The sequence below is a fragment of the Furipterus horrens genome, unplaced genomic scaffold, assembly GCF_987537825.1.
Source record: "Furipterus horrens unplaced genomic scaffold, mFurHor1.1.pri manual_scaffold_2, whole genome shotgun sequence".
Lineage (NCBI taxonomy): Eukaryota > Metazoa > Chordata > Mammalia > Chiroptera > Furipteridae > Furipterus > Furipterus horrens.
The window spans coordinates 43,785,148-43,857,018 of NW_028327172.1; the positions used below are offsets into that span (position 1 = coordinate 43,785,148).

Below are 71,871 nucleotides of genomic sequence, written 5' to 3' on the forward strand. Positions count from 1 at the left end.
TCATGAATGACCACATCCATACTGAATTGTCCATGGATTTCAGCTTCAGCTTCTTTAAAGTAAAACAAGAAACTTAAATATTTCTTGTTAAATAAACTCAGCACAGACTCCATTATTATGATTTTTTTGTTCAGGTTTTTTACATGATAACGTAGTGATTAACAGCACAATCTCTCAACAGACTGCCTGGTTTAAATCCTGAATGTACCACTTCCTAACCTGGGCAAGTTGCTTAGCTTCTTTGTGCCTGTTTCCTCAGTACTTCGGAGAATTATTGTGAAGATTAAATAGTTATTTAATAGAAAAGCTTAATATAGTACCTGACACATAATAAAAATTTAATAGATGTTAACTATTTTCTAGTTGTCTCACCCACACCCAATTCAACAGCATTTTATAAAGAAATTTACCTTCATTGAGCCTTTCCAAAGGATTTGGTTTAGTGTTTTAGAAACAACAATTTTCTTTCCTGACTTCCAGTCAAGATGGTGGCATAGGTAAACACAGCTCACCTTCTAGTACAACCACATCAAAATTACAACTAAAATATAGAACAACCATCATTCAGAACAATCAGAAATAAAATTGAATGGAAGTCTGACAATTACAGAATTAAAGAAACCATATTTATCCAGATTGGTAGAAGGGGCACAGACACAGAACAGGCTGGTCCCACGTCCATGTGTGGTGGATGAAAATTCAGGAGGGATATCTTGGGAGCAAGGTATCCCAGCCTTACACCAGGCCCCCCAGCCCAGGGTTCCAGTGCCAGGAAGGTAAGTCCCCATAACTTTGAGTTGTAAAAACCAGTGGGGATTAAGTTGGTGGAAGAAACTTAAGGAGTCCCAAGAAGTACCCCCTAAAGAACCCACACACAAACTTACTCAGACTCACTCCTGCTGAACTCCAGCACTGGGGAAGCAGCTTGAAAGGCACCAGTGGCACACAGGGAGGAACTAAAGTGGTTAGCCTTAAGGCGAGAGCTAGGGGACAATTTTCTTCCAGACAAAAAGGTGAGAAGAGGCCATTGTCCCTTTTCTGAGCCCTCCCCCACAGAGCCTAAGAGCCAGCAAGCTGGTGCCATATCTGAAACTCCATCAACCTGGCTAACACTATTAGCCCCGTCCAGATCAAATTTATGGGCCCACCCAAACTATTAACCATATGAATGGCTGGTCTTGGATAATATGTCCTCAGTAAAAGAAGATATTAGGTATGAAAATATATTTTTAAAGAAATTTTAAATGGTTTGTCCTTAAAATAAGGTTGGTTCTTTTTAAATTAGTAAGAAAAAAATAACTAGGAGGGACTAGTAAAGCTGTAGAAAGTTGCCAGGCAAACATGGCATCTCTCTCTCTCTCTCTCTCCTTCTCTACCTCCTTCCCTCCCTCGCTCCCTCTCTTCCTCCCCCCATCTCCTACTGACAGATATATATGCATATCCTGTAACATTCTTGGTGAATTTGCTCCAGAAACACAATTTCTGGGCTATTTCCTAGTGTTTCAGTTTACCACTAATGTTTCTACCCAACAGTTCCATAGACCTCATCATGAATAGCTACAAATGCTGAAAACTCTGATCCTCTTCCAAAGTTATTTCTGCTTTGGGAAAAACATGTGAACTGCCCGCCCTTGGATTTGCTTGGTCTTGATCCCATAAATGATGGGATTCAGCATAGGTGGAACCAGAATGCAGACATTAGCCAACAAGATGTGGATATGAGGAGGAATGTGACGTCCAAACCGCTGAGTAAGAGTTGTGAAGATGGCAGGCCCATAAAAGAGGATGATGACACAGACATGGGAGCCACATGTGTTGAGAGCTTTCTGATGAGCATCTTGGGAAGACATGTGGAAAACAGCATGAAGAATCAGCACATACGAAATAAAAATTAACAGGACATCTAAAACCACTGTCGATATTACTACAAAAAGACCATACCAGATGTTCACTCGAATGTCATTACAAGCATATTTGGCCAAGCCAATGTGTTCACAAAAAGTATGCGGAATAATATTATTTTGGCAGAAAGTCAACCTTTTCAAAAGAAATATTATGGGGAAAATTGTACAGTAACTTCTCAAAAAGATGATAACACCAATTTTCCCAATCACTGCATGTGTAAGGATGGTGGTGTATCTCAGTGGGTAGCATATGGCAATGTAGCGGTCAAACGCCATCACCAGCAATATCCCTGACTCAGAAATAAAAGTGCAGTGAATGATGAAGAACTGAGTGATACAGCGATCCAGAGAGATCTCCCCAGCATGGAACCAGAAGACGGCCAAGGCCTGAGGTACTGTGCACGTGGAGAGGACAATGTCTACTATGGCCAGCATGCAGAGAAAGAGGTACATGGGTTCACGGAGGCTGCTCTTCATGATAATGATAATAAGCAGACTATTCCCAAGCAGGGCAATGACATAGGAAATGAAGAAGGGGATAGAAATCCATATGTGCTGGTTCTCTAGGCCGGGGATGCCCAGCAGGTGGAACACGATGTGGCTAACACCAGTGTGGTTTAAGGCAGCCATGTGGGAGGAGACCACCAGAGATGTCACTTCTTATTCACAGAACAGAAAAAAATGCAGTATTTCCTGTAATACTCTTTCTGATGGCACAAAGAGCTTTTGGCTTAGTCCACACTTCCATCTTCTTTGAACATGCAAATAATAAGAAACATAAAAGGTCAATAGAATATTATTTCCCCTTCAATGAGTGATAGCCAAATTAAAAGGTATACATCATTCTACAAACAGAGTATCATGAAAAGACAAAGGAAGTTATTCTATGTATCTGAGAAGGCTATAATAAATGTTTCTTGAATGTGAAGAACTTGAACTTGACTTTATGGTGGGTACTTGATCATAAGGGGAGAATAAAAAAGAAAGGGAAACAACAAAATAAAATGAATCAATGTATAGCATGTTCATGAAACAGTGTTTCTTCTGCTCTGAGTGGCTGAGCATAGGGAATACTCTGTACTGAAGAAAGGAGAGTAAATGATTGTTCAGGAAAATTTGGTTTAACTGAAGAAAATAAGATTTGAAATCTCTCTGACTTCACTATACAATTTGCCCACTTGCAAAGTCACGGGAACTTTAAGAGTAGCATGGACAGGGCCTGTGTACCTGAGGTGAGGCACTGCTCATGCTCACACCTTAAGGAACTAAGTTTATAAATGACTGAAATTGGAAAGTAAGACATTATTTCTGGGAGGAGGTGTGCATGATATTTGGAAACTTCTTCAGATGGAAATTCTATCATTTAGTTTTCAGTGTACACTCATTCATTCACTAGCTCTGTCATTTAGGAAGCAGTAACTGTTTTTCAGGCACCATATTACAAACTGGGGATATAGGACAAATGGGGATTTGACAAAGTGCTATGAACTTATGGTTTGAGATAACAAATTTGTAAGCAGATAAGTTGAAGAGTTGAATACCAATGTTAGTTTCCCCTAATAAAAGTATTTTTAAAATATCTAGTTCAGTAGCTAAATTATAGCTCATGCTCATTAGCATTATTTCTTCCACTCCACTTACCCACTTGGTGCCCATAATTTTTCTTTCTAGGAAAATGCACTCCATTTACCATCCTCCAGTGCTAAAGGAACATGTTCACCTGTCAAAGGGGTCTAATCAGCTGGCCTAGGTCAGGGCACTGTCACCTGTAAAGTGTATGGCTACTTTATGAAAAAGTTCTCTCCAGTGAGGGCAGCTAACCTCCTGCATGAAAAAACGTGGGATGGCAGCAGAAGGATGTGAAGGCTGGTGTGTGACTGAAAAAGTAAAGGTGAAAAATGGCAAGAAGGAGGAGGCAACAGAAGGCACAAATCAACAAATGCAGAGCTGGAAAGGAGGAAAGATTATGGAAGCTGGTGATGGCCTGATGGCCATGTGTTTGAGGAAAGGAAGCAGCAGAAGGAATTTTATTAAGCAGAATAAAATTATTATATTTTCTTTCTATTCATTTATAAGTATTTTATCTAAATTTTACTCATCCCTAATGTATGGTGTGAAATTTTTTCAACTTGGAAATAACTTCATATTCTGATTATAAAAGTAGTATTGTACCTTATTTTTTTTAAATAAAGACAGGAAGAACAAAGTAATTTCACCTTTCAAAAAAAAATATATGTTTTAATATAAGTACATACAGGGAGTTCAGAGGTTAGGGATTTGCCTGTTCAGTTGGTCTCCTGAGCAAATTAGAGCGACTGGTGTGACACAAATTTATCTAAAAAACCCACTCATTCTCCTTCCCCATTATTCTCCTCTCACACCTGCCCAAGATATCCTGTTTACTTCACAAGTCCAGCACAGATTCTTGTCATTCTTGGCTCTCTTCTCATATTTGCCAAGAGGGGTCTGCAGTCTAATATCTTTTCTGTGTTCTCATGCTCAGTCTAATTGTTATGATACTTGTCATAGATTGGATTACTTCTCTTTATTTTCCAACCTTCATCATCCTCAGCTACCCATATACTCTCAACATACCTTCCCACACCTTACCTTCCACTTCGGCTGTAACCAACCAGACAGATGCCTCTTGTCTTTACCATTCTATGTTCATACATATCAATAACATTCAAGAGCCCTTTGCCTCTGGCCTGTATTGGACATAACACCAACTCAGTCCATACCCTGATCCTGGAACCACCTCACCCACAGATGTCTATTTTACTCACCAATTTTTACTGAGTCTTCAGAAACAGATGTGAGATTGGAAATGAAATTCAGTTTGTTGAGGGCCAAGCAGTTGAACTATTTATTCTTGTTCATGGGATCCCTGAAGGAAGCACTTACCTCAGGTCCCCAGGGGCATAGATGTCTCTACCAGCCTCACCCTCTTCCCAAATGGCCTTGATCCCAGGCCTGTGTCCCCCTTGCCTAGAACTTCTCCAGAGTATTTTATCTCCTACTATGCCTCACATGCTCTGAAATCCATCCAACACCAAGTGTTCACATTTATGATGTTTTACTACAAAAAAACCCCTCCCATCTAAACCAGCTTTGCTACAAGCTTGTTTCAATACTTACATTAGCATTCAATATTGAATTAAATTAATATTAACATTATTTCCAACATGTAACATTAATGCATGCAATTAATATGTAAAGATAATTTTAAAATTTTCATTCCTCATGTAAAGGATGACATTGCAGCTCTATTCATCCCTGGAGTGGTGATAAGATTTGTATTCATATTCATAAATAATGAGTTTTAATTCTTTTCTAAGGGTATATAAATGTCTGTACACAATCTTTAGAAGATATGTGATTCTTGGCATTTGTGATATATTCTTATTTCATTAGCTTGCTTATTGTATTATTCTGTTTAGTGCTTGGCCACCAAAACTGCACATTTATGGTTGTTGGAAGAAAATTATTATGTTTTCTTTATATTCTTTTATAAGTATTTTATTTAAATTTTACTCATCCCTAATGTATGGTGTGAGATTTTTTCAACTTCTAAATAACTTCATATTCTGATTATAAAAGTAATATTGTACCTTACTTTTTAAAAAATAAAGACAGGAAGAACAAAGTAATTCCACCTTTAAAAAAATAGGTGTTTTAATATAAGGCCGCACAGGGATATTATCTCAGCTAGTCTTCTATACTTTATGCTTTTCTAAAAATCTTACTAAAATATTACTAATTAAAGAATTATATAAGATTAATGCATTGTATTTATTTATACATGTCTTTGTGGATATAATTAGCACAATTGTTCACCTCACACTCAATGCTTAAGGAGTGCAATGAGCATTTGTTAAGACAGAAACATGTACGGATTTCAGAAGTAATCAGATTCTGTGAGAAGCCTATTGTTTTGACAATCTCAAAATACAGTTCTTTATAATGAAACAGGTGATATTTGCTGAGTTTTGTATTTCTTAGAAATTCTAAGATCAATTTATAATATTTCCAAAATGACCGATAAATGCTCAGAAATGCATTGCATTCTCTTGTAAAGTTTAGCCCACCTCTCTCTTCTCAGTGTCAGTAGGTATAAATTAACAGCCAAAATTGTCATGTGGCCAGTGAACTCTTGATGACTCATTGGCGAAGCTTATACATGAAAACCACGGGCAGCTAAATCCTAGAGAAATAGATCTAAACAGTTTACATAACTATACAAATGAGTCTTTTTCAGACACAGAGTGGCACAAATCATCATATAAAATTAATCCACTGGTATAAAATTTCAGTAATATTAACTGAATAAGTTGTATTCTGCTGTACACATTGTGCCTATTAACAGCAATGCATATGGTATTGTGCATTTAAAAATCTTTAAAGAGGGCAGATCTCATGTTAAGTGCCTTACCACAGAAAAATAAACTTTCACATAAAAGTTTTCCAAGCCAATGACAGGGTGGCAGAAGGAGGTAAAGTAGAGTGGAACAGGAGAAGCCTCATGATCAGAAAAAGGATTTTGCAGATTCAGGTCAGAGACCAACAACCTGAGGACTAGAATGAACAAGGTATATTTCATCGATATCAGCAAGCACTTATGCTGATAGTCAGAAGCCACCTGAACTCCACCACTGTGCAGTTATCTGGTAATTAAGGACCTCCTCCTCACTAGTGCCTTGGCACTGCACCCATGCCTAGAGCTAGAATCAGCCTCAGAGAGAAAGGAGGTGGGGAGGGGGCACTCTGGACTGACTGAGAAAATCTTGAATTGGCAAGGTCACATTATTCAAAAATGACTAGTTTGAACTTTTGACATTAGGTAGGAAAAGGCCTTGATATAAAAACTATATTTTGAAAAATGAAAAATAAATAAAAACTGTATTTAATGTGAACTATGTTTAGCCTAGTGTCTGAGTGTGTAGTTTAGAGGTCACCTGCCCAAGTTCACACATCCAGCATCCACATTACTAACTATAGAGGTACATTAGGTAATCTTTCTATGCTTCAGTTTCCCCACCGGGGAACTGGGATAATAGAACCTACTTCAGATGATTGTTGTTAGGATTAAAATTAATACATGCAGAGTGGTCAACCCACATGAATCACTTAATAAATATCAGTTATATACAGGGGTTGGCAAAAGCAGGTTTACAGTTGTGAGTAAACAAAATACAGTTTAGTCTTGTATTCGTCGTCGGCAGCCGTCCGTCTCGAGAGACAATGGTGTAGCTTCTTAAGAGTCTATCTGCACCGCCGAGAATGGCTGTGCAGTCCAACTCGGGAGTGACACGGTATCTGTCTCTTCCCGTGTTGAATCGACATCTTGTGATGATGCTGGAGTGTCCTCTCCAGTGAAGCTGAAGCTACAGAGCCTGGGCAGGGTGATATGGAGGGTCTGCTGTTGCCCATGCAGCAGACCCCCCTCTCTTCGCAGCTGAAGGATCCAAGGGAAAGACGGAGTCAATACAGCTTGGCTTCAGGTGCACCGCAGCAGTTGCCGGTGTTGACTACAACGTCAAACCGCCTTAGGGACTCCGGCTCCGGATTTTCTGTCGGGGTTTACTCCCTTAGCCTTTCCCCTGAAGAGGTATGCCGCAAGGCAGCGGAGGTTTTTTGGAGTCAGAGTTTTCCTTCTCTGAGTCTTGTATTATTGTTTATTTAACCTGCATATCTTTTTCCATACAAACAATGGTAAACCTATTTTTCCCACACCTGTAGTGTGTGTGTGTGTATATATATGTGTGTAATGAAAAATAAAAATACATTTTTTCAACTCCAAGATTTTGTTGTCTAAAATATCAAACCCTTGAGAGAAGAGAGCCTAGTCCATATTTTTAAAAAGCCATCCTGTAGTTCATCCTGTACTATAAAACTTTTGGAGCAGAATTTATTGTGTGTCTACAAGAAAAGTATGTGCAATGATCATTGCACTCTGGGAATCCTTTAGTACTTCTTAAAAGGTTCTATTCTTGATCCATCCTCAATATCTTCCCGACTTCAAGTTCTCAGCAACAACTTCATCCACAAACACATTGTAAATGCTCTGTTCAGCTATCAGATCACAACTTGAGGTTATTTTCCTCAACAAAGCCTATGGGCTTGCCCTAGTCTCAAACAACTTTCCTTTTGAGATCCCAAAGCATTCATAAAGTACATTCATTTGTGTGACAGCTTGATTATTTATCTTTCTCTTACTCACTATATTGAAATATCCTGAAGATATGGATTGTAGGTATTTTTGCAACAGGTAAAACTGGGACAACAAGGACCTAACTCCCATGGCAATGTTTTCTCCCCTAGCATATCACTGGTTATGCACTTTTGGACCCTCTGACCTTCCATATTGCTGGTCATACAGACCCCCTAACCTTTCCTCCCTAGAGCTAACATTTAGGCCTCAGTTGTGTTTCAGCTCCAGGATCATCAATAAGCATGTCCTTGGTGAAAATTTAAAAAATGCAACTGATTTCTGGATATTTATTTTGTACCCTCCTACTCTTCTGGATTCATTTATCAGTTCTAGCTAGGTTTATTCTTTGGTATTTTGGGTTTTGGGGGAGTTTTTTTGGTGGAATCTTCAGCGTTCTTTATATACAGAATCATGTCATCTGCAAATTATGACAGTTACGCTTCTTGCTTTCCAATTTGGATACCTTTTATTTCTTCTTGTCTGATTGCTGTGGCTAAGACTTTCAGTACTATGTTGAATAAGATGGTAAAAGTAGACATCCCAGTCTTGCTCTGGATCTTAAGGAAAACACTCCTAGTTTTTGCCCATTGAGTATGATGTTGGCTGTGAGTTTGTTATATATTGTCGCGGACTTCTGACCAGCAGAGTCCACGGTGTTGTGGATGAGGAAATAAATGCACAGTGACTGCAAGAATCCTGTGCAGAAGAGGGGACAGAACTGGCCACTTTCTAGAGGAGAAAGCACAGTTTGCCCCTGCCTTAACAGGCTTTTATTGATTTCTTAGGTGGATTACATCCAAGAAAATTGTGAATATAGTGCCAATCATTGCCTTATATGATTATTACTTTTACATATTAGAGAAAAGAATGTTACACATGCACGGATGATAAGGATAACTTATTTAGCCACACCCTGTTCTTAGAAATTGGCCCAGAATAGGCTCTAAGAGACTGGTTCAAGGTTACACGCTGAACATCTGTGGTTCTCAGCCCAGGATGAGGGGGTCCTTTAGCAGAAAGCAAGCTTTTTAACTATTATATAAACACAGGGCTGGTTCCCTGCAGGAAAACCAGTGTGTGGAGTGGGTCCTGCGTGCCACGACGCTCCCAGTGGTTTTCCACTCTGGGGCTGAGCTACATTTGCAACCACCAAGCACCTCGGCTTCCCATAATATATGGCCTTTATTATGTTGAGGTTGGTTCACTCTATTCCCACTTTGCGGAGAGTTTTTCTCATAAATGCGTGCTGGAGTTTATCAAATGCTTTCTCTGCATCTATTGATGTGATCATGTAGTTTTATTCTTCATTTTGCTTACATGGTATATCACATTTATTTATATGCAGATATTGTGCCAACAGCGCATCCCTGGAATAAACACCACTTGATCATGGTGTATGACCTTTTTAATGTATTTCTGGATCTAGTTTGCTAATATTTTGTTGAGGATTTTAGCATTTATGTTCATCAGGGATATTGTCCCATAATTTTCTTTTAAGTGCCATCTTTTAATATAAGATAGGAAGTGTAAAACATTGTAACACAGTGGGAAAACAACAGAAATATTAAGAATAACTTATTGATAACCTTTTGGTGTAATACCCAATATTGTTTGTCTCAGGAAAGTTATCAAGGATAAGCAGGTGAATTATATAATAGAGTGGTCAATTCTCCAAGAAAACACAACAATTAGAATGCCTATGCCTCTAATAACATAAGGTCAAAATATTTGAGCCAAAACCTCACAGAACTGCATGGAGAAAGAGACAAACCCAGTATTATAGTTGGAGACAGTCTCACCCTTCTTTCAGTAATTAGGTTTTTTCAGATATACCCAGAAGTGGAATTATTGGGTCCTTCTTTGTCCCTTGTTACAGCCTATTTTGTCTGGTATAAGTATTACTACTCAAGCTTTTTTGCTTGTTTGTTTGTTTGTTTTCATTTTCATGAAATATCTTTTTTCATCACTTTTATTTCAGTCTGTGTGTCTTTGTATCTGAAGTGAGTCTATTTTTTTTCTTTTTTTTCTTTTAAGTATATTTTATTGATTATATTGTTACAATAGTTCCAATTTTTCCCCCTTTGCTACCCCTCGCCAAGCACCCCCTTCCCCAACAATCCTCCCCTAAGTCCATGCCCATGGGTCGTACATACAAGCTCTCCTATCTCACCCTTTCATATATTCTTCTTCTTTTTTAAAATTATTTATTTATTTATTTATTATTTTAACAATAAAAAATAACAATCCCTCCCTCTGAGACTTAAGACCCTTTATAATCTTACAAAGGACAATGGGCGAAGGTCTCGAGCTCCTCTAGCTGCTTCAAGCTGGACATGGTCATTGTCCTACCTACCCTTGGGTCCAGAAATCCCTAAGAGTGGGAGTGTGGAGCGGAGGGTGGCCTTCCCACATGGGGAAAGATTGTGCAGACTCCAGGTCAGTTGGCTGTCCCCGGACAACGACACGCTTGATTTAACAGTCTGGTATCCTTGTTGTATTCTGGAGGCAACAGATTTGGCAACAGGGTTAAAAGACATCATTCAATCCATAACCACTAGATGACAAAATACAGGTATTAATTTTTCAATGTCCCACATTAGGAAAAAGAAGGGCTTCTTTGGAGGAAGGTGTGCCAGGCACATCTCACCTATCCAAAACCCTTTTGCCCATTATACTTAGTTTGGGCTGAGGGAAATAGTTTAGGTTTCCCCCCTCTCAGACCTCTGGGCTCTTTCTGTCCAAGCCATTAGGACAGAAAAGAGAAACCAGTTTTAAAGTGAAGCCCACAGACCACCCCATTCTTCACCAACCCAGCCACTTAGTTCAGCCAAACCATTGAGTCTCAGGAGGCAGCAATGCAGACACGATGAAGGTAGGCCTATACATACAGACAATCACTCAGGTAATGAGATCATAGGCTTATGCCCTTTGAAAACAGAAAACACATGTTAATTTATGTAACATAACCCACAAACAAGTCTCTAAATCTGTAGGACTGTCTTATCGGAAAGACATCCAGTTGCAAGGCATTTGACATTCTTCTTGCCTGTAAATTAAACATCTTTGATAATACCACAGACATAGTTTAACTTTCAAATGAAAAGAAACTTTGAAGACGGTTAGCTGCACTACTTTATAGTCTACCACTGAGCATTGTGATTTTCCTTGAATCACAATTTTTCTCCCTAAGATTACTCTCCTTGTCATTAAAGGGACTGCATTAGGTCCATTTTTAATTTATCCTGTTCATTTGCATAAACACAACAACAGCAGAAAATGATCACTTATCATCTTTAGTTCTGCTTTACTGGAACTTACACAAGGAACATTTAGGGTGACCTTCAGTCTGCCCTTCAGGGCACAGAAGCAGAACCACATACCTGGCATTCATCCTTGCCTGTAAACACCTGTCTTTTCCAAGTCCTTCTGGTTTTCCATTGTGCCTTAAGGTCCCTTCTAGCCATCTTTCAGGAAAACAACCTTCATTCCTTCCCTGGAAAGATTGCCATGGACTGTGCATCCAACCTAGGTACCAGGCCTTTTATCTCGTGGGCTTCTATTACCTTTGAAAGTCAATCCCAGTTCCTCAGGGCTTTATGGTAACAACCAGAGCCCAAGCATGTATCCTTTAGGTGTGACATTCCAGTCAAAGTCTTAGTCAAAAAAAAAAAACCTCTATTAACAACTGGTCTTATTAGTTTTATGCAAAGAAACTTATGTCATTACTTACTTCTTTAGAATGCCAAACTCTGAACAGATCAGATAGGGGGAAAAATATACAGTGTGAAGGAAAATCCCTGTCCTTCTAATATTCACTGAACTGGCATGCCATTCTTTATATTTTTATTTTTTTCCCCACTAAAAATTTTTTTTGTTTGTTTTTTCATTACAGTTGTCCCACTTTTTCCCCCTCTTGCTTCCCTGCACCCTGCACCCCTTCCTCCCACATTCAGTCCCCACCCAGTTGTCCATGTCCATGGGTCATTTATACATGTTCTTTGACTAGACCCTTCCCCTTCTTACACACTTCTCTCCCTCCCATTTCCCCCCTTTGTTACTGTTAGTTTATTCCTTGTTTACATACCTTGGGTTCAATTTTACTCATTTGTTTGTGTTGTTCATTAGCTTCCTGTAATAGGTGATAGCATAAGGTATTTTTCTTTCGTTGCTTGGCTTATTTCACTAAGCATAATTCTCTCTAGTTCCATCCATGTTGTTGAAAATGGTAGAAGTTCTTTCCTTCTTTCAGTACTTATTCATTGTCATTTTCCCCCTTTGTACTCGTGTTCCTCTGTCTCTCTTTATTTCTTCATCTTCTTAAAGCAGACACTTTAGCATCTCTTGCAATGCTGGTTTGGTGGAGATGTATTCTTTTAGCCTTCTTTTGTCTTGGAAACTCCTTATTTCACATTCCATTTTGAATGAGAGTCTTTCTGGGTAGAGTATTTTTGGTTGTAGGCCTGTTTTTCATTGCTTGGAATATTTTTTGCCATTCCCTTCTGGTTTGTAGTGTTTCTGCTGAGAAATCTGATGATAGCCTTATTGGAGTTCCCTTGTATGTTATTAGTTGTTTCTCTCTTGCTGCTTTTAGGATTCTCTCTTTGTCTTTGAATGTTGGCATTTTAATTATGATGTGTCTTGAAGTGGGCCTGTTGGGGTTCATCTTCATTGGGTCCCTTTGTGCTTCCTGGACTTGCGTGACTCTTTCTCTCCTCATGTTAGGGAAGTTTTCTGTCATTAATTTTTCAAAGAGGTTTTCTATCCCTTGCTCTTCTTCTTTTCCTCCTGGAATTCCTATGATACGAATATTATTACGTTTCATGTTGTCCTGCAGCTGTCTTAGAGCCTCTTCAGTCTTGTTCAGTCTTTTTTCATTTTGTTGCACTGTCTGAAAGTTTTTGTCTACATTGTATTCCAGCTCACTGATCCGATCTTCTGCTTCCTCTAGCCTGCTTTTAATTCCTTCTATTGTGTTCTTCAAGTCAGAGATCGTATTCTTCATTTTCTCCTGGCTCTTTTTATTTTATTTTTTTACATCCTGTCACACCACTGATTGAAGCAAAACAGCACGACATGCTGCCACTTCACCCAAAAGTGATGTTTTCACTTTGCCCTTCTTTGACGGCTCAGTGGGTCATTAACGAGAGGCCCAATGAGTGCTTTTAAAAGGGGTATCTCCTGGCTCTTATTGATAGCTTCTATGTCGTTTTTCATGCTGGTGTAATTCTCAGTAAGTTCCTTGTAGTTTTTCTGCAGTTCCTTGTAATTCCCGATGAGCTCATTGAGCTTCTCCATAATCCATGTTTTGAATTCCATATCTGATAGTTTGCTCCCCTCTATTTCATTTAGCACTCTTTCTGTGGATTCTACCTTTCCTTTCAATGGGGGGTTGTTTCTCCATCTCCCCATTTTTGTGACTCCTACTGTTTGTTGGTGCTTCTTAGAATGATCTGCACTTTCTGGATCTGCCCCTGGTGGCATCAGATCCTGTACCAGTCTGGGCCTAGACAGCCTGTTGGAGACTTCCAGGGATCTACTGCCTTTGTATGACTTCTTTAGTTGTTAATCTACTCAATCTGTGATTAGCCGTCAGGCTTAAGGACTGTGGGTGTGGCAGCTAAATTCCTGTAGGCTGGGCTTTTGCTTCCCCTCAGGCTGACGCAACTTGGTCTGCCTGCAGTACTGGGGATAAGTCAGCACTGGAACCTGGTTGGATGCTTCCCCAGTTCTCCCTTCAAAGCCACCACACCAAAATCTCCCCAAGCATCTCTAGTCCTCTCTGCCTTCCCTCCGCTCGAGCCCAGGGTAAGTGGGGGCCAAAATAGTTTCGTATGTGATCTGCTTAAGAGCTCTTTTTCTCCAGCTGTTTCTCTCCAGCTAGCAAGAAACCCTGTGGCTTTTTGCTTTTCACAGCTGGATACTATTTTACTTTCCACTCTGTTGCTGTAGGCTGGGAAGCTCAGCTGGGGGTTTAGACCCTGCCCTTCTCAGGGGGGACCCCCAGCTGCTGAGCTGTTTCTCAGTCCCTTCAGCTACCACCCATGTGAGCCCAGCCAGCCCTTCCGCATCTCCACACTCCCTACTGGTCACGTTGTGATGTAGCAGCCTTTTCTGTCTCTCCGTGGTTATAAGACTTCTCTCCAGCTAGTGTTCAATTGGTTATTCCAGATGATTTCTCCAAAATTAAGTTGTAAATCCAGACTAGTTCTGGGAGGAGGTTAGTGTAGCTTCCACTTACTCTTCCACCATCTTGTTTCTCTTGAAGTGAGTCTCTTGTAGACAGCATATATAAGGACCATGTTTTGTTATCTATTCAGCCACCATATGTCCTTTGATTGGAGTATTTAATTCATTTTCAGTAAAGTAGTTGTAGGTAGATATGTATTTATTGCCACTTTATTATTTATATTTTTAAATATTTTTATTTATTTTTACAGAAAGAGGAAGAAAGAGAGGGAGAGAACATCAATGTGCAAGAGAAACATTGATCAATTGCTTCTCACATGTCCCCAACTGGGGACCTAGCTCAAAACCTGGACATATGCCCTGACAGGGAATAAACCAGTGATGTTTCAGGTTGTGGGATGATGCTCAACCTACTGAGTCACATTAATTATGGCCATTTATTATTTATATTTTTTTATCTTTTTTCCCTCTTCTTCTTCTTAAGAAAGACCCTTTAATAATTCTTGTAATATTGGTTTTGTGGTGATAAATTCCTTTATCTTTTACTTTTCTGGAAAGCTCATTATCTGTCCTCTGATTCTAACTTTCTTGGATAGAGTCATCTTGGTTGTAGGTCCTTGCTTTTCATCACTTTGAATATTTTGTGCCAATTTACTCTGGACAGCAAAGTTTCTGTTGAGAAATCAGCTGAAAGTCTTTGAGAGCTCCCTTGTAGGTAACTAACTGCTTTTCTCTTGCTGCTCTTAAAATTCTGTTTGTCATTAACCATTGGCATTTTAATTATGATGTGCCTTGAGGTGGGCCTCTTTGAGATCTTCTTGTTTAGGATTCAGCACTTCCTGTATGTGTATGTCTATTTTCTTCACCAGGTTAGGGAAGTTTTCCATCATTATTTTTTCAAATAGGTTTTTAATTTTTTACTCTGTCTCTTCTTCCAGTGCCCTCATGGTGTAAATATTGGTGTGCTTGAAGTTGTCCCAGAGGTTCCTTACATTATTCTAATTTTTTGGTTCCTTGGGTTTTTTTTGTTTTTTGTTTTTTTTCTTAGTACTGTTCTTATTGGGTGTTTTCTGTTTCCTTAGTCTCTGCTTCATATCCTCTACTGTTGATTTCCTATAATGTATTCTTAATTTCTGTTAATGTTTTCTTCATTTCTGACTGGTTCTTTTTGATGGTTTCTATTTTCATTTTTAACTTTATTTTTATTGTTGACTCTATTACAAATGTCCCTAATTTCCCCTTCTCTGCCCACCTTCATTCAGCCCTCACCTCCCATTCTTCTTTTGGCCATCACCACACTCTTGAGCATGTCTATAGGTTATGCATATATGTGCTTTGGCTAATCACTTTACCTTCTTTAATCCAGTTTCTACAACCACCAATTCTCTGACAGATGTCAGTCTGTTCCATATACCTGTGCCTCTATTTCTATTTTGTCTGTCAGTTTACTTTGTTCATTAGATTCCACATATAAGTAAGATCATACAGTATTTGTATTTCTCTGACTGGCTTAATTCACTTAGCATAATAATGTCCAGGTCCATCCATACTGTTACAAGTAAGAGTTCCTTTTTCTTTGGCCACATAGTATTTCTTTGTGTAAATGTACCATGGATTTTTTTTATTCACTCATCTATTGATGGGCATGCTTACTATCTTTTTGTTGATGTTTTCACTAAGTTCATCAAGTCTTCCCCTAAGGTCACTGAACATCCTTATAACCAATGTTCTGAACTCTGCATCTGGCAGATTGCTTATCTCCATTTCATTTAATTCTTTGTCTAGAGTTTTGTTCTGTCTCACCTGAATACATTTTATTTAGTTCTTTTTTTTTAAATAGTTTATTTAACTCTTCACCTATGGAAGAACACTTTAATTGTTTCAAGTTTTGACAATTATAAATAAAGTTGCTATAAATTCCATGTGTATGTATCTCAGTGGATATACATTTTCAATTTATTTAAGTAAATACCAAGGCATATGATTGCTGGATTGTATGGTAAGAGTATGATTAGTTTTGTAAACCACTAAAACAGAACACAGAGTTCAGAATCAAATCCACACATGTGGTAAATTTATTTAACAAAGGTGCAAAAACAATAGAGAAAAAATAGTCTTTTCAACAAATACCTCTTGAACATTTAGATATCCATATGCAAAATAATGACCCTCAATTCATACTTCAAATTCCATGCAAAAATTAACTCAAAATAGATCATAGAACAAAATGAAGAGGTGAAATCATAAAACTTCTAAAACAATAGAACATTTTTGTCACCTAGAATTACACATATATGTATGGGAACACAAAAAAAATGTGATGTATAAAATAAAATATTAAGTAAAATGTCATCAAAATTAATGATTTATCATCTTTGAAAGACACTATTAAGAAACTGGAAAGACAGTCATAGAATGAGAGATATTATGTTCAAGTCAGAGATCACATAGAGGGCTTGTATCCAGAATAAAACACTCATAAAACTCAATAATTAGAGAAGAAACAATGCAATAAAAATAGCTGAATTATCTGAACACATATTTCTCCAGAGAAGATGTACATATGGTAAATAAGTATTTGAAAATATGCTTTACACCACTAATCACATGGAAATGTAAATTAAACTACAATGATGCACCCATAACAACCTATTAGAATGCTTAAATTTAAAAAACAAAAAAAGACAGTACCAGGTTGTGATGAGGAGGTGGAGTAACTGCAGCTCATACTTTGCTAGTAGAAATGCATAATAGCATATGCACTTTGGAGAAATTGGGCAATTTTTATATTTTTTTAAATTTATTTTTCTATTATAGTTGTTCCATTTTCCCCCATAGCTCTCTCCTGCCCCACCCACCCTATCCCTGAGTAATCTTTTAAAAAAGGAAACATATGCCTATGCTGTACACTGAATCTACTTCAAAAGAATATTGAAGAGGACTTCTGGCCAAGATGGAGACATAAAGACACGCGCTGCTTCTCCTCACAACTAAGAAAAAATTTACAACCAATCCAAAACTTAAAAAAAAACACACACACAAAAAACAGAAAATCCAAAAAATCAAAACTACAGGGAAGTTCAGCAAGAAATAAAGAAGAAATAATCAACCAGAAAGGTAGGAGGGGTGGAGCCAGGATGGAGAGAAAGAGGAGTGGAGCAGCGGCTGCAGGGGCAGTTCTTCTTGGCAGCACAGTTAGAAGTGGTGTGGTTCATGGGATAGCAGCGGGCTGGTGTAGCTAGCAGCAGCCCTGACAAAATCACAGTCATACTGATTAAACCCAAGAAATTATTCAAGCCCCAAACTAGACCACATGGCTTGCAGTTCCAGAGCCTGGGAAAATAGAGCCGCATTACTTCTGACTGTGAAAGCAAGTAGGGGCGGAAGCGCAAGAAGACCCTGCCAGTCTCGAAAAGGAGGCAGCTTGCTTAGTACATAAAGGGGAAGAAGAGCCTGGAAAAGCTGCAGCAACCAGCACTTTTCCTTCTCAGAACCCTCCCCAACATACAGAGCCAAAACGCGGTGAACCGGTTGCCAGCACTAACGAATACCTAAGGCTCCGCTCCCTATAACATTGGAGGTGCGACAGCCCTTGCCCAAATCACAGAGGCAAACAAAGAAAGATGAGGAGACAGAGAAGTACGACCCAGAAGCAGGGGCAGATCAAGGTCCCAGTGGCACAACTAAGCAATGAACAGGTAGCACACCTAACGGATGAGGAAATAAGACAACTTAACAGAAGCACAGTTTAAGGCATCGGTGATTAGGATGCTCACAGCTCTGACAACAAAGATTAAACAGGATGGGGAAAGAATGAAGTCTATCCTGGCTGAAATGAAGGAAAATCCATATGAAACAACTGGTGAAGGAAAGGAAACCAGGGTTCAAATCAACAAATTGGAACATAATGAAGAAACAGTCAACCAGTACAGAAGGAGGAAATGAGAATTTTTTAAAATGAGGAGAGACTTAGAAACCTCTAGGACAGCTATAAGAGTACCAATGTCCGAATCATAAGGTTACCAGAAGGTGAAGAGGGAGAGCAAGAAATTGAAAAATTATATGAAAAAATAATGAAGAAAAATTTCTCTAATTTGGGGAAGGAAATGGACATACAGGTCCAGGAAGTACCAGAGAGTCCCAAACAAACTAAACCCAGGGAGGACCACACCAAGACACATCATAATCAAAATGCCAAAGGTTAAGGATAAAGAATCTTAAAAGCAGCAAGAGAGAAGAGGAGAATTACTTACAAAGGGGTGCCTATAAGACTCTCAGCTGATTTCTCAAAAGAAACTTTGCAGGCAAGACGGGACTGGCAAGAAGTACTATATTTAATGTGATGAAAATCAAGGCCTTTAACCAAGATTACTCTATCCAGCAAAGCTATCATTCAGAATGGAAAGGTAGATAAAGTGCTTCCCAGACAAGGTAAAGCTGAAGGAGTTCATCATCACCAAGCCATTGTTATATGAAATGTTAAAGGGACTTATTTAAGAAAAAAAATATCAAAACTATGAACATTAAAATGAAAATAGTATCACAACTCTCAACAACAGAAGCTAGGGAATGGAACAAAGGTAAACTAAGCATACAACTAAAGTGGGAACAGAATCATAGATATGGGGAGCATGTGGGGGGATGGCTTCTGGGAGGGGGAAGAGGGAGAGGAAAGGAAATGGTGCAGGAATTAAGAAGCATGGTAGGAGGGTGGGGAATGGACAGGGGGATGTTGAGAAGAGTTTTATGCACTACCCATGGATATGGACTAAGGGTGGGGGACTGCTGGAGGGAGGAGGATTGCTGGGTAGAGGAGAGCAAAGGGAAAAGAAATTGGGACACCTGTAACAGCATAATCAATAAAACATATAAAAAAATAGATCATACTAAAAAAAACAGGAATATTGAATGCCAAGTATAATTGAATAAAAAATTAAAAATAATCTCTCACCAGGCCTATTATTATAGTGATTGGTATGTTGATCCAGCATTTATACGAATATACTAAGGACCTATTATTGTTACAACAATTTTGAAAATATAGAATAAATGGGGCGAACACACCCCCCACCTCAATCAAATATGCTTATTCTCTGACCTGGCAAACTTAATCTTAGATTTTTAGTCGCATGAACTGTAAATGTAGTTTTCACTTTATATCAAATATGTGAAATTTAATAGCTTTATTCGTAATCAGCAAAACCAGAAAAAACCCAAATGTTCTTCAACTGGACAATGGATGAATTGATCTGGTTCATCCATACTATAGAATAATGCTAGCAATGGAAAGGAATGAGCTACTAATACAAGGACAACATGGATAAAACTCAGTGTTATGCTAAGTGAAACAACCCAGGCTCCAAAAGCTACACACAATATGACTCCATATGGAAGACATTTTGGGAAAAGCAAAATCGTAAGCACGGAAAACAGATAAAAGGTTACCAGGGCTGGTGTGAGTAGTTGACTGAAAAGATGCACCTGGGTGTTTTGGGGGGAAGGTGATGGAACAGTCCTTTATTGTGGTAGTTGCATGTTTATTGAAATTCACAGAAATGTAAACTAAAAAGGATGAATTTCACTGTATTAAGTTGTATCTTTAAAACATAAAAATATATAATAATAAAATGGTAGCTTAACTTTGCATATTACTACTGAATTCCATTAAATTTTTGGAAAATGTAAAGTTCCTAGAATTTCTAAAGATTGTATTTAAAAAATATTTTTGCACAAAGAAAACATAGGCTGGCCAGGACAGAGTCGCTCAGAGATGCAGGAAAATTTTTCAGAAATTTCTCTATAGTGTACGACAAGGACACAAAATACAGCAAATGTGTCTTAATGCTTATGTTCATAACAGTTTTATTTATACTGTCAATTACTTGGATGTAAATGTTCAGTAAGAATCCACTAGCTTACTAAAATAGTGTACACTACATAATAGTATACTAAACACTTATTCAACTTAATAGTTAGGTAATGTTCTTAATGACAAAGAAAAACATTTTATATATAATATTAAGTAAGCATAACTGTGAGGCATAAAATAGTTGTATAGTTCATAATATGTGAAAGTATGCTTAAATGGAAAAACATTTTTTAATTATAAAGTATTTAGCTTAATGGGTATTATTAGTATAATTAAAATGTTTCTTTGATATTTTCTATTTTTAAATGAACAGACGTTTATGAAATATTGGCTATAATTATTCAAATGCTAAATTAAATAGAAACAAAAATTTTAAATAACGTAATTCATGTTTCATCTTGAAACACCTCTGAAGAACATGAAGGAAACACAAGAAAGATTTTTAATTTGACTACATAATATTTAGGGACTCATGTATAACTAAAATTAATGGACATTATGTTTTTGAACAACTGAAAATATTGAAATATACTGCATATTAATAATAATGAAATGGCTAGGTAAATATGATTTTTCTGTATAGTTGTATATTTTGTGGCCAGTTAAACTACATTAAAAATTATGTTACAATACATTATAAGCTATGTGAAAAAGGAGTTTCATTTATGCAAAAATATAGATCTCACATAGAAAATGTATGTAATCTATGAAAAAATTTCAGCAATGAAAAAATATAGTTAAAAAACAAAGAAATAAGGTAAATCACAGTAACATAAGTAATAAATGTAACTTTTTTATTAGTTTCATTGTCTTTATTTTAATATGATAGTTTCATAACTTTATAGTTTATAAAGATATGTGTTTTAAACATTTTACTTCAGTCCCTACTCTTTCAGATGACATAAAGGACACTGAGGACTTATGTATATAGGTTGCTGAGCTTGCTCGCAACTGGAAAATGAAACATAAATAAATAATTACAATGACATGTGAGGAATGTTTTTTAAAAGAGTATCCTTGTCTATATTATCATATATAAGGCACATCATTGTAGGAATACAGTGAGAGGTGATAAAAATGCCTGCAGAGGTACATAGTTTTAGCAAGGGATTACATCTTGATTAATTTGCTAAGTGAGAAATGTCCATTGAGAAGAGTAGTTGAAATATAGTTCAATTAAAATACTTATTTACCTGCACACACATACACAGTAGAAAATAGATAGCAATCAGTTGCAAAACATTAGCAATAAATATCTTGATTTTGAAAAAATGGAGTTTGGGACATATTTTATTTCTAATATACTAAGTTGAGATGAATGAGGAGTTTCTAGATTCAGAGAATGTTTTACTGTGTCTGAGGGTGTTAATGTGTCAGGTACCATGTAGACTGAGTCCTGACCATTGGATTCCACAGTGTGGACACTACTATGATATACAGTGACATGGCACAGGAAAAAAATGCCTGACTGGGGTGAGAGCAAGAGAAACAGAGAAATATATTGAATCCTAAATATATAGACAACTCTCAAAGTATTTCACTGTGATGGAGAGAGAGAGAAAGGAGATCAGAAAGAGAAAGAAGAAGAGGAAGAGGAGGGGATGGGCAGAGGAAAAGCTATAAGGGAAAGTGGGTGCCAGAGGTTTTTTACCTACATCCCTTCCTCCTTCCCTCTCTCCCAACCTGTTTACCACATCAAAGCATGAAACAAACCAGGAAAAAAATGTTTAGCAATTACCCATAATTCATCTCTTCTCAAATACCTCTCTAAGGACATAGACCAGGAATGAATTTAAAAGGCAAACTGGTTAATTTTCAGTTGCTGAGTGACAAAGCTCACTGTGGCACAAAGAAATTGATCTATTATTGATCAGAGACTTTAGAAGGCACGGAGTAGCCAAAGAACCTATGCATGACCCATGGAGATGAACAACAGTGTGGGGGTTGCCTGAGGGAAATGGGAATGCTGAATGGAAGGGAGCAAATGGAAAAAACTTGAAACAACTGTAATAGCATAATCAATAATTTTCTTTTAAAAAAATACATCCCAAGTTCCCCTGTGAACTTATTTTAAGAACATATACTCAGTGTGACATTTATCTAGTCTCAATTGTGCCTCACCTACTAGGGCTTCTAAAATTCACCTCATGTATGGCTAGAAATGTTGAGAAAACTAGTCTAATTTCATTTCCAAAGACATATTTTTTTTGGAAACAAAACATGAGTCAACTGGTCCCAGATCTGTTTGGTCTTGATCCCATATATGATGGGATTCAACACAGGAGGCACCAGAATGCAGACATTGGCCAGCAGTACATGGATGTGGGGTGCAATGTGGTGTCCAAACTGGTGAGTGAGGGCTGAGAAGATCCCAGGTCCATGAAAGAGGATAATGACACAGACATGAGAGCCACATGTGTTGAAAGCTTTGTGGCAAGCATCTTGGGAAGGTATACGAAAGACAGCACGGAGAATAAGCACATAGGAAACACAAACTAGCACAACATCTAAAATCACTGTTGATATTAAGACAAAAAACCCATACCAGATGTTAATTCGTATGTCATCACAGGAATATTTAGCCAACCCAATATGTTCACAACCAGTGTATGGAAGAATGTTACTTCTGCAAAAAGTCAGTCTTTTCAGAAGAAATATTATGGGGAATATTGTACAATAACTTCTCAGAAAGACAATAGCACCAATTTTCCCAATCAATGCATGTGTAAAAATGGTGGTGTATCTCACTGGGTAGCATATGGCAATGTAGCGGTCAAATGCCATCACCAGCAATATCCCTGACTCAGAAATAAAGGTGGAATGGATAAAGAAGTGTTGAGCAATGCAGCGATTCAGGGAGATTTCTCCAGCGTGAAACCAGAAAATTGCCAAGGCCTGAGGTACTGTGCAAGTGGAGAGGACAATGTCAGTTCCAGTCAGCATGCAGAGGAAGAAGTACATGGGTCCATGGAGGCTGCGCTTGGTGAGAATAATGAAGATGAGCAGGCTGTTCCCAAGCAGGGTGATGACATAGGAGATGAAGAAAGGAACGGAAATCCACCTGTGCTTGTCCTTTAGGCTGGGGATGCCCAGCAAGTGAAAGACTGTGTGGCTAACACCAGTGTGGTTTAAGGCAGTCATACCTGGGGTATATGACCTGGGGCCTCACTTTCTGTTTACAGACACAGTCAAAATTTCCTGTTTTACTCAACATTTATGGCACCTATCTGATTCTTCTACACAATTCATGTTCCAAGAACAACTAGGATAAAAAAATAAAGATTATTGTCTTCTTTTTCAGTGAGGTAAGAGTATAATAGATATTTATACAACCAATTAAAGTAATATGGTAAGTGAACATATTAGTGGTACAAAAAACTATTATAGGAATCCAATGGAATGGCTAAATCAGTCTGTCTGTAAGATGTCTTTGGATGGAGGTGCATTAAGAGGAGAATGGAATGAAGTCATTTGGCAGTTTAAAGAAAGACTGTTGCCATACAAATATTTAAGGCATTTCAAACAGTTTTCAATCCTGTGTGGTTGTGTGATTGTATCTATTATGCAATGGTAAAAAGAGAGAAACAAAGGTATATTGGCTCTGATTACAAATTAAAGAGCTTGGATGCTATCCTAGGAGGTGATGTTCAACCAGCATGAGTTAGAAAAGAAAAGCATTAGATATCAGTCTGCTTATTTAACATCAGACAAAGGTCTTAATGTTCTCAAATATTTACCTTAGGCCCCATAGTCCTTTAATATAAATGAGATCCTCTTTTTTTTTTTAACTCCCTAGAAGGTTATCCAACATAAATACATAATTTACTCACTGGCTTCAAATGCAGTCTTCATAGTCTAGAATGTGGTGAATCCCATTGTCCTTTACAAGATTACAAAGGGTCCTAATATTTGAGAGGGGGGGGGATAGTTAATTTTTACAAACCAGGGGTATGGACTTGGGGGGGATTGCTGGGGGAGGGGGGTGCTGGGTGGAGGGGAGCAAGGGGGAGAAAATTGGAACTGTTGTAACAATATAATCAATAAAAAACATTAAAAAAAAAAAAAGATCTCTGAGTGTTGGACACCAGGGAGCAGAGATATTTATGTATTTGCCTGAAGACTCCAGGGGAAGACAGTACCTCAGGGAGCTCAGATTTACTTTTTACAAACCCCCTTTCTATTGTTTACACTGGGTCAAGATACAGTGGCTCTTCACATCTGCCAACATCACTCCTTCTGCACAATTTCATCCCTGGACTGGGTGTGCACATATATTTTTTACAATGAATAAAATGTTGGGGTTGTTATACCATATATTTCTGTTTCTGTTTTCATGACAGTCACATATCAGCACATATAAATTCACTACGAAATATTTTTTTTAATTTTTATTTGTTTAAAGTTGTCCCAGAAGTTTCTAATCCTCTCCTCATTTCATTTAATTCTTGTTTCTTCTTTGTGTTCTGTGTGAATGTTTATTTCTTCCTTTTGTTCCAAATCATTGATTTGAATCCCGGTTTCCTTCCCATAACTGTTGGTTCCCTGTATATTTTTCTTTATTTCACTTTGTATAACCTACACTTCTTCCTTTATTTTGTGGCTGTACTCAATCATTTCTCTGAGCATCCTTATCACCAGTGTCTTGAACTCTGCATCTAATAGGCTGGCTATCTCCTTTTCACTTAGTTCTTTTTCTGGAGTTTTGATCTGTTCTTTCATTTGGGCCACACTTCTTTGTCTCCTCAATTTGACAGCCTCCCTGTTTTGCTTCTGTATATTAAGTAAAGCTGCCACACCTGTTATGTTGTAAGGGCTGGAGCCATAGGTATCGTCAGTGCAGAGTGACCTGTTTTACCTCTATGTGGTGCTATATGTGGTAAAGGAGTCAGAAGGGGAACAATGCCCCTTGCTTGGCACTTGCCTCTTTTCCAGTCACTTCACCCACTTCCCATAGGTGACTGGGGCCCCTCTAGTTGTTGCCCTGGTGATTGTTTCCAGAGTGGGTGGGTTTGAATATGTTCTAGGATTATGGGGCCCTCTAAATGGACACTCCTGGGAGATGGGCAGTTTCTTCCTCTGCCCAAAACCCCACTGGTCTTCACAACTAGAAGCTATGAGGTTTTATTTTCCTGGCACTGGAACCTTGAGCTGTGTGGTCTAGCCTGAAGCTAGGATTGTTCCCCAGGTATTCCTCCTGCCTTTTACATGATATATGTAAATACAGTACCACTGGTTCTGCCTGCCACAGCCACTGCCTCACCACCACCGCCTTGCCTCAACCACACCACGTCCTCTACAGCCCAGCTCCCCAGCTCTGCCCCTCCTACACATTTGGATGAACATTTCTTCTTAAATCCATGGTTGTTGGGCTTCCATACAGTTCAACTTTCTGGCAATTCTGGTTGTTTTTTGTTTTGAGGTAGTTGTAATCCTAATGTTGTGTAAGGAGGCAAAGCGTGTCTACCTACACCTCCATCTTGGCTGGAAGTTTCTCAGAGGGTCATCTTGTAGACCAAAAGTTCACCGGTTTGATTCCCAGTCAGGACACTGCCTGGGTTGCAAGTTCAGTCCTCAGTGGGGCACGTATAAGAGGCAACCGATCTATGTTTCTCTCTCACATCAATGTTTCTCTCCCTCTCTTTCTCTTTTCCTTGCACACTCTCTAAAAACAAATAAGTAAAATCTTTTTTTTAAAGAAAAATTATTTTTTCTGTCCCATTCTCTCATTTTATTTTGAAATCCCAGCACTACATATGTTAAACCCTTGACATTGTAGCACCAGTACCTAAGAGTATCCTCATTTTTTTCTACTCTTTCCTCTCTTTTTTTCAGTTGGATAATTCTATTTAAAAGCCTAATGATCTAATTTTTGAAGTAAGATTACCTTGGTCAATGGGTAAATACATTTGTAGTGGTCATATTGAAATATTCCCTTTATAAAGGCTATTTTATTACTATTTTTTACTGTTTTTATTACCACCTAAAATGTATTAAAGTTCTTTTTCCTCACATCCTTGCCAGCATAGTAGATTGTCAAGCCCTTCAACATTTGGTGGTCTAATACGGTCTCAAGCATGGTTGACCTTCTGAAAACATGGTAGCCAATAATATTTCCTTCTGCTATAGATGCAGGCCAATTACCCATCATGCAGTGAAGCTTATTCCCAAGTCCCTTGGATTTGTGATGGCCTCATGACTAGCATTAACCAATGGAAGGGGGATAAAATATTATTAGGTCCTCTGCTCAGTGGATCTTAAATGAAGTAAAATCAGTCCAAATGTGCTTAGATAATCAAGAGGAGACATTGGTGTAGAGTATACATGAAACATGAGGGATAGAAAGTAAAATAATTAAGAATTAATCTACTGACATACTTCTGTGTTGCCTCTTGGACTATAAAATATTTCTTTCATTTGGGGGTGTTTTATAACTAGTTGTAAAAAAAACAAAGAAAGAAAGAAACATACAAATACAGAAAACAAAGCAAAACAAATTGAAAAGTTTAATGAATTATTGTAAGGCAAACCTCATCTAGGTTAAGAAATAAAAATTTATCAGACACATCTGAAGTAATGTTTGTGTGCCCAGTCCCAGTCATAACACCCTCACTCCTGGCATAAGTAAATTCTGTAATTACATTTGTATTCAAGATTTTAGCGACTTGCATCCAAATGTTGTTTCTTTTTTAACAACCTTGTGAACATTTCATTCATCTCTTTTTCTTAACTGAAACGTGGCTGTTTATTCAAGAAATCACTGTATTTCCAATATATCAAATCAAAATATTTATATCCCACTCCTCATAGTACATATGATGATATTGGGAGTCACCATTACAACTTTCAAATGTAACTTACCATCCAATTAGCAAAAATACCAGCACTGCTGGTGTATTTACAACCTAGAAACTATTCTTTCACCATATTTACCTAAATCCTGATTCAACCCATTCTCCCCACTCCATGATTTTTAGTGGTGAATTTAGCTCCAGATTCTCAGGCCTCATACACTGTCTGGCATCAATCTTAGCAAATTCAACAACTACCCAACACCAAAAATATTCAGTATTTTCACCTCTTCCCTCACTCACTTTTTCTATGCCTTACCAGAAACACCAACTTCTATAGTTGCATTCAGAACTCTTCCCTAGAAAAAAATCTGAAATAACAAATTTACCATCTTTAAAATTCCAGCTTCCTGATCTCCTTTTTTTTTTTTTTAATTTAACTATAAGGGGCCATTTAAGTATGAGGGCTCTTAAACAACCTATTTACCCTGTCTTGTTCCTTCTTTTCATCTTTTGGAGCTCATCATCACCAAACTACTATTATATGAAATGTCAAAGGGACTTTGACTATTCCAGGATCCCATTCAAGGTGCCACATTACATTTACTAGTCACTTCTCTTTGGGATGCTTGGCTATAATTGTTTCTCAGACTTTCCTTGTTTTTGAGGTTCTTAGAGTTTTTACCAATATTGGTCAAGTACTTTTTATCCTCATCCAAGAACATGCTTATTGATTTTAGACAGAGGAAGGAGAGAGAATAAAAGGGAGAGAAACATAGATGTGAGAGGAAAAAACTGATCAGTTGCCTCTTGTCAGTGCCCCAATCAGGGACTGAACCCACAACCTAGGGGTGTGCCCTGATTGAGAACAGAACCACAACCTTTTGGTTTATGAGGTGACGTTCCAACCAACTGAGCCACACTGGCCAGGGTTGGTCAAGTATTTTATAAGATGTCCCTCAGTTGGGATTTGTCTGATGTACTTTTCATTATTGTACTGAGATTATGAGATTTGGGAAGACTACAGAAGTAAATTATCATATTTTAAACATTTTCATTATATTAGTTTCAGATGTACAACATAATGATTTCATATTTATATATATTTTTAAATGATAACCACAATTAGTCTAGCAATCTTCTAACACTATTCATAGTTCTGAAATTTTGTTTCTTGTAATAAGGGGTTTTATGATCTACTCTCTTAGCAACTTTCAAATACACAATGCCATATTATTAACAACAGTCACCATGCTGTAATTATATCACATGACATTTACTTTATAACTGGAAGTTTGTACCTCTTGACACCCTTCACCCATTTCACCCACCCCTCCCAACCCCCACCTGTGGCAACCACCAATCAGTTCTCTGTATCTATGAGCTTGTTTGAGGGGGGAGAGGTTAGATTCCACATACAGGTGAGATCATAGGTATTCGTCTTTCTCTGATTTACATCATTTAGCAAAATGTCCTCAAGCTCCATCCATGTTGTCTCAAGATCTAATTCATATATATATTATTTAATATATATATATATATATACACACACATATATCACATTTTCTTTATCCATTTATTGATAGACACATAGGCTATTTCCATAACTTGCCAATTATAAATAATGCTGCGATGAACATGGAAATGCAGATATCTATTTGAATTAGTGTTTTTGTTTTCTTCAGATATATACCCAGAGGGGAATTACAGAATTATATGGTAGTTCTATTTTTAATTGTCTGAAGAATCTTCATACCATTTTTCATAGAGCTGTACCAATAATTGACCATTAATATGCATGAACTTTCCATTGATCTATATGTCTCTTTTTATATCAGGAAAATACATTTTTTATTACTATAGCTTTGTAATATAGTTTGAAATTAGATAGCCTGATGCCTCCAGGATTGTTATTTTTTTCTCAAGATTGCTTCGGCTATTCAGGGTCTTTTGTGGTTTCATACACATTTTAGAATTGTTTTTTCTATTTATGTGAAAAAAGCCATTGGAATTTGATAGGAATTGCATTGAATCTGTAGATCCCTATGGGTAGTATGAACATTTTAACAATTCTAGTGTTTCCAATTCATGAGCATATTATATATTTCCATTTATTTGTAACTTCTTCAATTTATTTTATCAATGTCTTATAGTTCAGAGTACAGGTTATTTACCTTCTTGGTTAAATGTATAATCATGTATTTTATTCTTTTTGATGCAACAGTTAATGAGGTTGTTTTCTTAATTTAGCTTCCTGATATTTTGTTATTAGTTTATAAAACAACATATATTTCTATATTAATTTCATATCCTACAATTTTACTGAATTTGTTGATTAGTTCTAACAGGTTTTTGGTGGAGTCTATAGGGTTTTCTACATATGACATTATGTTATTGGATTCCAGTCAATTTTTAGAAAACGCAAATTATCCTAGAATTTATTTATAAGAGGTGCATTTGAAAATTTTTGGCACATAAGAAAACCATTCAACCTGGCCAGGACCAATCATATATATACTGTAAAATTTTCAAGAATCTTTCCTATACTGTATCACAAAATATAACAAATGTGTATTAAGGCTTATGTTCATAACGATTTTATTTATACTGTCAATTACTTGAATGTAAATATTAAATAAGGATCTGCTAGCTTACTAAATTACAGTACATCACATAATAGTATATTTTATACTTAATAAATTTAATATTTACATAATGTTCTTTTAAAGTTTTTTAAATTACAGTTCATGTTTAATATTGTTTTACTTTCAGGTGTACAGAATAGTGGTTTAAACAATCATATACTTTACAAAGTCTTCCCTCTGATATTCCCAGTACCCAGCTGACACCATGCATAGTTATTTGCATTATGTTTTTTAAGTGCATTTTATTGATTATGTTGTTACAGTAGTTCCAATTTTTTTCCCTTTACCCCCCTCTGCCTAGTTCCCCCCTCCCTTCTCTCGAGCAATCCCACCCCCTCTTAGTTCATGTCCATGGGTCGTGCATATAAGCTCTTTGCTTCACCCTTTCCTATGTTATTCTTAACTTCTCCCCATCTATTTTGTACCAAACAATTATGCTTCTTAGTCCCTGCACCATTTCCCCATTTCCCTGCCTTTCCCCTTCCAGCTGATAACACTCCAAATGATCCCCATACCTATGATTCTGTTCCTATTCTGATTTGCTTCATTGGATTTTGTTTTTATTTTTTAGATTCAGTTGTTGATAGTTGCGAGATTGTTGTCATTTAAATGTTCATAGTTTTGACCTTCTTTTTCTTAAGTAAGTCCCTTTGACATTTTATATAATAATAGCTTGGTGATGATGAGCTCATTTAGCTTTATGTTGTCTGGGAAGTACTTTATCTGCCCTTCCATTCTAAATGATAGCTTTGTTGGATAGAGTAATCTTGGTTGTAAGTCCTTGCTTTTCATCTCCTTGAATACTTCTTACCAGTCCCTTCTTGCCTGCGAAGTTCCTTTTGAGAAATCAGCTGAGAATCTTATAGATACCTCTTTGTAGGTAACTCTCTGCTTTTCTCTTGCTGCTTTTAAGGTTCTCTCTTTATCTTTAACCTTTTGCATTTTAATTATGATGTGTCTTGGTGTGGTCCTTCTTGGGTCTCACTTGTTTGGGACTCTCTGTGCTTCCTGGACTTGTCTATTTCCTTGACCAAATTTGGGAGTTTTCCTTCATTACTTTCTCATATAAGTTTTTAATTTCTTGCTCTTCCTCTCCTCCTTCTGGCACCCTTATGGTTCAGATGTGGGCATGTTTAAAGTTGTCCCAGAGGTTCCTAAACCTCTCCTCATTTTTTTCAATTCTTCTTTCCTCATTCTTTACTGGTTGACCTTTTTTTTTCTTTCTTATGTTCCAAATCATTGATTTGAACCCCGGTTTCCTTCCCTTCACCATTGGTTTTATGTGGATTGTCCTTCGTTTCATTTAACATAGCCTTCACTTCTCCCCTTATGCATTTGCCATGCTTAAGCCTATCTGTCAGGCTGGTAAGCATCTTTATCACGAGTGTTTTGAATTCTACATCTGTTAGGTTGGCTATCTCCTCATTTGTTAGATTGGTTATCTCCTCGTCCCTTAATTCTGTTCCTCTTTTTGGGCATTTCTCTGTCTCCTCATCTTCACAGGTTCCTGTGTTTGTTTGCCTCTGTGTTTTAGGTAGAGCTGTTTCTCCTATTACATTGTGAGGGGCAGAGCCTTAGGTATTCATCAGTAGAGGGTGACCCATTTTACCACTTTGTGGCGCTGTGTGTGGGGAAGGGGTCCAAGAGGGAACAATGCTGCCTGCTCAGCACTCACCCCTTTTCCAGGTACTTCTTCCACTTCCATATGGGACTGGCGCCTCTCTAGCTGTTGCCTTGGCTGCCATTCCCAGAGCGGGTGGATCTGCAGATGTTCTAGGATGGGGGGGGGGGCTTTAAAAAAGCAGACTCTGCTGAGAGACCTGCAGTTTCTTCCTCCACCTCACCTCCACTGGTTTGCACAGTCAAAAGCAATGAGGCTTTATTTTCCTTGATGCTGGGACTGTGAGCTGCGCGGTCAGATCCAGTCCTGGGAGAGCTCCCAGGTGTTCTTCCCAACCCTTTAAAACGTGTGACTGCACCTTCCACTGGCCTGCCACTGCCACTACTGCTGCCACTGCTGTTGCCACCACACCATGTCTTCTCCGCCCTGGCTCTGCTCCTCCTACCTGTTTGGAAGAGCATTTCTTCTTTATATTTTTGTTGGACTTCCATACAACTCGATTTTCTGGAACTTCTGGTTGTCTCTAGTTTTGAGATAGTTGCACTCCTTCCTAGCTGTGGAGGGAGATGCAGCATGTCTGTCTAGGCCTCCAACTAGTCTGGAAGTTCTGCATAACATTCTTTTTTTTTTTTAATGTTTTTTTTTATTATATTGTTACAACAGTTCCAATTATCTCCCCCTTGTTCCCCTCCACCCAGCACCCCCCTCCCCCAGCAATCCCCCCCAAGTCCATACCCCTGGTTCATAAAAATTAACTATCCCCCCCCCCTCAAATATTAGGACCCTTTGTAATCTTGTAAAGGACAATGGGTGAAGGTCTCAAGCTCCTCTAGCTGCTTCAAGCTGGACATGGTCATCGTCCTACCTACCCTTGGGTCCAGAAAACCCTAATAAGAGTGGGGGTGTGGAGGGGAGGGTGGCCTTCCCACATGGGGAAGGATCGTGCAGACTCCAGGTCTGTTGGCTGTCTCCGGTCAACGGCGTGCTTGGTTTAACAGGCTGGTGTCCTTGTTGTGTTCTGAGGGCAATAGATTTGGCGAAAAGGGTTAAAAGACATCATTCAATCCATAACTACTAGATGACATAAGGCAGGGATTAATTTTTCAATGTTCCATATTAGGGAAAAAAAAAAAAAAAAAAAGGCTTCTTTGTAAGAAGGTGTGCTAGGCACATCTCGCCTGTCCAAAACCCTTTTGCCCATTATACTTAGTTTGGGCTGAGGTAAATAGTTTAGGTTTTTCCCCCTCTCAGACCTCTGGGCCTTTTCTGTCCAAGCCATTAGGATAGAAAAGAGAAACCCGTTTTAAAGTGAAGCCCACAGACCACCCCATCCTTCCCCAACCCAGCCATTTAGTTCAGCCAAACCGTTGAGTCTCAGGAGGCAGCGCTGCAGAGAGGATTAAGTGAGGCTTATGCGTACAGATAATCACTCAGGTAATGCAATCATAGGCTTATGTCTTTTGAAAACAAAAAACACGTGTTAATTTATGTAACATAACCCGCAAACAAGTCTCTAAATCTGGAGAAGAAACTTTTAAGATGGTTAGTTGCCCTGTTTTATACTCTACTACTGATCATTGTGATTTTCCTTGAATAATAATTTTTCTCCCTAAGGTTACCCTCCTTGTCTTTAAAGGGACTACATTAAGTCCATTTTTAATTTATCCTGTTCGTTTGCATAAACATAACAAGAGCAGCAAATGATCACTTATGATCTTTAGTTCTGCTTTGCTGGAACTTACCCAAGGAATATTTGGGGTGACCTTCAGTCTGTTCTTCAGGGCACAGAAGCTGTGCCACATATCTGGCATTCATCCTTGCCTGTACACACCTGTTTTTTCCAAGTCTTTCTGGTCTTTCCTTGTGCCTTAAGGTCCCTTCTAGCCATCTTTCAGGAAAACAACCTTCGTTCCTTCCCTGGAAAGATTACTGTGGACCGCACAACCAACCATGGTACCAGGCCTTTTATCTCACGGGCTTTTATTACCTTTGAAAGTCATTCCCAGTTCCTCAGGGCTTTCTGGTAACAATCTGAGCCCAAGTATGTTTCCTTTAGGCTTGACATTCCAGTCAAAGACTTGGTCAAAAAAAAAAAAAAGAACCTCTGTTGACAACTGGTCTTATTAGTTCTATGCAAAGGAACTTATGTCATTACTTACTTGTTTAGAATGCCAAATTCTGGAGGGATCAAATAGGGAGAAAAATATATAACGTGAAGGAAAATCTTTGTCCTAATATTCACTGAACTGGCATTTCCATTCTTCATATTTTCATTTTTCCCCCACTAAAAAATTTTGGTTTGTTTTTCCATTACAGTTGTCTCACTTTTTTAGCCCTCTTGTTTCCCTGCACCCTGTCCCTCCCCTCCCCCACATTTAGTCCCCACTCAGTTGCACCTGTCTGTGGGTCATTCATATATATATATATTTTTTAACTTGACCCATCCCCTTACACCTTTCTTTTCCTCCCCCCCGCCCCCCTTGTTACTGTTAGTCTACTTCTTGTTTACATACCTCTGGTTCAATTTTGCTCATTTGTTTGTGTTGTTCATTAGTTTCCTGTAATAGGTGACAGCATAAGGTATTTTTCTTTTGTTGCCTGGCTTATTTCACTAAGCATAATTTTCTCTAGTTCCATCCATGTTGTTGCAAATGGTAGAAGTTCCTTCTTTCTTTCTGCTACATAGAATTCCATTGTGTAAATGTACCACAGTTTTTTGATCCACTCATCTACAGATGGGCACTTAGGTTGTTTCCAGCACTTGGCTATTGTAAATAGTGCTGCTATGAACATTGGAGTGCATAGGTTCTTTTGAATTGGTGTTTCGGGATTTTTTGGATATAATCCTAGCAATGGAATTGCTGGTTCAAAAGGCAGTTCCATTTTTAGTTTTTTAAGGAAATTCCAAACTGTTTTCCACAATGGCTGCACCAATCTGCATTCCCACCAGCAATGCACCAAGGTTCCCGTTTCTCCGCATCCTCTCCAGCATAAGTTGTTTGTTGATTTGTTGATGATTGCCATTTTGACTGGTGTGAGGTGGTATCTCATTGTGGTTTTAATTTGCATCTCTCTGATGGCTAGTGATGTTGAGCATACTTTCATATGTCTATGGGCCCCCTGTATGTCTTCTTTGGAGAAGTGTTTGTTCAGGTCCTTTGCCCATTTTTTAATTGGGTTGTCTGTCTTCTTGGTGTTGAGTCGTATGAGTTCTTTATATATTTTGGAGATCAATCCCTTGTCTGAGATGTCATTGGCGAATATATTTTCCCATATGGTTGGTTTCCTTTGCATCTTGCTGATGTTTTCTTTAGCTGAGCAGAAACTTTTTAGTTTGATGTAGTCCCATTTGTTTATTCTTTCCTTTATTTCCCTTGCCTTAGGAGATATATCAGTGAAAATGTTGCTATGTGGGATATCTGAAATTTTCCTGCCTATTTTTTCCTCTAGGACTTTTATGGTGTCACGGCTTACATTTAAGTCTTTGATCCATTTTGAGTTTATTCTGGTGTATGGTGTGAGCTGGTGGTCTAGTTTCATTTTTTTGCATGTCCCTGTCCAGTTCTCCCAACAACATTTGTTGAAGAGGCTCTTTTCACTCCATTTGATGTTCTTTCCCCCTTTGTCAAATATTAGTTGACCATATGAACCTGGGCTTATTTCTGGGCTCTCTATTCTGTTCCATTGATCTATATGTCTGTTTTTATGCCAGTACCAGACTGTTTTGATTACCGTGGCCTTGTAGTATAGTTTGATATCGGGTATTGTGATTCCTCCTACTGTGTTCTTCCTCAAAATTGCTGTGGCTATTCGGGCTCTTTTTTGGTTCCATATAAATTTTTGAAGTATTTGTTCTAGGTCTGTGAGATATGTTGCTGGTATTTTAATAGGGATTGCATTGAATCTATAAATTGCTTTGGGTAGTATGGACATTTTAATGATGTTGATTCTTCCCATCCATGAGCATGGTATACGCTTCCATTTATTTGTATCTTCTTTAACTTCTTTCTTCAGTGTTATGTAGTTTTCTGTGTACAGGTCTTTTACCTCTTTGGTTAAGTTTATTCCTAGGTATTTTATTTTTCTTGTTGCTATGGTAAATGGGATTTTTCTTTCAGTTTCTATCTCTGAATTTTTATTGTTGGTGTATAAAAATGCCTTCGATTTCTTAATATTGACTTTGTATCCTGCTATTTTGCCGAATTCACTTATTAGATTGAGTAGTTTTTTTGTGGAGTCTAAAGGATTTTCTATGTACACTATCATGTCATCTGCAAATAATGACAGTTTTATTTCCTCTTTTCCAATTTGGATGCCTTTTATTTTTCTTTCTTGTCTGATTGCTGTGGCTAGAACTTCCAAGACTATGTTGAATAGGAGTGGAGAGAGCGGACATCCTTGTCTTGTTCCTGATCTCAGGGGGAATGCTCTCAGTTTTTGCCCATTGAGTATGATGTTGGCTTCAGGTTTCTCATATATGGCCTTTATTATGTTGAGGTATGCTCCCTCTATTCCCATTTTGCTGAGAGTTTTTATCATAAATGGGTGTTGTACTTTATCAAATGCTTTTTCCGCATCTATTGATATGATCATGTGGTTTTTGTCTTTCATTTTGTTTATGTGGTGTATCACGTTTATTGATTTGCGAATATTAAACCATCCTTGCATCCCTGGGATGAATCCTACTTGATTGTGGTGTATGATCTTTCTAATGTGTTGCTGGATCCGGTTTGCCAATATTTTGTTGAGGATTTTAGCATCTATGTTAATCAGCGATATTGGTCTGTAGTTTTCTTTCTTTGTTGTGTCTTGACCTGGTTTTGGAATTAGGGTTATACTGGCTTCATAGAACGAGTTTGGGAGTCTTCCCTCTTCTTGTATCTTTTGGAATAGTCTGAGGAGGATAGGAGTTAGTTCTTTCCTAAATGTTTTGTAGAATTCACTTGTGAAGCCATCTGGTCCTGGGCTTTTGTGTGCTGGGAGTTTTTTGATTACTGCTTCAATTTCGCTAGCTGTTATTGGTCTATTCAGACTTTCTGCTTCTTCTTGATTCAGTTTGGGCAGACTATAGTTTTCCAGGAATCTGTCCATTTCCTCCAGGTTGTCAAATTTCTTGCCATACAGTTGTTCGTAATAACTTCTTATAATTCTTTGTATTTCTGTGGTATCAGTTGTGATTTCTCCTCTTTCATTTCTGATTTTATTTATTTCGGTTCTCTCTCTTTTTTTCTTGATGAGCCTGGCTAAAGGCTTGTCAATTTTGTTTATCTTTTCAAAGAACCAGCTCCTACTCTTGTTGATCTTTTGAATTGTTACTTTAGACTCTATGTCATTTAATTCTGCTCTGATCTTGATGATTTCCTTCCTTCTACTTGATCTGGGTTTTGCTTGTTGTTCTTCCTCTAGTTCTTGTAGCTGTAGGGTTAAGTTTTTTATTAGAGATTCTTCTAGCTTTTTTAGGTAGGCTTGTATTGCTATGAACTTTCCTCTTAAGACTGCTTTCGCTGTATCCCATAGGTTTTGGGTTGTTGTGTGTTCATTATCATTGGTTTCCAGGAACTTTTTGATTTCTTCCTTGATGTCATTGTTAACCCATTCATTATTTAATAGCATGTTATTCATTCTCCATGAGTTTGAATGTTTTTGAGTTTTTTCCTTGAGGTTGATTTCCAATTTTAAGGCATTGTGATCTGAGAAGATGCTTGATATAATTTCAATTTTCTTGAATTTATTGAGGCTTGTTTTGTGTCCTACCATGTGGTCTATCTTTGAAAATGTTCCATGTGCACTTGAGAAATATGTATATTTTGCTTCTTTGGGGTGTAAACTTCTATATATATCGACTAAGTCCATTTGATCTAAAGTGTTGTTCAGTGCCTCAATATCTTTGGTGTTTCTTTGCTTTGAAGATCTGTCCATTGTTGACAATGGGGTGTTAAAGTCCCCTACGATGAGTGTGTTGCTGCCTATATCTTTCTTGGAGTCTTTCAAAATTTTCCTTACATATTTGGGTGCTCCTAAGTTGGCTGCATATATATTTATAAGGGTTATATCTTCTTGATGGATTGTTCCCTTAAGTATTATGAAATGCCCTTCTTTGTCTCCTTTTATGGACTTTGCTGTGAAATCTGTTTTGTCTGATATAAGTATTGCTACCCCGGCTTTTTTTTCATGTCCATTTGCTTGGAATACATTTTTCCATCCCTTTACTTTCAGTCTGTGTAGATCTTTTGTTCTAAGGTGGGTCTCTTGTAGACAGCATATATGTGGGTCATTCTTTCTAATCCATTCAGCTACCCTATGTCTTTTAATTGGAGCGTTTAATCCATTTATGTTTAAGGCTATTACTGATAAGTACTTATTCATTGTCATTTTCCCCCTTTGTACCCGTGTTCTTCTCTGTTTCTCTCTGTTTCTTTATCTTCTTAGAGCAGACCCTTTAGCATCTCTTGCATTGCTGGTTTGGTGGAGATGTATTCTTTTAGTCTTCCTTTGTCTGAGAAACTCCTTATTTCGCCTTCCATTTTGAATGAGAGCCTTGCTGGGTAGAGTATTCTTGGTTGTTTTTCATTGCTTGGAATATTTTTTGCCATTCCCTTCTTGCTTGTAGTGTTTCTGCTGAGAAATCTGAGGATAGCCTTATTGGAGCTCCCTTGTATGTTATTAGTTGTTTCCCTCTTGCTGCTTTTAGGATTCTCTCTTTGTCTTTGGATGTTGCCATTTTAATTATGATGTGTCTTGAGGTGGGCCTGTTGGGGTTCATCTTCATTGGGACCCTCTGTGCCTCCTGGATTTGCGTGACTCTTTTTCTCCTCATGTGAGGGAAGTTTTCTGTCATTAGTTTTTCAAAGAGGTTTTCTATCCCTTGCTCTTCTTCTTCTCCTTCTGGAATTCCAATGATACGGATATTGTTACGTTTCATGTTGTCCTGCAGCTGTCTTAGAACCTCTTCAGTCTTGTTCAGTCTTTTTTCATTTTGTTGCATTGTCTGGGAGTTTTTGTGTACGTTGTCCTCCAGCTCGCTGATCCGATCTTCTGCTTCCTCTAGCCTGCTTTTAATTCCTTCTACTGTGTTCTTCAATTCAGAGACTGTATTCTTCATTTCCTCCTGGCTCTTACTGATAGCTTCCATGTCCTTTTTGATGCTGGTATAATTCTCAGTAAGTTCCTTATAGTTCTTCTGGAGTTCACTGTAGTTTTTCTGGAGTTCTTTGTAGTTTCCGCTGAGCTCATTTAGCTTCTCCATAATTCATGTTTTAAATTCTGTATCTGATATTTTGCTCCCCTCTATTTCATTTAGCACTCTTTCTGGGGATTCTACCTTTCCTTTCGATGGGGGGTTGTTTCTCTGTCTCCCCATTTTTGTGATTCCTTTTGTTTGTTGGTGTTTCTTGGAATGATCAGTTCTTCCTGGATCTGCCTCTGGTAGCGTCAGATCATGTACCAGACTGGCCCTAGGCAGCCTGTTGGAGACTTCCAGGGATCTACTGCCTTTGTCTCTCTTCTTTAGTTGTTACTATACTCAATCTGTGATCAGCCGTCAGGCTTAAGGACCGTGGGTGTGGTAACTTAATTCCTGTAGGCAGGGCTTTTATTTCCCCTTAGTATGACACCACTTGGAGGGGGATGGTCTGTCTGCTGTACTGGGGCTGAGTCAGCACTGGCTGGTCCTGGGAGGGGGTTAGTGTAGCTTCCACTTACTCCTCCGCCCTCCTGGATCTCCGTCTGTGTTGTCCTTGATGATATTTCTTTAATCTGTCTGGTTGTATTTCAGCTACTTTTTGGTGGATCTTTTTCTCTGGTTAGTTGATTGAGAGTCACTCTGCCCACCTTGTCTTGAGATCTTTTGTGAAGGTGCTGCTAAAACATAATTACACAACCCAGGCAAGAAACCCACACCCTCCAATGTCTCCCCCAAATACAATCCCACTATAGGCTGCCAATGAGCCCGTGTTAATATACTTGTGGAGATACTGGGACTCTTATTTCGTAGGAGAAACAGAAAGGAGTTGTTTTAAATGAAGGAAGGGTAATTTTTGAGCTGGAAGTTGATAGAGTATTAATATTAGCAATTGGCATCAAGGTTATGTAAGAGAGCAATTAACACTTACACTGTCTGTTTGAAAAGGAGGGGAGGGTTACAGTGTGGAGAGAGAAAGTGGAAGTGTATAGTATTAGGATTATATAATCGGTATATACTATATGATTAGCGTGGGAGGTAGGGTAGACACAACAGACATCCAGGTAGACAGACAGCCAGAAATTGAAAGAGAGGGCTGGGGAGGTTAGAAGGTAGGAAATAGATTGAGAGAGAATTTTTTAAGGATAAAAATACAGAGTAGAAAATAGCAAGACAGGAAGGGAGAGAGGAAAGAGAGAGAGAAAGTAGAGAAGAGAAGGGTAGGAGAGAGAACAAAAGAAGAAGGGGAGGTAGAAGAGAGGGGACTGGATTAAAATTCTTTTTTAAGTTATATGTTATAAAAAAGATTAGGAGATTAAAACATGATATAAAGTTGCAAGATAGAGAGAAAAGGTGAATATAGAGAGAGAGGAATAGGAGATAGGAAAGCAAGAGGATTTGGGAGGAAAAGAGCTCAGAGGAGGGAAGGAAATCAGGAGGAAGAGGAGATATTAGGGAGGGGAGGATTGAAATTGAAGAGTTGGCAAAAGATAGGATGAAGGAGAGAAATACAAGAGGTAGGGAAAGAAGTGGGGGGGTGGGGTAGAAAAAGAGAAGGGGTAAGAATAGGAGAGTAAAGGGAGAGGGGGATAGATTAGAATTATAATTTGAATATTAAGAGATTAGAATATAAAGTGTAATAGGGAGAGAGAGAGATTATGTATAGGGAGAGAAGGAAAATAAGGACAAGAGATGAAAGAAAAATGAATGTAGACTGAAGGGGGACAAAATAAAGAAAGAAATTTAATAAAGTTGAAGGTGCGTAGCGCAGAGAAAGGAGAGGGTGAGAAAGGGAGAGAACTTAAAATTATAAAATTAACTGAGAATAGGATGCAGGGGAGAATGCTAAGGGGAGAGAAGGGGGGAAAGGGGAGGGGAGAAAAGGAGCGAGAATAAGAAGGGACTGACGGTAGGGGTAGTTAGAGAGAGAGTGAGAGATAAAAGAATGAGGATTTTAACTCAATTCAACTTTTATGCACAGTCTCTGGGTATTTTTGGTTTGTTTGTTTTTTCGTTTTTCCTTGCTTCCTTCCTGAGTCTGCTCCTATTCAAAATTCCATGAGTTTCAAATCTTTTCTGGTTGGTTGGCTGGCTGTGGGAGGGTTCTGCTTGATTCTGGGGTTGCTAGTCTTTTTTTCGTGGGCCTACCACCGCTCTGCTGTGAGCTGCCTTTAGTTGTTCCCTCCTGAGGCAGCCTCAGCCCTCCTCAGGCTTGTCCAGCTACTCCTTCCCTCTGTTGGTCCAGCCTGTGCCTGCCAGCAATCCCCGCCCTGCCTCCAGTCCTGTCTCTATTCCCAGGCTACAGCTTCTGCTCTCTTCCCTGTCTATATGCCTGCGCACCCTACCTCTCTCCCTGTCTCAAGATCGTCCTTTTGTTCTGCAGGACTCTGGCACAGTCGGTCAAAGTGCCGGGCCCAGTGGCCCTTTCCTGCCCAGGGCCTCTCCCCTAGTCTGGAGCTTTGCAGTGGCTTTCCTGCCTGTGCTCTTCTCCTTGCCCCAAAACTTTCTCTATTCCGAGCTACCGCTTCCGCTGGCTTCCCTGTCTATCGGCCTGCGCGCTCTATTTTTCTTCCCGCCACAGCACCGTCCCTTTGTTCTGTGGGACTCTAGTGTGGTCGGTCAGCGCAGCACTCTCCTTCCCCGGAGCTCTCTGCCGGTCTGGAGCTTCGCAGCAGCCCTTCCCTGCGGGCCCTTCTCCTTGCCCTAAAACCGTCTCCCCTCCAGAACCTCCGCCTCCGCTCTCTTCCCTACTTACACACCCTGCACGTCCTATTTCTCTCTTAGCCCCAAACCTGCCTTTTGTTCTGTGGGATTCTAGCGCGACTAAAGAGCAAACACTGATTTCAAGAACACCGTTCTCCCCCCGGTCCGGAGTTCCGCAGCAGCTTTGTTCTGTAGGGCCCTAGCGCTAGTGCTGGGCGCACCCGGGATGCCGAGCTTTCTGTCGGAGGTTGCAGCTGAGGATGTTTCTCTCTAGACTCAGGTCACACAGTTTCTCCCAGTCCTGGTTGTTCACTGTTCTCTCCCTCCTCTGGCTTTTTCGGCCAAATCCTCTCCCTAACTCCCTACAAGAATTCACTCCCGGCTAGTGAGCTCTCCGGCTTGATACTGCAAACGCACGGAGTCTCAGAATGACTCAGCCTGCAGTTTGTGATAAACCCCTCCACCCCCCTCCACGCTGCTCCCACGATCTCCTCCCCGTTCACGTTATCAGGTATTCCCACTCACTCAGTCATTCCTCCCCAAGTTTGTTCCTCCTGGATTGTCTCCTTAACAGGAGCGAGCTGAGAACACTGTTCCTACTCCGCGGCCATCTTGGTCCCCCCTCTTCATAACATTCTTGATGCTAAAGGAAAGTACTTGTTATATAACATTAAGTAAAAAAAAATGTAAATCATAAAATACATGCACAATTATGTGAAAATAAGCTTAAATGACAAAAACATTTTGTAGTTACAAAAATGTTTGGTTAATGGATATGACTGCTTGTCATTAAAATGCTTCTTTTTCTTATTTTGTATTTCTTCTAAAGAAAGCAACAACAAATACTTTTGAAACATTGGCTATAATTATTCAGGTGCTAAATTAAGTAAAATCAAAATTTTACATTAAAATAATGTAATTCTTGCCCTGGCTGGTGTGACTCAGTGGATTTGTTACGGCTACATAGGCGAGATTGAACACTCTGAAGCGGTATATAAAGTAAGCAAAGGATTTTAATAATGGCCAGGAGTTGGGCAGACCCTGGGCTGGTCTCTAACATGCTCCAACCTACAATGGAGTCTAAAACGCTGAGTTTTTATACTGATGAGGCCCGCTTTGTTTCTTCTTTGGTGGGAAACAGCCTTAGGAAGAGGGGGCTGGGCAGGACTGCAGGAATGTCTTGGCAGAAACAGGAACAGAAATTCGCAAGACTATAACGTTATCTCCAATGGCAGCATAGCTCTTCAGCCAGGGACAAACTTCCTGCGAAGCAATCTGTCTTCAAAGGGCTAGACATTCTGCAAAGCACATCCTTCACAAATATTATAAACCAGACACAAGGAAATGGAAGGTGATAGAGGCTGAGGTCCTTTTAGCTTGTAAATCACCAATTGCTACACTCCTTCCTACATTCCTCTCTTCAAGGCTTTTTAGCAAGTCCTTGCTACTTTTTACAAAGAACATCTGAAGCCCCTACATATTTACATATCTAGCAGACCTTTGAAACTTTTTACAGGGAATATTTGGTGCCCCTACAGATTAAGCAATGGCCTGTGAACCAAAAGGTTGCCAGTTCGATTCCCAGTCAGAGCACGTGCCTGGATGGCGGTTCAGGTCCCCAGTTGGCGGCATGCAAGAGGCAACTGAACAATGTATCTTTCGCACATTGATGTTTCTCTCCCTCTCTTTCTCCCTCCCTCCCCTCTCTCTAAAAGAATAAATAAAATCTTTTAAAAAAATAATGTAATTTTTGTTTGATTTTAAAACACTTCTGAAGAACACAAAGGAAACAAAAAATGTAAGGTCTCATGTATAAATAAAATTCATGGACAGACAAAATGAGGGAATGTTTAAATAAATATTACATTCTTGGACAACTGAAACATTTGAAATATACTGAATGTTAATAATCATAAAACAGTTAGGTAAATTATGGTTCTTCCATAAACTAGTATATTTTATAGCCAACTGAAAATATTTAAGTTATACTATAAGTAACTACTTATACTAGACAACTGTAATAGAATAACAATAAAAAAATTTCAGATATTTTAAAAATATAAATATATTTTTCATAAATTGTATATGTAATCTATGTAAAAAATGTAAAAATTCAGATATGTAAGTAATATTTTTTAAAGAAAGGAAAAAGAGAATGTAAATCACACTAACAGAAGTAATATATGTGGCTTCTTTATGCATTTTATTATCTTCAATTTATTGAAAGTAATAATGTAATCTACGCCACCATTTTTTTAACATAGTTTCTGTAAATGCTGACTCTGACTAACTTGTAGCTTGTAGATGAGCAGCATGTTAGTGGAAGAATTCTGGGAACTAACTTCAGAAGATAACAAACTCTAACCTTCAGGCATTCCAGCTCTGGGAGATTTGTTGACCTTTAAACATAAAACCAATTTGACGCACACCAGGCCATCGTTTGACCTGTTTTGAGGTTCTTATCAGGATGGACTTTACTGGTTTGCATGTACAGAACTTTTCAAACCCTCCCGTTGATATCTTTGTCCTCCTTTCCCTCTCCCTCCTTATAAAAACCTCTGTCTGCACTCAGAAAAGTGACATCATCACAGTCTATGTAGCCTCTGGAAATCTTCACCGTACACTGTGGGTAAAGGGTGTATAGCAGGCAAATTGTATTTTAATATTATTATGAAACTGGTTTTGAGACCTGGGTTCCCCATAAAGAGTCTCAAGAAACTTCCAGGGTCTTCAGATCACTTTTGTACACTACTGATTTAATGGATAGTTACTAAATACTCCTAGTATTAAAATTAAAATCTTTAACATGTTTTGAAAAAAAAAAAAAAGATGATCTTTGGGATGAGAGTCCCCCATCTTCTCAGACTGTCAGCTCTTGAATAAACCATTTTTCCTTATACCAGCACTTGCCTCTGAAGTATTGACTTCTGAAGCAGCAGGAAGCTGAACCTAGGTTTGACGTCAATAAATTCATAGTTTTACAGTTTACAAAGAAATGTTTTTAAAACATCTTGATTTAATGCCTACTCTTTCAGATAACATAATGAACATGAAGTAATCTATGAGCTGAGCCTGCTCTCAATTGAGAAATGAACAGTATATAAATAATTACAATGACTCAGGATAAATGCTCTTTAAAAGAGTATGCCTGGATAATTGTTATGTGCCATATTTTTGTACAAATCCAATGGAGAGGTAATAAAAATGCACGCAGAGATGTATTAGTTTTGACATCATATTATGTCATTACTTTGTTAAGTGAAAAAGATACACACACATACACAGTAGAAAATATACAGCAGCCTTCTGTAAAATGATATTAGCTGTGAATATCTCCATGTTGAAAATGGGGGGGGGTTGTACATATTACATTTTATTTCTAATACACTGTCTAAAGTGAAATCAATGAGGAGTTTTTTGAATGAAAATGTTTCACTGGAGGAAGATGGCGGAGGAGTGAGGAGAGGCTGCGGTTTCAGGCTCCCGAGACCCGTCTGCAGTTTGGGCTAATTGCAGACAGAACATCTCAGTGAGCAGCTGGACACTGGCAGGAGTTGAGCCTTGGCACTGCTGGATTAGAGAAAAACCATCTGGGAACAACCTGTTTAGTGAGGATAGCGGAGGAAAAAGGGACGAAACAGGATTCCCAACTGCGGTGGCTGCCCAAGCTGCGGCTGGAAGTACACAAAGGCTTTTTGGCAACCACAGGCTTCCCCAGAGAGGAGTCAGGAGGAGAATGGATCTCTGCCCGCTGGCAGAGACAGGACTTGACCAGGTGGCATTGGCGCTGAAGGACAGGAGACAGCGTGCTACTTGGCAAGTGAGAATGTAATTTTCCTTCATATTTTTCTCTTGTGGACTGCAGAGAGAGGGGGAAAGTTTGGGGGTGGTAGGACATTCTTGAGGAGCACAGGCACAGAGGCACACTCGTCCACTCCCCAACCCTCCCCTTGGGTCTCACGGGCGCACATAGGGAAGTGCCCTCATTCACTGGCCCAGGTGTGCAGGGCTGCGAGTACAGTTGCCTCTCAGACACGCCCCAACAGACATAAGATCAGTGCCCCAGTGGGCGCAGGGAGGGCCCACTGAACACGCAAAAGACCGTGCGCAGACACCCCTGGCCAGCTCCAGTGGGCGCCAGGCCAGAGCGCAGACCACTTGCTCAGGCTCTGCTCCTGCCTGCCCAGGAGGGTGCAGGAATAGCAGGTGGCTGCAGCTCGGGAACAGAGGGCAGCAGCGACTCACAGATGCTCACTTCCACTGTGCAAAAGTGTCCGGGGTCCCTCCCTAAGAGGGGAGAGAGCAACTCCCGGAATGTGGCTCGGCAGGCCTGAGGCAAGCTCTCCTCGGGTAGCTCCAACAGGCGCCAAAGGAACACACCGTGCAGGCCACAGTGGGCGCACACCGCTGCTGCAAGGAACAGAAACCTCTGACCCACCTCATTAGACCAGTTGTGGACGCAGCGACACACAAAGGCTGAACTGAGTAAAAACATGCCTTTTTTTTTTTTTTTTTTCTTCCTTAAAGGGAAAAAGGGGGGGGGACTATATCTCTAATCTTTTTCATATAATCTCTTCCTCTTATCCTTTCTCTTTAATTGTTGTTTATTTGTTTGTGTGTCTAGTTTAGCCTCCCTTTATTATAGTTAAAATATAACTACTATATAAATCCAATACTATACAATCCCACTTTCTTACTATATTCTGCATTCTTCCCTCCTTTTCTTCTATTGTTATTAACATACATTGTAAATATTACCTACTGTCTTGCATAGTCTCAACTATTATTAATCTATCATCCTCTCAAAAATCATATTTTTCCTTCCTAAAAACAACTCTTATCTATTCTTCTTATAGTATAAAAGCTCTAATCTCTCTACATTTATATTAATACTGGCTCATTGGCTGACGATAGCAGGATAGAGGGTGGGGGATATTTTTGAGGGTGTGGGTCTCCTGCCTGGGCTGTGTGTTTATGTTTTTAACAGCATCTCCACAAAAGAACTCAAGACAAAGTGGATAGAGTGACTCTCAATCAGCTAGCCAGAAGGAAGATCCTACCAAAGAGCATCTGAAATATAACCAGACAGCATAAACAAACGACATAAAGGGTAACCCAAGAACATCAGGCTCAGGAGATCAAAGAGACTGCACCACTGAAACCCCCAGATCTCCTATAAAGAATCTCATACCACAAGGGTGGGAAGTCAAAGCAGACAAACCCCCCAAAAACAAACAAACAAGGGGAATCCAACATGGTAAGATGCAGAAACAACCTCTCAATGAAAAGAAAAGAGGAATCCCCAGAAACAGAGGTAGATGGAATAGACATAACCCAAATGTCAGACACGGAATTCAAAACAATGGTGGTGAAGAAGCTCAATATACTCGACAACCTTAAAAACAACTATGACAGCCTCCAAGGAAGTTACCAACAGCTCCAAGAAAATTACAGGGAACTTGCAGAGAACTACTGCAGCATAAAAAAAGACATAGAAACTATCAATAAGAACCAGGAAGAAATGAAGAATTCAATCTCTGAACTGAAAAACACAGTAGAATCAGTCAAAAGCAGACTAAATGAAGCAGAGGATCGGCTTAGTGAGCTAGAAGATAATGTAGAGAAAAATTCCCAGACAATACAGCAAAATGAAAAAAGATTGAAAAAGTACGAAGAAGAAATAAGGGAATTACAGGATAGCATAAGGAAAAACAATATCAGAATCATTGGAATCAAAGAGGGATCAGAAGAACAAGGAATAGAAAAACTGATAGGAGAAATAGTGACAGAAAAATTTCCCAACCTGATGAGAGAAAAAGTTATACAAGTTCAGGAAGCACAGAGAGTTCCAATGAAGAGGAACCAAAAAAAACCCACTCCAAGGCACATCATAATTAAAATGGCAACATTCCAAGACAAAGAGAGAATCCTAAAAGCAGGAAGAGAAAAACAGCAAATAACATACAAGGGAGCTCCGATAAGGCTATCGAACGATTTCTCAACAGAAACACTACAAGCCAGAAGGGAATGGTCAAAAATATTTCAAGCAATGAAAAACAAAGGCCTACAACCAAGAATACTCTACCCAGCAAGGCTCTCATTTAAAATGGAAGGTGAAATAAGGAGTCTCTCAGACAAAGGAAGACTAAAAGAATACATCACCAAACCAGCATTGCAAGAGATGCTAAAGGGAGTGTTCTAAGAAAAAAGAAGAAAAAAAAAAAAAAAAAAAAAGGAAAGGAACAGAGGCACAAAAGGAAATGAATAAATACACGTCAATAATAACCTTAAATGTAAATGGGTTAAATGCTCCAATTAAAAGACATAGGGCAATGGAATGGATAAGAAAACAGGACCCACATATTTGCTGTCTACAAGAAACACACCTCAAAACAAAAGATTTACATAGATTGAAAGTAAAGGGATATAAAAAAATATTCCAACCAAACGGACCTGAAAAAAAGCCAGGGTAGCGGTCCTCATATCAGACAAAACGGATTTCAAAGCAAGGGCAATAAAAAGAGACAAAGAAGGACATTTCATAATACTTAAGGGAACAATCCATCAAGAAGATATAACACTGATAAACATATATGCACCCAACATAGGAGCACCCAAATACATAAAGAAAATACTAGAAGACCACAAGAAGGATATTAACAGCAACACACTCATAGTAGGGGACTTCAACACTCCATTATCAGCAATAGACAGATCATTGAAGCAAAGAAACGCCAAGAATATACAGGCATTGAACAACACACTAAACCACATGGACTTAACTGATATATATAGAACTTTTCACCCCAAAGAAGCAAAATATACATTCTTTTCAAAGGCACATGGGACATTTTCAAAGATAGACCACATGATAGGACACAAAACAAGCCTCAACAAATCCAAGAAAATTGAAATCATATCAAGCATCTTTTCAGACCACAATGCCTTGAAACTAAAAATCAACCTCAGGGAAAAAAATCAAAGACACCCAAACTCATGGAGAATGAATAACATGCTATTAAATAATGAATGGGTTAACAATGACATCAAAAAGGAAATCAAGAAATTTCTAGAAACTAATGATAATAAACACACAACAGCCCAAAACCTATGGGACACAACAAAAGCAGTCCTAAGAGGGAAGTTCATAGGAATACAGGCATATCTGAAAAGGATAGAAGACTCTAAAATAAAAAATCTAACCCTAAAGCTACAAGAACTAGAACAACAACAACAAACAAAGCTTAGGGCAAGAAGAAGGAAGAAAATCATCAAGATCACAGCAGAATTAAATGACATAGAGACCAAACAAACTATCCAAAAGATCAACGAAACTAGGAGCTGGTTCTTTCAAAAAACAAATAAAATTGACAAGCCTCTAGCCAGGCTCATCAAGAAAAAAAGAGAGAAGACCCAAATAAACAAAATCAGAAATGAAAGAGGAGAAATCACTACTGATACCACAGAAATACAAGCAATAGTAAAATATTACTACAAACAACTGTATGGCAGAAATTTGACAACCTAGAAGAAATGGACAAATTTTTAGAAACATATAACCTTCCAAAACTGAATCAAGAAGAAGTAGAAAGTCTCAACAGACCAATAACAAAAAAGGAAATTGAAACAGTAATCAAAAATCTCCCTGCACACAAAAGCCCTGGACCGAATGGCTTCACAGGCGAATTTTACAAAACATTTAAGAAAGAACTAACTCCTACCCTCCTCAAACTATTCCGAAAAAATCCAAGAAGAGGGAAAATCCCAAACTCTTTCTATGAAGCCACTATTACCCTAATCCCAAAACCAGGTCAAGACACAACAAAGAAAGAAAACTACAGGCCAATATCACTGATGAACATAGATGCTAAAATCCTCAACAAAATATTGGCAAACAGGATCCAGCAATATATCAAAAAGATCATACACTACGATAAAGTGGGTTTCATCCCACGGATGCAGGGATGGTTTAATATTCGCAAATCAATAAATATAATACATCACCTAAACAAAATGAAAGACAAAAATCACATGATCATATCTATAGATGCAGAAAAAGCATTTGATAAAGTACAACACCCATTTATGATGAAAACACTCAGCAAAATGGGAATAGAGGGAGCATACTCTAACATAATTAAGGCTGTATATGAGAAGCCTGAAGCCAACATCATACTCAATGGACAAAAACTGAAAGCATTCCCCCTGAAATCAGGAACTAGACAAAGCTGTCTACTCTCTCCACTCCTATTCAAAATAGTGCTGGAAGTCCTAGCCACAGCAATCAGACAAGAAAAAGAAATAAAAGGCATCCAAATTGGGAAAGAAGAAGTAAAACTATCATTATATGCAGATGACATGATAGTATACCTAGAAAACCCTATAAACTCCACTAGAAGACTACTCGATATAATAAGTGAATTTGGCAAAATAGCAGGGTACAAAATAAATATACAGAAATCTAAGGCATTTCTCTACACCAACAATAAAATATCAGAGACAGAGACAAAAAAGAAAATACCATTTACTATAGCAACAAGAAAAGTAAAGTACCTAGGAGTAAACTTAACCAAAGAGATAAAAGACCTGTACTCTGAAAATTACGTAACAATGAAGAAAGAAATTAAGGAAGATACAAATAAATGGAAGCAAATACCATGTTCTTGGATGGGAAGAATCAACATCATCAAAATGGCCATACTACCCAAAGCAATTTACAGAATCAATGCAATCCCTATTAAAATACCAATGACATATTTCACAGACCTAGAACAAATACTCCAAAAATTCATATGGAACCAAAAAAGACCCCGAATAGCAAAAGCAATCTTGAGACAGAAGAACACAGCAGGAGAAATCACAACACCAGATATCAAACAATACTACAAAGCCACTGTAACCAAAACAGTCTGGTACTGGCATAAGAACAGCCATATGGATCAGTGGAACAGAATAGAGAGTCCAGAAATAAACCCAGGCCTCTATGGGCAACTAATATTTGATAAAGGAGGAAGGAACATAAAATGGAGTGAGAAGAGCCTCTTTAACAAATGGTGCTGGGAGAACTGGACAGGGACGTGCAAAAATATGAAACAAGACCACCAACTTACACCACGCACAAGAATAAACTCAAGATGGATCTAAGACTTAAATGTAAGCCATGACACCATAAAAGTCCTAGAGGAAAAAATAGGCAGGAAAATTTCAGATATCTCATGTAACAATATCTTCACAGTTACATATCCTAAGGCAAGAGAAATAAAGGAAAAAATAAACAAATGGGACTACATCAAACTAAAGAGTTTCTGTTCAGCAAAAGAAAACATCAGCAAGATGAAAAGGAAACCAACCATATGGGAAAACATATTTGCCAATGACATCACAGACAGGGGACTGATCTCCAAAATATATAAAGAGTTTATACGACTCAACATCAAGAAAACAAACAACCCAATTAAAAAATGGACAAAGGACCTGAACAAACACTTCTCCGAAGAGGACATACAGAAGGTCCATAGACACATGAAAAAATGCTCAACATCATTAGCCATCAGGGAGATGCAAATAAAAACCACAATGAGATACCATTTTACACCAGTTAGAATGGCCATCATCAACAAATCAACAAACAACAAGTGCTGGCGAGGATGTGGAGAAACGGGAACCCTACTGCACTGTTGGTGGGAATGCAGACTGGTGCAGCCACTATGGAAAACAGTATGGAATTACCTCAAAAAACTAAAAATGGAACTGCTAATTGAACCAGCTATTCCACTGCTAGGACTATACCCAAAAAATCCTAAAACACTAATTCAAAAGAACTTATGCACCCCTATGTTCATAACAGCACTGTTTACAATAGCTAAGTGCTGGAAACAGCCTAAGTGCCCATCTGTAGATGAGTGGATCAAAAAACTGTGGTACATTTACACAATGGAATACTATGCAGCAGAGAGAAAGAAGGAACTCCTGCCATTTGCAACAACATGGATGGAACTAGAGAGAATTATGCTTAGTGAAATTAGCCAGGCAAAGATAGCAAAATACCATATGATCTCACCTAATACAGGAAACTAAAGGACAACACAAACAAATGAACTAAATAGGACAAAGAGCAGAATAGCAGTCAATAGAGGGGAGAGGGGGGAGAGAAGGGGGATAAGTAAGGGAAGGGTTTAGTCAAAGAATGTGTATGGATGACTCATGGACATGGACAGCAGGGAGGGATATGATTGTGGGAGAAGGGGTGGGCTGTGGGGGAGAAATGGGGTGGAAATGGGACAACTGTAATTGAAAAACCAAAAAAATAAAAAATAAAGGAAAAAAGAAAAAGAAAAGTTTCACTGTGTCAGATGGTGCTGATGTGTCATGTACCATGTAGACTGAGTACTGACCTTTGGATTTGGCAGTGTTAAGGCTACTGTGACATGCAATGCCATGGCATAGGAAAAATGCCTGTATGGGGTGAGATCAAGAGAAATGGAGAAAGATACTGAATCCTGAATATGCAAACAACCCTTTCAAGGTATTTTACTGTAATGAAGAGGGGGAACGAGAAGAGAATCAGGAAGAGGAAAATGAGAGGAGGAGGCAGTGGAGGAGGAGGAAAGGGGTGAGGATGAAGATGAAGAGAAAGAAGAAGAAAAAAGGCAGAGGAAAGGCCATAGAGGAATGTGGGTGCCAGAGGTTTTTGCCTGCTTCCTTCTATCCCTCTCTTCCTTCCTTTAAATTTTAGAACAAATAAGAGAATGTATACAGATGGAAGTGAGCCTGTAAAGAATGAAATTTTGTTATAGAGAGGTCAGAGGAAATAATATGTAGAGCAATATCCTAATGCATGTAAGAGGACTGGAAACTATTACACCGCAACAAAACATAGAACAAGCTAAGAAAGAGTAGTCCAGCAATTATCAATAATTCATCTCTTGGGTTCACTGCCTCCCCTCAAGACCTCACCCATTCTGGTCAAGATGATGGTGTAGGCAGATAAGGCTCACCTCTTTGCACAACCACAACAAAAATACACAACGACCATCACTCAGAACTGTCAGAAATCGAGTTGATTGGAAGTCTGACAACTATGAAATTAAAGAAACCACATACATTTGAACTGATAGGAGGAATGCAAATACAGAATGGGCTGGTCCCTCACCTACATGTGGTGTGTAAAAATTCAAGAGGGATATATCAGGACTGAGGAGTCCCAGCCCCATACCAGGTCCCCAAGCCCAAGGATTTAGTGCCAGAAAGATAAGTCCCCACAACTTCTGGCTGCAAGAAAGAAAGAAGGAAAAAAAAAAAAAAAAACAGCGGGGATTGAGTCAGTGGAAGAACCTTCTGGAGGCCCAAGCAATTCCTCTTAAAGAATCCACACACAGACTCACCCACTCAGACTCACTCCCTCTGAGCTCCAGCACTAGGGTTGCAGCTTAAAAGGCACCAGTGGCATAAAGAGAGGGACTGAAATGTCTGGCATTAAGGCCAACAGAGGCCATTGTCCCTTTTCTAAACCCTCCCCCAACAGATCCAGTGAGCTGGTACCGTATCTGAGACTCCATTAACCTGGCTAAAACTGTTAGACCCACTTTGGAGATCTCCAGAGATTCCACCCCACCCAACTTACAGGCCCACCCAAGCTGTTTTTCTATATGAATGGCTGGTCTTGGCACAAGTTTCATAACTTTCTAAAACTCATCAAATAAGCAACAGCTGGCCTCAGTGAGCCCACACCTGACACTAGCAGCCAGCCTAGATTCACAGCTAGGCTTCGCCTGGGAATCTCCAAGCCCAGCACAAGTAGTAGCCATCTCAGATTGCTTTATAGCTCATTCAGGGTAGTCCCAGGCAAAACACAGGTAGGGACTAATCTTGGCCTGAACCACCAGGGAAATCCCAGTTCCAGTGCACCCAGTGGAGAGGTACAGATAATGTTGAAGTACCACCACCCTGGCCCTGTACAGCTGGTCCTCCACACAGGGTGGAGGTTGGTGGTCAGTGGTCACAGCCAATCCTTGCAGCTGACTGGCCTGGGTAAATCCCTCCCATTGATCTGCTAACAGCATCCAAGGCTCAACTACAAGAGATGGGTATATTTAGCCCACAAAGGGTGTACCTTGAGTACCAAACACAGGGAGGCTGCCAAAATGAGGAGACAAAGAAACACAGCCCAAATGAAAGAACAGATCAAAACTCAAGAAAAAGAGCTAAACAAAATGGAGATAAACAATCTATCAGATGCAGAGTTCGAAACACTGGTTATAAGGATGCTCAAGGAACTTAGTGAGGACCTCAACAGCATAAACATGATCTAGCCAGAAATGATGGATACAATAATTGAAATAAAGGACAATTTACAGGGAAACAACAGTAAAGTCGATGAAGCCAAGAAATCAAATCAATGATTTGGAACATCAGGAACCAAAGGCAAACAATAAGAACAATAAGAAGAAAAAAATTAAAAAAAATAATGAAGATAGTATAAGCAGCCTCTGGGACAACTTCAAGAAGTCCAATATTTGCATCATAGGGGTTCCAGAAGGAGAAGAGGAAGAGCAAGAAATTGGAAATCTATTTGAATAAAAATAATGAAAGATAACTTCCCTAATTTGATGAAGGAAATAGATATGCAAGTCCAGGAACCACAGAGAGTCCCAAGAAAGATGGATGCAAAGAAGCCCACTCCAAGACAGATCATAATTAAAATGTCAAAGGTGAAAGATAAAAAGAGAATCTTAAAAGCAGCAAGAGTAAAGCAGTTAGTTACCTACAGGGGAGTTCCCATTAGATTGTTAGCTGATATCTCAAAAGAAACTTTGCAGGCTAGAAGGGATTGGCAAGAAATATTCAAAATCATGAAAAGCAGGGACCTACAGCCAAGATTGCTCTACCCAGCAAAGCTATCATTTAGAATCGAAAGACAGAGAAAGAGCCTCCCAGACAAGAAAAAACTAAAGGAGTTCATCATCACCAAACCATTATTATATGAAATGTTAAGGGGACTTATTTAAGAAAAAGATCAAAACTAGGAACAATAAAAGGGCAAAAAATACATGTCTATCAGCAATTGAATCTAAAAACAAACTAAGCAAACAAGAAGAACAGAGCCAGAATCATGGATACAGAGAGTGTCTTGATGGTTGCCAAATGGGAGGGAGTGGTGGGGAATGGGTGAAGAGGTGAGGGGATTAAGAAGTACAAATAGGTAGTTACAGAATAGCCATGGTGATGTAAAGTACAGTAAGGAGGAACTTATATGCATGACCCATGGACAGGAACTAGTGATGTGGGGTACTGCCTGAGGGAGACAAGGGATGTTGATGGAGGGAGTCAAAGGGGGAAAAGTCATAACAATTGTAATAATATAATCAATAAAATATAATTTAAAGTAATTTCTTTCTTTCCAAATACCTATCTAGGGTTATAGATTAGGATTTAATCATCAGACTTTGTATGAGAAAGTTCACTGAGCCAAAAATAAATTGATCTCTTATTATTGATCAGAGACTTTGAAAGCATGTCCCAAGCTCCCATGTGGACTTACTCCAGAAACATATATTTGATGAGATATAGTCTATAGACTACACAGATATATAGTCTCAGCTGTCTCTCACCTACTAGGGCTTCTAAAGCTCACCTCAACATATGGCTAAAAATGCTGAGAAAACTAGTCTCATTTCCATTCCCAAATTTGTATTTGTTTTAAAAACAAGATATGAGTCACCTGGTCCCGGATCTGTTTGGTCTTGATACCACATATGATGGTATTCAGCACAGGAGTCACCAGAATGCAGACATTGGCCAGCAGTACATGGATGTGGGGTGCAATGTGGTGTCCAAACCGGTGAGTGAGGGCTGAGAAGATCCCAGGTCCATAAAAGAGGATAATGACACAGACATGAGAGCCACATGTGTTGAGAGCTTTGTGGCGAGCATCTTGGGAAGGGATGTGAAAGAGCACGGAGAATAAGCATATATGAAACAATAATTAGAAAAACATCTAAAGCAATTGTAGACATTATGACAAAAGTTCCATACCAGATGTTTATTCATATGTCCTCACAGGAAAATTTGGCTAATCCAATGTGCTCACAAATGATATGTGGAAGAATATTACTTCTGCAAAAAGTCAGTCTTTTCAGAAGAAATGTCATGGGAATACTGTGCCAAAACTTCTCAAAAGGATAGTCACACCAATTTTCCCAATCATTTCTTGTGTAAGAATGGTGGTGTATCTCAGTGGGTAGCATATGGCAATGTAGTGGTCAAATGTTATCACCAGCAAGATCCCTGATTCATATAGGAAAGTGGAATTGAGGAAGAATACCTAAGCAATGCAGTGATTCAGGGAGATCTCCCCAGCACGGAACCAGAAGATGGCCAAAGCCTGAGGTACTGTGCATGTGGAGAGGACAATGTCTGTTCCAGCCAGCATGCAAAGGAAGAGGTACATGGGTTTGGGGAGGCTGCGTTAGATGAGGATAATGAAGATGAGCAGGCTGTGCCCAAGGAGTCCCATGACATAGGAGATGAAGAAGGGGATGGAAATCCACATATGCTTCTTTTCTAAGCCTGGGATGCCCAGCAAGTGGAAGATTGTGTGACCAACACCAGTGTGGTTTGAGGTAGTCATGCCCGGGGAGGCCATCAGAGACATCACTTCTTATTCACAGAGACAGAAGAAAACACAAATTTTCCTAAAATAGTCTTTGTGAAGACACTATGAAATTTGGGCATATTTCACACTTCCATCTTCTTTGTACATGCAAATAATAAGACACATACAAAGGTGAAAAAGATACGTTCTCTGTCCTCAATGAGTGACACTCTCACTTAAAGATACACGTTTCCAACTAATCCAAGTAAAATTATTGTTGTATGTTCTTTCCTACAAAATGAGGATTATCAAGGTAGAGAAGAAACCATCGTGTGTGTCTGGGAAGACAATAACAAGATGATACTTGAATTTGAGATTGAGCAGTTAACATAAGGTGAAGAATGAAAATGGGTGAACAAAAACAGAAAATCACCATAAGAAAATGTTTGCATTCTTCAAACATTTTTAGCCCAGGGTGGCTGGTGCACTGGGAGTGCTGGACAGGGCAGAGAGGAGTTGCACAGGCAGATTTTTCCTGATTGTGAAGGGCCTTAGTCACAACTTCACAGTAAGACTTCATCTTTTCCACAGGGAGCATCATCAGATGTCTTTAATCCAGTAGTTTAGAACAATTACTCTACGTAAGAAAGATTACGGTAAAGATTTATTGAAACAGTAATTGACCAAAAATACTGGATTCTAAAATGCAAGTGGTGTTCCAGGAATAGAATAATCTGAACATAATGCAGTCACAGAAGAATTAATCAAATATTTATTATGCATATGCTTTATGCCAGATACTATAGGAAGCACTTTGTATGTGGCACTTTGTATATTTCTGAATTTAGATGTTGACTATCCATTTCAGGACTGGGTGTTATCCCATTTGATATGTAAGGAAAGTGGGACCCAATGAATATGAGTTGTTTCCCAAACATCAGAAACCAATAATTGATAGAAATTAGATTTTAAAATTTCTGAAATTATCACATACAGTTTGCTCACTTGTGAAGTGAGTCGAAGAACTTTAAGATAAGGCAACATTGGCAGGGAATGTGTGCCTGAGCTGAAGCACTCCTTGTGCTCACACCTTTGGGAATTAAGTTTTAAAATACTCAAATGGGAAAAAGAAAGACATTATTGCTGGGCATGCAACGACATGATATTTAGAAGACTTTTCTGATGGTGGATATTATATCATATATTTGGTAGTGTACTTTCACTCATTAACTAAGTCACTTAGCAAGTATATTTTAAGCATTACCATTTTTCAAGTACCATATTAGAAACAGAGACTATGGGAAAAAATGAAAAACATCCAGAATTCGAGGGGCTTACAGTTTGAGAATGAAGCAAATTTGTAAACAGGTGGTTTTGGAGAACTGGAGACAAATGTTAATTCCCTCTGATGAAGGGCTATCTCTAAACATTTATGTCAGTAACTGTTACACCTTATGCACATTATCATTACTTCTTCCATTCCAGGTTCCCCCTCTGTTTTCTTCTTTCGGGGGTAGGGGGTGGGGAGCAGCTCCTATTATCATCCTGTAAATGATGGGAGAAACTGTTCTACCATTAGATTTACTGGTCAAGGGAGACCAGTCACTGGCCTTGAGAAGGGAATTGTCCCCGTAGAGCATATGACTGCTCTGTGAGCGGAAGAGGCTTGAGATGAGAGATTATAGAAGCTGATGATGCCAAGTTATTAGGGAAAGGTCATAGCAAGGAAATTTTATTAATTTCAGCTAATGCCTGAAGCCAGAGAGCTAAGAGGTTGGGGAGTTGCCTGTTTGGTCTCCTGTTAGAAATGTTTTGGTCTAACACATGTTCATCCTCTTCTCACATCTCCCCAAGATGGTCTGGCTGCCTCCTCAAAGCTCTTCCCACACTCTTCTTTGGGAAGTCTGCACATATCTCAATCATGATATGATCAAGGCTCCTCCCATATTTCCCAAGATATGTCTTCGGTCTTCTCTTTTTTTCATACCCAAATTATTAGGACACTTGTTATTTTTTTGGATGCTATCTCTTTACATAGATACTTACAGTGTACTATCACCTTCTTTCCCACACCTCACCCTCCACTTCCCCTGTAACCAACCAGATTTGTGTGTCTGGTCTTTTCCATTCTGCATCCACATATATCAATAGCCTCCAAGAGTCCTGTCACCTTCAGCCTGTCTGGGACATAACATCAGCCCAGCCCTTACCTTGATCCCGGAGCTGCCCCCATCACAGATGTCTAATTCGCTCACTAGCCTTAGATTAAGTCTTCAGGAACAAACATTAAATTGGAGATGGTATTCAACTTGTTGCATTCCAGAAGTTGGGGTTTTTATCCTCGGTCATAAGAGCCCTTGAGGGAAGTACTTACACCAGTGCTCTAGGGACAGAGCTGTCCCCACCAGCCTCGTCCCTAATGGGCTTGTTTGCTAACACTGTTCCCCAATACCTTCACCTCTTCCTGTCCATTTCTCTTTTGCTTCTCTCCAGAGGATCCTATACAAAAATCACCTACCACCTCAGCTAACCTTGCTACAGGCCTATTTTATTACAATAGGAATAAAGTTTTATGCCTCATGAAAATAATTACATGAAACTCACATCGTTTCAAATTCCAGAATCATTAATAATGTTTAACTCTGATGTCTAGGGATATATAATTGTATAAGCTTAGACATCAGTGGAAAACATGTGAGTCTTGATTACCTCAGCCATATTTCTATTTCATTTGCCTGGTCTCACCATTTTCCATTAGACTTCATAATAAGTTATTTAAATATTTAGTCCGAGCCTCAGTGTTTGCCTGTTTTCTTTCCATACATTCCCTCCAAATTTTTTTCTAGTTTCATAAGTGTTAATGCCCAAAAAGTCTTAAGTATTTTTCTCAGTGGAGAACTTTCCAAAGTACTGTGTATCTTTCTTTCACCCTGACAGATAAGCCACATACTAGCTGAGTATAGACTGGGTAGTCCTTAAGGCCATTCCACTGTCTCAGTTCCAGCATTAGAGATTTAAATATATATATAATTCCAGCATGATTCTTCTTTTGTACAAAGAATGTTCTTTTTAGCTGAATGTAAGATTTTTTTTCTTTCTCCTTAAGAGTTCAAATTTTTTACCAGCATATACATACCTTGGTGTTTCTTTTATCTCATCAGTCCAGTCCAGTGTTTCTCAATCTTTTATTTATTATCACCCACTCATGGAAACTTTAAGACATTTTTTCCTTAATCGCCCCATATGAAATTTTAATATAATAGCACAGATAACCTGTATTTCTGTTTATGTATTATGTCTGTGCTTTACATAGAGGAAGAGTAATATTTTTTGCCACCTGCCCCCCGCCCCCCCATTTCAAGAACCATTTTTGCCTTCACAAGGATGTTCTTACATCTGCTGAGGAAGCACAGTGAGGCTTTTATTACAGCTCAAGAAATAGTCTATTTGTTTAATTATTGTCTCTCATCTATTAGTGTATTTTACTCCTTCTAGAATTCTAGTAATTCATGCTTTGTTATTCTTGCTTTATATTAATATTTTTTGCTGCCTGTTTTGATATATTTTTCAAATCTATTTTGGATCTCAGGAAAGACCATCTCTTCCTTCAATTCATCCGCTAAATTATTTTTAAGAGAAATCATGTTATGGGCTCAGAAAGTGTTCGTACCCTCTCCCTCCTTGAATGTCTTTAAAATGGAACAACCTTTTATCTTGTCTTCTTTCACCCCTAGTACCTGTACGTCACTGAGTGAATGATCAGATTATTCTGACTGATCATCTCTGGCTGTTGGGTCCACTAACACAGGATTTGTATACACAGATCAGATCTGGTTGTTCCTGGACCCCAAGTGGGTGCAGTCCCAGAGATGGTAAAAAGCATATTCGTCTCTATTCCGCAAAGAACGGTAGTGAAGAACAAAATAAGCAGCAGCGCTTTCCGGATGCACCTTAAGAAAGCCTTTCCGTCCCCTGGTCCCCTAGATTCCACCTTGGCTTCCACCAAAATCAACTTTTCCTGCCTTCCTTCCTCAGATCTTATGCCCGGACACGAAGAGCAATCAGAAAGCACCCACACACACACCAGTTCCGCCATCAGGACTTCAAGCAACCAAGATCTCCCTTCTGCGCTCTCACTTTACACCACCATTATAGTGCATGGGACAGATGTAAAGATTTATTTACCCAACCGCTAAGCTAGTCCCCCTCTAAGATACGCTGTTTCATTAAAGGGTGGCGTGGGGCTTAGGTTCGTGTCCTTATTCCTGTGACCTCTCGGGGGGACCCATGCTGAGGAACCGCTAGTGTAGGAGTGGAGCCACCAGAGACAGCCACTGATAACACCTCCAACCAGCGGAGTGGACCTCACCTCGTAGCTTTGCCTTTAGGGTCGCAGGACCGGGTAGCTCCGCCCACGAGAACGCGACCCCACGGCGGGGCTTCGGTTCCGGGTTAACGTCACCACAGGTTTCGGCTGAGGGCCTAAATCAGCTTAGACTACCGGGTTTGGCTTAGCCTGTAACAAAGCGGGACCGAGTAGCCCCGCCCACAAAGAAGGACATCCGGCGGAACTTCCCGTTCTTACCTTTTCCGTCCCAGGTAGGAGGTGGGTGCCGGTCGCGGCGTTTGGCTTCCCTCGCTGTCTGAGAGGTGACTGTGGACACCCCGAAAGTTCAGGGCTAGCCGCGGCCCTCGTGGAGCCAGGTCCGGGAGGGAGCCTGAGGGAGGCCTCGGGCTCGCTGCAGGCTCGGCCCTCGCCCCCAGGCTGCCTTCCTTCTCGCAGGACACAAAGGGAAATGCAAAATTGAAGTGTGGCAGGTGAGCTGGTGGGGTTGAGGGAGGCAGCACCCCAAACTAGCGCTGGGGACAGAGGGGCAAAGGGGTGGAAAAATAGAGAGAAGGACAGAAGAAAAAGTGCTCTGAAGACCAAGGGAGGAGTCTCCGCTAGAGCGGAGAGGTCACCTGGATTAAATGCCACTGAGATGCCTTTGATACTGAATCGGACCGGAACCACGTGGTTCTTGTTTCCCGAAATAAAAGAATTTAGTTCAGGGACTCAGATAATGAAAGTAACATTTATTTCAGCTCTTCAGAGGCCAGAAACTCTAGGCATCAGAACGAAAGAGTCTCCCTGAGGTGAGAGAAAAAGTTTTATAGGGTTCTGGGGTTTTGTTACAGAAACAGGGGAGTCCAAAAACAAACCCCAGAGTTTGAGGCTGGGAGATAGGGAGCAGGAAGCAGCTTTCAGGATGCCCTTGCATGCCAGGGGCTAGTGGCTGGAAACTTTGTTGCAAAAAGACCTGCTTTACTTCCAAGGCTCTGGAAGATGAAAGGGGTCTTGGTCTGTGGGATGGTAGGAAGGAACCTACAGAGCCTGCGTGAGGTTCTGTGAATGGTCAGAACTGTTTGTAACACCCACTGCATCAGAGGACACGGTCAGGGATATATAAGCAGCTGGGGACATTTTAGCTGGGGGGTGGGGGGGTGCTCTGGCTCTGGCTCTGGCTCTCTCTTGTGTGCTCCCTCCATGTGGCTTGGAGAGAGGATCTCCAGGCTGCTTTAAGAAGAAGCTCTCGCCATGTGGTTTTGAGAAGGAGAGGAGATCCATGTGGTTTGCAGGAAGAAGGCAGTTTACAAGGAGGCTGAGAATCCAGGCGGTCCTGCATTGAGAGCTGGAGGGCACCACAGCACAGAAAGAACCTTGCCAATCAGAACTGAGTGATTGGCAGTTACTGGTAAAGCTGAACTGTGCCTAGGAAGTAGGGAAACAGTGTTTCTGACTTTCCTAAGACTGGCCAGGTCTGGGAGTGGGAGGCAGGAATATGTGCAAATAAACAATTCTTTTTCTTTTCACTAAACTCTGGTATTGAGAGTTAAAATTCTGGCAGCGGGCAATCGGGCCCCTAACTAAACAGCCTGTGGGTTCTGTTTCAATCGGAGCAGCCCAGGGATTCTGTTACAGTTTCTGTTAACCTATAGGGTCTAAGAAAAAAAAGGTTCTTTGTTTTTATTTGGCACCCAGTGATTAGTTTCAGCTAATTTTTGCTCAGCAGGTGTTCTGCCCTATTTTACTTTATGGAAAAGGTGAAAATAAGATGCATGTGTTTTCACATCCTCCCGTCTTCACCCTGGGTTCTGTGGATAGAACTTAATAGAGAGTTTATTATTTTTTGTTCATTTAAGTAAATTTTATTTATTATGCTGTAACAGTTGTGGCAATTTTTTCACTTTGCCCCCCTCTGCACGGTACCCCCTTCCCTCCAGCAATGCCCCCCTCCCCTTAGTTCATGTCCATGCATTGTGCATTTAAGTTCTTCGGCTTCACCCTTTCCTATACCATTCTTAACATCCCCCTGTCTATTTTGTACCAACTAGTTGTGCTTCTTGATCGCTGCACCATTTCCCCCTCCCAGCTGATAGCCCTCCACATGGTCCCTACACCTATGATCTGTTCCTATTCTGGTTGTTTGCTTAGTTTGTTTTTGTTTTTATTTTTTAGATTCAGTTGATAGTTGTGAGTTTGTTGTCATTTTAATCTTCATAATTTTGATCTTCTTTTTCTTAAATAAGTCCCTTTAACATTTCATGTAATAATGGCTTGGTGATGATGAACTCCTTTAGCTTTACCTTGTCTGGGAAGCACTTTATCTGCCCTTCTGTTCTAAGTGATAGTTTTGCCGGATAGAGTAATCTTGGTTGTAGGTCCTTGCTTCCCATCGCTTTGAATACTTCTTGCCAGTCCCTTCTGGCCTGCAAACTTTCTTTTGAGAAATGAGCTGACAATCTTACGCGAACTCCTTTACAGGTAACTCTCTTCTCTTGCTGCTCTTAAGATTCTTCCTTTATCTTTAACCTTTGGCATTTTAATTATGATGTGTCCCGGTGTGTTCCTTTTTGGGTCCAACTTGTTTGGGACTCTATTCTTCCTGGACTTGTATGTCTACTTCCTTCACCGAATTAAGGAAGTTTTCTTTCATTATTTTTTCAAATAAGTTTTCAGTTTCTTGTTCTTCCTCTTCTCCTTCCGGCATTCCTGTGATTCAGATGTCTTGCTCAGCTCTTGCCCCATTTCCAGTCACTTCCTCTTCCTGTAAGTGACTAGCACCTTTCTAGTTGTTGCTCTGGTGGCATGTGTTTGTGTATGTTCTAGGACTGTGTGGGCCCTTTAAACAGACTCTCCTGAGTAACCAGCATCTTCTTCCACTGCACCAACTCCCCGCCCCCCACCCCCGGGTTTACAGCCAGAAGTTATAAGGTTTTATTTTCCCAGTGCTTGAACCCTGTGCCGCATGACCTGTCCCAGGGCTGGGATCACTTGCTCCCAAGGTATCCTTCCCGATTTTTGTCCACCACATGATAATGTGGGACTGTCTGCTCCATCGGCCACTGCTTCACCACTGCCACACCGCATTCTTTCCACCCCAGCTCCCCAGCTCCACCCCTCTTACCTGTCCAGATGAGCATGGCTTCTTTAAATTCTTGGTTGTCAGACATCCATACAGTCTAATTTTCTGACAGTTCTGGGTGTTTTTTGTTTTGAGGTTAGTTGTGATCCTTATATTGTTCAAGGAGGCAAAGCATGTCTTCCTATACCTCCATCTTGACCAGAAATCCCAGGTTAATTTTTTTTCTCTGTTCTTTCTCCCAGCTTCCTGAGCTCCAGCTGCTCTTTTTCCCCAGGAAGATTCATGAGACACTTCTCAGGTGAGTTCTAACCATAGTTTATATCCTAGCTTCAGAAGTAGGCCCAGGCCTCAGTAGAGGAATAATTGACCATAGCTTCTATTTGTTACTTTTCATTCTCCCTCTCACCTACCTGTCTTGATGGGTGAACTCCCTCCTTAGAAAATCACATCTTGGGCATGATGAGGCCTAGGTTTCCCTTGCCTGAAGCCAGGTTCCCTCTAGCTAGGCTCTTATCATCATTTTTGGATTTCTGTGATGTCACAGCTTAGTTTAATGGAAATTATCATCCCCTGGCAGCCAGGAGAACTGAGTTATTGCCTGAACCCTACTATTTTTTTTCCTTCAATTTATCCAGTCACTTTCTCTCCCTGGACTTCACTGTGCTCTACTCTGCAGCTAGAGTGACACTTGTCCCCAATTTCCCAGGACTGAAAGGTTTCCCAGGAAGCAGACTTGAATGCCTGAATAGTCCTACGAAAACTGGACAAGTTGGTTGTCCTCTTACCGTTGAGGTCGTAGTCTCTGAACTAGTACATGTTTAAAGTTCTTTCCCTTCCTCTCGTTTCTGGTCTGTTAACAATAAATGTGGCAAGGTATATGAGAAAACAACTCTTGGAAATGAGTGATTGCTTCATATATGCCTCTAGAGACAGGGAATATCTAGAGCAAGAATTTCTTCAGATTCATATCTCACCTAGATATGACAGGATTTCATGTCTTCAGACAGTGAACAGTACTGTACTTTGGGCCAGTATTTTTAATGCCAAGGTTCCATGTGTTTCTCTTCACTTATCTCTGAGCCTCGGGGAGGTCTTGGTAAAGTGTGCCAGTGCTGTGACAGATGACAGATGTGGCACTAAGAGCTGAAAGAAATGGGAACATGTGGCTCCATAGGCCTTCCCAATGCCGGCCATACTTGTAGGGGAGCCCTTTCAGGGCAAGTGTGATTTAACTTTACTGCCAGTTGACCGCTTCTTAACTCTTTATTATCCCAGATTTTTTCATTTTTGGCTAACCTTGGATGTGCTTAATTTTCATTTTTACTGATAGTTTTTCCTTATATCAGAACTTTTTTCATGTTACCAATGTCTTTTTCATTATTACTACTTTTTTCCATTTTTTTACAATTTTATTCTCAAAAATTATGTTGCCCTCAAAGTTATTTTATGTCTTTCTGTAACTACCCCAATGAGGTCCATTTTCTCCTGACACCTTTTCACCTGAAGTCAGTAGATAATCATGTATTTCTGTTGGTTGAACATGAGTTTGTTTATTTCATCCAAATTACTTCAAAACCCAGGCAACAAGTGTACTTTAGGACATGGATGAACTGAACTTCTTTAAAGCTACATTTGTTCATGAGAGTTCTTTGAGGTTCTTACAGAAAGCTTTGTAGTGCAGTTGTCTGTCCTTTTTTAAGTCAACAGTTGACTCCTGGTATTCTCTGGCAGGCATTTTCTCTTCTGTCAGGATCACCTAACTGGGTTGGAGCATCCTGAGTGCTGGATCGTGGTGAAGATTCCAGAACAATGAGAAGGCGCAAGAGTCTTCGTACCCAGCTGAACAGACATGGATCTGAAGCTCAGCAACCTGGCAACATCACCCAGGTGACCTGTGCCGTGGCTGGGATAGGGACCACTGTTGGGGCCGCCTCCTTGCCCACCTCTCCCTCCCCACTCCACCCACAGAATCTGATAGCAGCAGCCACACTGGGGCCCCCAGCTGAAATTAATGTAACCTTTGAGGATGTCGCCTTGTATTTCTCCAGGATGGAATGGTGCCTTCTTAATGAGTCTCAGAGACACCTGTACCTCAAAGTGATGCTGGAGAACTTTTCACTTATATCCTCGTTAGGTTGCTGCTGTGGAGCAGAGGATGTCAAGGCACCCATTGAACAGAATGTAAGAGTATCTCAGGCAAAGAATCCTGATGTAGCTTTGTCTTCCCAGAAGAGCCACCCCTGTGAGTGTTGTGCGTCAGTCTTGAGAAAAGTTTTCCACCTGGTTGAGGAGCAAGGAACACAGCACAGCTTGAAACTGTTGAGGTGTGGGGCATGTGCAAAAGAGTTTTATTTCAGTGCCAGGTGTCACCAGCACCAGCAGCAGCACATGAGAGAGAAGCCTTCCCTAAGGGGTGTGGACAGGGTCTCATTTGTGAAGGGCTGCAATTTCAGTGTGTCCCAAAAGCTTTTTACCTGTGAGGAGGTTGGACAGGACATCCTTACCAGCTCAGGACATATCCAAGAACAGGACAGACCAAATGAAATGTTGACATCTGGAGTGAGTTTTCAAAGGAGAAAAAATTATTACACCAGGAAAAAATGTAAGATAGCCAGTGGCTGCAACCACACACTTGTTCCAGACCAAGCCATTACTGGAAAACAGTGTTTTGTGTGCCATGAATGTAAAAAATGTTTTACAAGACTTTCTCACCTTCGTGATCATCAGAAAGTTCACACAGGGGAAAAGCCATATAAGTGCAGTGAATGTGAGAAGTGCTTTAAAGATCGCTGTGGCCTTATTCAACACTGTCGAGTTCATTCTGGAGAAAAACCTTATGAGTGTGGAGAATGTGGGAAATCCTTTAGCCAAAGCAATGATCTCATTCAACACCGGAGAATTCACACTGGAGAAAAGCCATATAAGTGCAATGAATGTGGAAAATATTTTACCAGAATCTCTAGCCTTTATTGTCATCAGAGAGTTCATACTGGAGAGAGACCTTATGAGTGCAGTGAATGTGGGAAATCTTTTATCAGGAACCATCATTTGCATTGTCATCAGAGAATTCACACTAGAGAAAGGCCTTATGAATGCAGTGAATGTGGGAAAGCTTTTATCAGGACCTCTGACCTTCGTTGTCATCAGAGATTTCACAGTGGAGAGAGGCCTTATGAGTGCACTGAATGTGGGAAAGCTTTTATCAGTAGCTCTGGCCTTCGTTATCATCAGCGATTTCACACCGGAGAAAAGCCTTATGACTGCAGTGAATGTGGGAAATCTTTCACCTGTAGCAGTGGCCTCCGTTATCATCAGCGATTTCACACTGGAGAAAGGCCTTATGAGTGCAGTGAATGTGGGAAATCTTTTGTCAGGAGTTCTCACTTGCACAGTCATCAGAAAGTTCACACTAGAGAAAGGCCTTATAAGTGCGGTGAATGTGGGAAATCTTTTAGCCAACATTCTAACCTTTCTAAGCACATGAGAGTTCACATGGGAGGAATTTCTTAGATGTGTAATTAATGTACAGGTTTTTTGTTCAGTGTTAACACTGGAGGAAACGGAGGCCCCATTTTTCTGAATTTAATTGCATACATTGAACTGTCAACAGTAGGGAGATTTTCCCTAAGTCTTAGTTAATGTGGGAAGCATGTGTGTCTGGTTGCACATTCTAACCTGTCCAGGGCTCTTGCCAGATTTATGTCACTACAAATTTCTGTGGCCGAAGCTATTTCAGCCGTACCACCTAGCAAGTCTCCATAGTTTGCATCACTCACCATCCTAATTGTTCAGGAAAGCTGACTTTTTTTCTCTGGTTTGTTGGAGGAAATTAGGAGTAGCCTGAGCTCTATGAGATCTGCATTTCTGCCACTCTGACTAGTTGGGGCATCGGTCTGACCCAGTGTTGACCCCAGAGAACATTATCTGAGTTCAGCTGGTGGCTTGCAGAAGGACTGCCTTTTCAGAGGCATGGTTTCCCTAGATACCTATGATGAATATTTCCAAGTGTCAAAGTTAAACTGCCATATCTGTGCCCCTTTGCTCTGTAAAATAATAAAGGCTTTTTTGTTTAAGTCCTCTTTAATCTTGGATGTTTTATTTACTGTGTGAAGTAGGTTTATAAGCAGACTTGGGCTCTACAAGTATGAAGAGGTGAAGAACTTTTACAGGGGTCTCAAACTTTCTCTGTGTTCAGGGGGACGGTATTGTTACAGAAACAGGGGAGTCCAAAAACAAACCCCAGAGTTTGCGGCTGCGAGATAGGGAAAAGGAAGCAGCTTTCAGGATGCCCTTGCATTCCTGGAGCTAGTGGCCGGAAACATTGTTGCAAAGATCCGCTTTACTTCCAAGGCTCAGGTCTAGGAGGGGTCTTGGACTGTGGGCTGGTACACAAGAAGCAGACAGAGCCTACCTAGGGTTCTGCGAATGGGCAGGATGGTTTGCAACACCCACTGCGTGAGAGGACGCAGTGAGGGCGAGAGAGGAGGCAGGGAGGAAGAGAGAAGCAGCTGCGGACATTTTGGGCTGGCTCTGGCTCTAGGAGGCTCTCTCTCAGGCTCTCTCTGGCCCTCATGCCCTCACTCTCTGGCTCTTGCGGGCTCCCTCCATGTGGCTTGGAGAAGGGGTCTCCAGGCTGCTTTAAGAAGAAGCTCTCGCCATGCGGTTTTGAGAAGGAGAGGAGATCCATGCGGTTTGCAGGAAGAAGGCAGTTTACAAGGAGGCTGAAAATCCAGGCGGTTCTGCATTGAGAGCTGGAGGGCACCACAGCACAGAAAGGACCTCCCCAATCAGAACTGAGTGATTGGCAGCTACTGGTAAAGCTGAACTGTGCCTAGGAAGTAGGGAAACAGTGTTTCTGACTTTCTTAAGACTGGCCTGGCCTGGGAGGGGGAGGCAGGACTATATGCAAATAAACAATTCTTTTTCTTTTCACCAAACTCTGGTATTAAGAGTTATAATTCTGGCGGCGGCAGTCGGACCCCTAACTAAACAGCCCGTGGGTTCTGTTTCAATCGGAGCAGCCCAGGGGTTCTGTTACAGTATGATACTGAGATTAGGTCACCAGTTTTTGCCAAATTTGCTAGGCTGCCCACATGCCCCTAGAAAAGACAGCGGGGCTCTCTGGTACTCACGTGAAGCCTGGATGCTATGAGTTTTAGGAGACTCAAGAGAGAGCCAGTGTGACAACCCCAGGTACTTCTGAGAACAGCATGAATTTTTCCCTTGTTCGCAGGGTGATTTTGAAGGGAATCACTTCCAAAGGCCTTGCAAAGGGCCATGTGTCCTAATGCCTGCAATTCCATGGGTGATGGTCACTTGGTTGTAGGACCATAGGGGTAGGGGAAACCATGATTGCTACAGAATCACTGGCCTAATGGGGATTGGAGAAGACTGCAGCCAGCTAGATGTAATGTACCTCTTTTAAACATGCATCCAGAATTATTTCTGTGAAAAGACTGTAGGATCATTGTGTACCCAAATCTGAGGATCTCCAGGCATGTTTATCTTCTGTGGCCAAAGTCATTGTCATTGAAAATAATCAAAAGGTTTTGTGAACTTATGTACCCTCTCAGATGTTCCCCTGGAGACCACTGGTGCCCAGGCAGGAAATAAAAGAAAAGTGGTATCTATGGTCCAGGGCTGCAGAAGTTATCAAGACAAGTACTAAGGGGAAGGGGGAAATTGGCCAGCTTGGAACTGATCTTCACAGCCCGTTTAGAGGAAGCACTGCAATGTGGAAAGAGCCCTGAGTTTAAATTTGTACCATCCAGATGATCTTTCAAAAAACAGGAGCTCCTTTCACCACAAAATGGAAACAGTTTTCACTGAGCCTTTAAATATAGTTTATAGTAAGACAGTGGCTTATACAGTTCTTACGTAGTTCTCTCAGCATTGCAATGATGTATTCCATTATCCCCATTTTACAGAACAGGGAGCTGAGGGTTAGCAGGGTGAGCTAAACTGTCCCAAATAGTGCTGCTCAGAGCTTCTGGGTGAATGACACTTATTCTCAGCTCTGCTGACTCCTCATCAGCCACCATCCTGCTCTGTATTTCTTGTTTCTGTCCCTCTGTCTCTTTACTGTGTAAATTGTGTCCTTGTCCATTTTTGATAGCATAACCCCTTAGCCTCATTTTCTAGTTAATAGTTTTCTGATTCTCTGGAACAATCTCCCATTCTTCACTGTGTATGATGATAGAAGATAGCAAGTCCCTCTTTTCTCCTACAGCCACTTTTCATTGCACTGTCCCCAAATGACATCAACAGAGGAGCCCCTCCCTCTCCCTGGCCTGTGGACCTCTGTGAGGCATGGGGCAGCAGGAGAGGACAACATCTTCTCACAAACCGGCCCCTCTGCAGCTCAGAGACCCATCTCTCCAGAAAGCAGCATTCTAGGAAAGGAAAGTTCACCTTCATCAGTAATTCTAGAATTTCTAATGAGACAGAAATGTGACACCATTCTCACTTGTTGGATCACCTCTTGATCCAGCAAAGATGAAACGGCATGTTAATTCCCAGTGTTGCCATGTGTGTGAGCAGGTGACACATATATTCTGTCCTTGGGATTATAAACAAATAAAACCTTACTGGCCGACAGTTCAGCATTACAGATTTTGTAAAACTTTTTAAACACATGCTTGCATTTCACCCATTGATCCAAATCTGCCATATTCTCAAATAAGCAGACAAATTATAAAATGCACATTAAAAGATGATTATATCATTGTTCATTATATTAAAATGGAAGTAGCACCTAAACACAAAAGTATTTTCAAAAGTGGATAAATTAGTTTTGCTTGCATGCATTAGCGATGCAGTTGACCCTTGAACAACATAGGGGTTAGAGGCACCAACTCTCCTGCATCATTGAAGATTTGACTATTAACAAAATTTCGACTCTCCAAAAGCTTAACTACAATCATCCCTCAGTATACATGGGACTGGTTCCAGGACCCACCAGGGGATACCAAGTCTCTTATATAAAATGGTGTAGAACAGTGCATACAGTCAGCCCTCCACATCTGCAGATTCCCAGCCACAGAAAATACTGTTTTTGTTCCTCAGAACAGGATGCAAAACCTAGGTTTATAGCACTATACTTACTGAAAAAAATCCACATACAAGTGGACCCACACAGTTCAAACCCAAGTTTCTGTAAGAAGCTTAAAGGTAAATTCAAGTCTGGTAGTATGACCTGCTTGGCAATTTTTACTACTTCTTTTCGATGTGAAACATCCACACAATTAAACAATGGTTATCCAAAGAAGTATCTAGAAGATCTGCGAGGAGCGTGGATTATTTTATAACAGGTAAAGCAACCTGTGGGGTTCTCCGTTGATAGGTAAAGAAAGGAAGGTGGCTGGGCTGAGTAACGCAGCAATGGACAGTGGTGTGTGAGGGTGAAGACAACAGTGTATCACAGGAAGTGGCATGAAACCAGATTTCACTAGGCAACTACTGGAAAGTGATGAGAATTTTCTGTCTATAAAAGTAACTGTAAAGGTTAGTGGAGACTTTAGAACTAAGTCAGCTGAAGTTTCCTCCAGCTTTGCTGCGCTGCCGTAGTTCCTGAGCAGGTGGGTGAGCCTCATTACTGGTGCTTAAGGTCTAATGGGCTGATCCATGCCATGCTGGGCCACACTGAGGCCTGTGCCCTTGTGTACATGTTCTTATGTATTAAATGGTTGATTTGTTTCCAGAACATTAAAAGAAACTTGGAAAAGTAAACTCATATTATCTTAAGCTCAAATATTTTATTTATACCAAAAAGTTTATAATTTCATGTTCCTGGGTTTAGTAAAAGCAAACTCATCCAGAACCGATAAAAAACTAATAAATTTCTTTATGTAAAAATAAAATTATTTGAAGAAAACAAGAAAAGTCTAAAATATAGGACAAACTGAGAGAAACTACAACATGGAACATAGGTAAATGTGTAATATCTCTATAAGAACTTTTAAAAATTGAGGGGGAAAAGTTGCAAAAACTTGATAGAAAAGCAGTCAAAGATATGAACAGATGATTCAAAAAAATATAAAAAATGTCCCTTACACACGTGAAAAAATATTCCTCATAATAAAAAGTGCACATTAACACTGTCACCTATCAGATTAACAAAAATTAAAAAGTACACCAACACATTCTGTTGGCAAGCCTGAGGAAAAATTAGTGCTCTTATACATCACTAGTCAGGATGCAAATTGGTACACTGCTAATTGGGGGCAATTGGGCAATATCTAACAAAATGATACATGCTTTCCCACTTATTGCAGTTTACCCTAGTCCCACCTCTCCAACTGTACAAGAATATGTATGCCCAAAATAATTCATTTTAGCATTGTAATTGCAAAATGTTTAAAACAGCCTAAAAAAATTTACATGCAAGAATGGCTAACTGAACAATAGTACTCATACATCCACCCAATGAAATACTATACAGCTATAAAAAGGAGAGCAATACCTATAAACTGATATAGAATGGCTTCCAAAATACATTGTTAAGTGAAAAAGCAAAATGCAAAAGAAAGATTAAGAAAATACGAGATCTGTCTGGAAAAAGTACAGCCATTGTTAATATAACAAGAAGAGTTAGCATAGTATCAGTGTAACCTGGCAGCCAAGGAAAGTGGACTGGAATGCACATTCATGAATAATGACAGCTTCACTGTACCAGTCAGTGGGGGCAGTAGATGCCTCTGAGTCAGCATGTGTACATGTGTACTATGGATGTCGCATTCAAATTGTAAGTAATGAATCTATAAAAT

General features: G+C 39.7%; 3 protein-coding genes, 1 non-coding gene and 1 pseudogene across 6 annotated transcripts; 1 reads left to right on the top strand and 4 right to left on the bottom strand.

Annotated features, from left to right (window-relative positions):
* Positions 1-1,592: 1,592 nt before the first annotated feature.
* Positions 1,593-2,549, bottom strand: LOC150018395 (olfactory receptor 52B4-like). Its single transcript, XM_090267757.1, has one exon. The coding sequence runs from the start codon at positions 2,532-2,534 to the stop codon at positions 1,593-1,595; it is 942 nt and encodes a 313-aa protein (XP_090123883.1). The 5' UTR covers positions 2,535-2,549.
* A 10,602-nt stretch (positions 2,550-13,151) lies between these two features.
* On the bottom strand, positions 13,152-13,287 carry LOC150018396 (small nucleolar RNA SNORA21). Its single transcript, XR_016509524.1, has one exon. It is a non-coding gene; the product is annotated as a small nucleolar RNA SNORA21 (small nucleolar RNA).
* A 9,067-nt stretch (positions 13,288-22,354) lies between these two features.
* LOC150018397 (olfactory receptor 52B4-like) lies at positions 22,355-23,311 on the bottom strand. The gene has a single exon (XM_090267304.1). It carries the CDS (start codon positions 23,309-23,311, stop codon positions 22,355-22,357), a length of 957 nt encoding a protein of 318 aa, XP_090123430.1.
* A 31,465-nt stretch (positions 23,312-54,776) lies between these two features.
* On the bottom strand, positions 54,777-55,760 carry LOC150018398 (olfactory receptor 52B4-like; annotated as a pseudogene).
* A 4,600-nt stretch (positions 55,761-60,360) lies between these two features.
* Positions 60,361-67,190, top strand: LOC150018399 (uncharacterized). 3 transcript variants are annotated; one of them, XM_090264645.1, is made up of 3 exons: positions 60,361-60,518; positions 63,349-63,404; positions 64,838-67,190. In XM_090264645.1, exon 3 carries the CDS (start codon positions 64,916-64,918, stop codon positions 66,614-66,616), a length of 1,701 nt encoding a protein of 566 aa, XP_090120771.1. In that variant the 5' UTR covers positions 60,361-60,518; positions 63,349-63,404; positions 64,838-64,915; the 3' UTR covers positions 66,617-67,190. The 3 variants fall into 3 exon arrangements, with proteins under 3 accessions (XP_090120771.1, XP_090120778.1, XP_090120775.1); XM_090264652.1 differs by having other exon boundaries at positions 64,857-67,190; XM_090264649.1 differs by lacking the exon at positions 60,361-60,518 and adding an exon at positions 60,817-60,836.
* The last annotated feature ends 4,681 nt before the right edge of the window (positions 67,191-71,871 follow it).

What these genes read in the sequence shown, in the direction of transcription:
- LOC150018395 (XM_090267757.1), bottom strand. Translation starts at nt 2,534, where the DNA reads ATGGCTGCCTTAAACCACACTGGTGTTAGCCACATCGTGTTCCACCTG.
- LOC150018397 (XM_090267304.1), bottom strand. Translation starts at nt 23,311, where the DNA reads ATGACTGCCTTAAACCACACTGGTGTTAGCCACACAGTCTTTCACTTG.
- LOC150018399 (XM_090264645.1), top strand. Translation starts at nt 64,916, where the DNA reads ATGAGAAGGCGCAAGAGTCTTCGTACCCAGCTGAACAGACATGGATCT.